The following is a 72,089-nucleotide window of genomic DNA, read 5'->3' as shown; positions in this document are numbered from 1 at the left end:
TAAAATGACTAGAAATGTCATATTACTATCCGTAACATGTAGAGTTGAACATTAATTATTGGAGTCTAAAACAATAAGACGTATCTTCATTTGTATGGCCGAATATTAATCCAATTATTTCTGTGAACATTCAAATGAGGAGATATCAGATATTTCCTGTCAGTGTTGGATGAGGAATCATTGCTTGGTTTGTGGTTGTGTTGACATGGAATAAAAGATCAATTTTTCTTTGTGAAATTGGCACTGAGAAATAATGATTTAAATTGAAATGTGAATCTCACGATATTGTTACAAAACCAAAACTTGAATTACTGTGTGATTGTTGGACTAACAATGAATTGGTAATCTATTTTAGAACACTGACACATTAAGTGATTCAATATTTCCAAACAGATTTGCTGTGATATTGATTACATAATAATTAGTATCAGTGACCTGAGCATTAGCATGCTGGCATGATGTTTTGGAAAATACATTCGATATGCAGTCATTATTGATCATTCAACATTCTCAGATACTCCTGCAATCTGTACTTGCTGTCTCAGCTTTTCTTCTGTAGAAATACAATATATAATCCATGCAACTTTTCATGTCATGAATATTCAGACATTTGTGTCAGCATAACAAAGAAAATAAATCGACCAGGAACATTGGCACCAGAGCAAAAAACAGTCAACAGCATTTATAGAGGAAAAATTTAAACATTGTCTCTGAGTAGATACATGAAAAAGTTTAATGGGGAACTGTTAGAATGTACTGAGCCGCAATTACATTTTTATCATCATGACTGGGGGGAAGCTATCAGAAAACTCGCCTATACTTAGGAATTCCTTTGTCTCAAAACATGTTACTATCAGCATCCTTAGTCGTAAATAATGAAGTATGATTATTGGTGTGGGAAAGATGTAGTGTGTAAATTATAAGAAGGTATCTCTTGCATATATTTGGGATGGTGTGAAAGCGTGACGTTTGTGTGGTTATTCATCTTGAGAACAATACAATACTGCCAAAAGGTTTTGCACTGAACAGTAATTAGGTGACCTTGAATACCATCGTGTGGCTTTATGTACAGTGATTACTTTTATTACAAGATCTTTGAGATATTTTCCATGATTTGTAAAATGATTAATAATTTTGTGACAAACGTCCACATGTGGTCATGAGCTGGATTTAAAGAATCCAATGTATTGGTGTGAAATCCCTTCATTGTTGACATTTGCAAGAAAGGTGGAAAATGCTCAGGCACTGGCTGGAAGTCAAGGTGCATGAAAATCTGATTCATCCTGGAGCTGAATGATTCTAGCTGCTGTTTGACTTAGTTGGATTAATTTTGTATTTGCCCCGATTTCTCTGCCTGTAGGTGAATTTAGAACGTTCAATTTCTGTCCAAGGGTCACTTCACATCACTGTAGAGTTAAAATATAATTCACATATTGTAAAAACAATGAATTTTCAATTAAAGTTTGTGTTTTAACAAACAAAACGATTTGATATTTTCCAGAAATATATACTGACATTGATTAGATATTTATTAAGATAGATAAACTGAGAATTATAATCTAGTTGCAGAATTATTGAATTGTTAAACCACAGACTTAAGAGTATTTTTGGAATGAATTTGAAGGCGCCAGTGTTGGACTGGGCTGTGCAAAGTTATAAATCAAACACCACCAGGTTATTAACCAACATGTTTATTTAGAAGAACTAGCTTTCAGAGTGCTGCTCGTTCTTCAGGTGGTTGAAGGAGCAGCGCTCCAAAAGCCAGTGCTTCCAAATAAACATGTTGGTCTATAGCCTGGTGTTGTGTGATTTTTAACTTTGTTTTTTGGAAGGAATGTTTTCTTTTATTCAAATATACAGACTGTTCAAGAATTCTATCTAGCCTTCCGTGATTTTCATTTAGACAACACTCATGTATAATTCATACATTTTTCACTGTAATTTGTAATTCAAATTTCCATCGGATCTAAGATGAAAATGAGGACCAATTAATGAGTACTTCCATGAATGGAAAGCACACTTTACAGAAGCAAGATTCAAATTTGATCTGAATAAGCAAATAAACAGTTTGAATGGAAAATATCTGAAAATGTTTACATTTAATTTTGAACGAACTCAACGTACTTCTTTTTGAAATACATGGCCTTAAAACCTGTTTGAAAACATGAACAAATCAGGACTATCAACATGTCTTGCTGTCAGTGCCCTCGGCTAATTGTCATAAAGAATAAATACCACTTTCAGCAACAAGTATCATGTGTAATTACTGAACTGAAAAGTAAGAGGATAGCTCTTGCATTTATTGGCAAGAATGATAACCAGATGGTTACTGTGGTTACTGCACTCAGTAATAATAAGATCAAGATCAATGGCTGTTAGAATCATTGGCCATTCGGAATGAAGAATAAACACTGCTTTGAGCAACAAGTATCATGGATAATTACTGAACAGAAATTTCAGAAGACACCCATTGTATTTATTGGAGGAAATGATGACCAGATGCTTACTGTGGTGATTAATCTCAGGAACAATAAGACAATTACTCAGATTATTTCCTGAACAGTAATTCGACGGTCATGAAGACCATTGTGTGGCTTTATGTATCGTGCTTTGTGTGAGCATTGATTTCAATAACATTGTGATAGTATACAAGTGTGCAGCTGAGGTGAGTTGGCCATGCTAAATTGCACATGATGCATGGATGTTTCAGGTTAGGTACTTTAGATTTTGTTAGAGTAGTGCTGGAAAAGCACAGCAGTTCAGGCAGCATCCGAAGAGCAGTGAAATCGACGTTTCAGACAAAAGCCCTTCATGAGGAATACAGCTTGCATTCCTCATGAAGGGTTTTTGCCCAAAACGTTGACTTATGACAGGGATCTTCCATAATTTTGTGAGTATTGTACATCGATAAATAACTTGGGAGTAGAAAATAGTTAGAAATCAACATGTTCAAAGCAGCTTTTTTCTTATAACAAATTGAAAGAAATCCTTATGCGTTGCACATGGTTTGAAAACACATCAGTCGCAAAAACACCAGTCAGAAATAAAATCAAGGTCATAAAAAGCATCGGTTCAAGATAATAAGACCGTTATGAAGAGTATTCTGCTTAGAATTAGAATTAGAATTAGAGGACCTTGAAATCTTCATGTCGTTCTTGCAGAGAAAATTCTTTCATTATGCAGAAAGAGTTAATATCGTAAATATTTTGACATTTGTATCAGAACTAGAAAGAAAATGAGAAGCAATTCACATGATTGTTTTCGTACTAAGCTTAGTACATGATTGTACTAAGCTGAAATTAATTTATTTTATCGCGCGATACATCAACTGGAACCTTGATTGGCAAGCTGCTACATATGTTGATATTAGCATCCTCTGTCATTTATAATAAAGCATGGTCATTGGTTTTAGCTAAATATTTTGTGTGCAATTACTGAACCAAAATGTAAGAAATCAAATGCATGTATTGGATGGAACTGGTCACCAAATGTTTATTGTGGCTCTTGTTCTCAGGAACGATAAGATACTTACTCCGGTTTTCTCCTGAGCAGTAATTAGATGGCCAGGAAGACATTTGTGTGGCTGTAAGTGCCCTTTTGTGTGAGCATTGATTTCACTGACATTGAGATATTTTACTAATATTGGAAGGGATTAATAATCGCGTGTTAATGTTCTTAATTAAAGTCATATTTTCTTTTTTAAAATTATGGGAATTCCTTTGTGAAACAATGATTTAGAGATGCCGGAGTTGGACTGGGGTGAGCAAAGTTAAAAAATCTCATGACACCAGGTTTATTGGGAAGCATTAGCTTTCAAGGTACTGCCTCTTCATCAGGCAATCTTCATCTCTTCATCTGCTCGGACAAAATAATAAGGATTGGTGTAGGTGAGGTGTTGAAATGCACACTAATGATGTTTTAAATGTTTATTAAAACTCTTCTGCAGCATTAAGTTCCAGAATAAACAAAATTTGATCATTCATGAGCTGACTGGAAGTAAAATCCTGTTGCCCACCATATGAACAATACCCGAATGTATTTTGATTAAATAAAATGAATTTCATTACTTACATACTTTAAAATGTTAAAAACTGCAGTGTCCTCAAATCTAAAATGTAGATACAATGTAATGTGATACATAATGGTATTAATGACCTAAAGATAATAAATTGCAGATTGAGAGATTATTGGAATGAACAACATGCAGAAGCTGATCCAAACCTGGATTGAAAATCAATTCAAACTCTGCCTAGATATTTTCTAATCACCATTCTAAACTGCTCTGGAGTACCTCTGTTGGAGAAGGGAACTGAACCCACACCTCCTGGTCTCATAGGAGTGACACTACTAGAGATCCACAAGCGTCTTTCATTATGTTCCGAACAAGGAAGGGTGGGATTATAATCAATTGTGATTACTCAAATGAAAACTAATCAGTATTCATTCACAGGAATTGGTCATTTGGCACGTAACGTTGTGCTGAACGTAATGCAAAAGAAACTCATCCCTTCTGCCTACTCTTGGTCCATTTCCTTCCAAATTATCGAAATGAACATTAAAGAGCCTTAATGTACCTTCCTCCACCTCAACCCTGGAAGTTCATTCCAGACACCTACCACTCCCTGTGTAAAAACAAATTGCCCCTTACGTGCCCCTTGAACATTCCCCCTAAACCTAAAACGCATGTCACATAGATTTTGACGCTTCAACTCTGGGAAAAACTTTCTGACCATCAACCCTAACTATGTATCTCATGATTGTACAGATATCCATCAAGTCTTCCCTCAGTCTCCGCCACTCCACAAAAAACAATCTGAGTTTTTCTCGCCTCTCCGAATCCAGGCAGCATCCTGTACCCTCTCCAAAGCCTCCATATCCATCCTGTAATGTGACGAATAAAAGTGAATACAATTCTTCAAGTATGCCTTAACCAAAGTCTTATAAAGTTACAACATGACTTCCTGCCTCTTCTAACCAGTTCCCTGACCAGTAAAGGCAAGCACGCCATTTGCCTTCCTAACCACCTAATTACTTGCATGGTCACTTTCAAGGAGCCATGGTCTTGAACACCAAGATCCTTTTGAATAATAAAGCTGTTCGGGTCCTGCCATTAACTATCTACTTTTCCTTAACATTTGAGCTTCCAAAGTGAGACACTTCACACTTGTATGGATTAAACCTCACCTTTAATTTATCTGCCCATATCTGCAATTTATCTTTTTCCTGCTGCATTATTTGACAACCCTCTACATTGTCCCCAACTGCACTGAACGCTATATCATCTGCAATCTTATTAACTCCCCCAATTAGATTTTCTTCCGTTTCACTTCAATATATTTGTATCACAAACAAAAGGGTTCCAGTGCAGATACCTGTGGAAAAAAGACAGAAAATGAGGGAAATGCAGAATTCTTGAAGAAATGAGTTTTTTTCAATGACAGAACAATTCTGATGAATAATCTTCTAAGGTGTGATTTTTTTGGTTATAAATTAACCCAATGTTTTAATTCTCAGTTTACTGATCTTAATTAATATGCAGGACAAACTGCTTTGAATACATTGAATCATTTTAAGTGTTGAGTTCTAACATTAATTATTATTTAATTGTTATTTCAATTCACACACCATCATGAGATTCACATTTTAGTTGAATCCATTATTTCTTAGTGCCAGTATCATAATGAAATATTAACATTCTTTTCAGGTCAACACACCTGCAATCAACCAACGTTTTCTCACCCAACACTCATAGTAACTATCTCATTCTCTTTCATTTGAGTTCTCATATTAATGGAAGGATCATTAATCAGTTTTATCAATTAAGAGATGGTTAACTATTTTTCACATAAATATTTCATATTTTCACAACATATTGCACAATTACATTGCAATAAGGGATTTCTCATCATTCTTAAATTTGTTTTCAACCATTTTAAAACTAATTATTTTCAATGTCTAATCGGTAATCATTGTTGAAATCCAACATCTCCAGCTGTAGATGTGGAGCTATGGCTCAATACATCAACTGATGCAAACAATATGGCACTCTACAGTCTCTTAATCTTAGCAAAAATAATTTTAAGTGGGGAAGCTTAGCTGGATTGAATTGGTTGTGAACAAAAATGCAGTCTGAAGAAAGGTCATTGGCCCAAAGATATTTACACTGATTTCTCCCCACAGATGCTGCCAGACCTGTTGTGTCATTTTCCAGCAATTACTGATTTTGTTTGTGATTTCCAGCACCCACAGTTTTTTTTTACATTCTTGTATTGATTGTATTTCACTTCAATTCTAACATTTCTACATTTCTGATTATTACAATAAGAGCTGAGTATTTTTCATTTTAAATATTATTTAAATTTTACGAGTTTATTGTGTAAATAAACCAGAATTAACAAATGTTTGTTCTATGCTTTTACAATAAATCTTGCATTTTTAGCAATCACATTATTTTGAAAATGAGGAAAGTTGTCTTTCACTGAGTAGTCACATTGAATGACTAATGCTTTATTTCCATTTCATGTGCATTACAAAGCAGGTTAATTTTAATTTATGCAGATGAATAACTGCTTCAAACATATTGACTTACTTGATTATCATGAGATCTATGTTTATTTAAGATCATTGTTGCTTCGTTCCTTCATTATTAGAAATTACTAATTCCATTAAACTATGGAACTGTCTAAAACAATCCTAGTCCAATTATAACAAACCATATCTGAGTAGTTTTCCCCGTGAATAAACACAGTAAGTATGCGATTATCGTCCTGCTCTTCCTGCAGGGGAATATTATGGAGGACTCCGGTAATGTCTGTGCTAGTAGACCAGGGAGCATGGATTCAATTCCCACCTTCAACAGAGATGTGTCAAAACACCTCCGAGTTGAGTAGAAAATATCTAAGTGGCGATTGAATTGCTTTTCAACCAACATTGTCTCAACTTGTAACTGTTGTTCATTGTAATGATCACAACATCTTGAATGTATTTGCTTCACGTCACTGATTAAAGTATGCATGTTATTACGCTGCTTCTAAATACCTCTCAACTTTTAATAACTTTGCAGTCTGAAAGATTCTACGGTGTAAATAATATTTAAGGTGAGGGGCAAAGATTTAAAAGGGATCTGAGGGGCAACTTTTCCACACTGTGTGTTTCACATATTGGGATGAGCTGTGAGAGGAAGGGCAGTGCCTGGTACAGTTACAACATTTAAAAGACTTTTGGAGAGTTTATTGGATAGAAAACGTCCAAAGGGGTATAGGACAAACACAGGGAAATGGGACTAGTTTAGTTACGGAAACCTGGCCGGAATGCCAAGTTAGGCTGAATGGGCTGTTTCCGTGCTGTATCAGTCTAACATTCTACAATTCAAACTTCACTGTGATTGGTAAAGGAAAGAACAAACGGGTGTTAATTCTATCTTGTGTCCATATAAAAGTGACATGAATTTTAAATAATTTTGTCACATGAAATATTTCGCTCTTATTGTGATTAGAAATACAATGAATGTGAGCATTGAAGTGAAACATAATTGAATCAATTCAAATGTGTTTCCATGGTTAAAATAAAAATTGATATTCACAATGATTGTGAGTTTGTACATTGCAATATCTTCACATTACTTCATGTACTGAGCCATTATTACACATTTATACCCCCTACTGAACTGAAGAATAATTAGATATTAGCAACACTTAGATTTTCGAAAATCTATCAGTACACTTAGAAGAAGGAGACATTTAATTTTGCTACATGACTGTGCAATGCGCAGACATGAACAGGAATTATTGCAGTGAAAAGTAGTTATAGTTCTCTGAATTCATAAGGCTGAGATTACTGTGATCATTTAAATGAGCAAAAGTCAGTTTGCAAAGCGTGTTGGATGCAAAATGATTGGTTTCATTGTGGGATAGTTGACCTGAAAACAATAGCATTGCTGCAATGGATTAAATTAAAATATTGATTAAAATAATATATAGATCTGACTATACACGTAAAAAAGACAAACAAATTATTCTGCAATTATTATAAGGATAATGAATTCCTAATAAATGTTGTATTCTGAACAAATAAATTGACTCAATATTTTAAAAACACATTGCTATGATGTTGATTAGACGTACATTAAGATCGGTAAACTGAAGACTGAAATATAATACCTAGATTTATGGATTGAGGACAATAAATGAGCCATTCAATAGTGATTGTAAATAATTTATTTTTTTGATAAAATGCAGAAATAATGTGTTTCATTCAATTAGTTTGCGTGTAGAAACATGTGTTTTTAATTTATGTAACTTTATTCTGGTCGATGTTCAAACATTTGTGTCTGAATTAAGAAGAAAATAAAAAGATAGTGAAAGAGAATATGAGAGTGACCACAAGATACAGTCCATGGCATTTGATACAAAAAGGAATTTGCATAAACTCATGACTATTTAATGTCAATAATTAATCAACTCCTCAGATACTGAAGCATTCCAAGTCCAAGTACAACAAGATCTGGACAATATCCAGGCTTGGGCTTACAGGAGGCAAGTAATATACATGCCACACAAATGCAGGCTATCACGTATAAGAAATAACCTAACCACCATCCCTTGAAATTCGATGGTGTTACCATGACTGAACACCCATCATCATCATTATCCTGTGGATAATCATTGATCAGGAACTGAATTGGTCTCACCACATAAACACAGTGGCTACAAGAGTAATTAAACTCCTGGCTCCTGAAATCCTGTCCACACGCTACCAGGCACAAGTCAGGAGTGTGATGGAATACTCCCCACTTGCCTGGATGAGTTCAGCCCAAACAACACTCAAGAAACTTGATACCATCTGGAATAAAGCAGCTCGCTTGATTGGCACTGCTGCTACTGAGCATCAGTGGTGGTGAGGGTGGATGCTTGTGGATGTCCGAGCTGCAATCTCTGCCTCTTCTTATTAACAAAGATAAAAGAATCTTACATTGCTCAACTTTCTCATCGAAACCGAGTACAGTATTCACCCCAGCCCTCTCTTACACCAACCAGCAGCATTTCTACCACCAAAAGCAGCTCCTCTTAAAATATTTTGCCAGTAACTTGTAATTAACTGGTTACTACCATTACAACTGAAAATGTGTTGCTGGAAAAGAGCAGCAGGTCAGGCAGCATCAAAGGAGCAGGAACATCGACGTTTCGGGCATGGGCCGAACTGAAGAAGCAGTGAATCAATTTTGGAATGATCTTTCTGAACATAATATAGATCAGGTTAAAACTGACGTCGGTGTCTTACACAACTTGTTGCAAGGACACAAACAGTAGAATCTGAGGTGATCATGAGTATGTGGAAGAGAATGTGGGAGACAAGCTGGGACTGTATTAGATTAGTCATGGTGAGAGGGAACAAATGCTGGATGCAGGGTTTCAGCAGCTGATGGACTGATGCTGAGGCGAGCCATCGGAAACTGAGCAAGTGACCACCATCTAATAGGACAGAGAAACTGATCCATCAGCCTGAAACTGACTGACCACGTGGCTGTCAGTGTCACCAACACAAGTGAATGGAAACATTGTTCAGAGCTTGTTTCTGTAACATTCAACACAACCAGGAAATGGAAAGTGAATAATTAGCTGAAAATAAAGTCACTGCTCTGTTTGAGTCTAAACCATTCAATGTTCAGTTATTGAACATTACTGACTCTCAGAATATTCTAACCTGCAGAATCACAGTAAAAGGGGAAAGTAAACAACATTCTTGGCAAAGACATAATGAACCAACTGCTTGTATAAAAACAGCTCTGAACAAAGGGGCTAAATCCTCCACAAACTGACAAACAAAGGTACCATCAGTTTAAAGATAGACAATGAAATTCTTCAGAAAAACACTTCCCTGCTTATGGTGTGTGGTAGAAACCATTCTCAGTGAGAACTGCCACTTATTTCCTTTGAAAAGAGTCTCTGTTTCTCCTCAGAAAAGCAGGTGTGTCGCGCACTTTCAGACTGACTTACAGACAATGGAAACCTGATCTGAGACTCACAGGTTAATTAAGCTATTAGTGACAGTCCATTGAACATATCAAGAGCTTAGATCACAACAGATTCTCGTGAAACCAACAATGCAATGAAAAAGGTGAATTAGTCTTTATAATCATGCAGCCTCTCTCAATCGAATAATCCCAGTCAAATTCTAAACATTTTAAAACTATTAATATCAATGTATACATATTTATTTACTTTCCTAATTTCCTCCAAAAAATATATCTGACTATTCTCATCAAAATATATTTTAAATGGTCAATTCATAATCACAATCCATTTCCAATTATTCTTAGAACAAAACAACTTGCAAACTAAAATAGTTTTCATGTCAATAATGACACTGGAAACTTTGTTATGTAGTTTATCCATATTTCCAAATATTGTTTTGGTTCATTATTGAAGCTAAAATTGAAGTCTTTTTATTTCCTCTGATATCCTTCCATTACTTTATTCCCTAATAACAATGCCGATGGTGTGATGGATGTCAAGCATTAAATAAAATTGAATTTTCAATGCAAGAACTGGAACAAATAATCACATATTATTCAGTTCATTCATTGTCGTTGATGATCACGTCAAATTCACTTAAATAACCACAGTACAATTTTCACCTCAATAGATATGTCGAGTGAATGTCAAATTATTCTTATTTCAAGTAAAACCAAATTTACATTTTGCTCTGTTTTATTCCAGGAATGACAGGATGTGTTACATTATTATGGGAAACAGGAACAAGTGAAGGTGGTGGCTCTCAGACGTGAGGCCTTAAAGCCAAAGTGCCAGGTGTTAGTTTCAGTGGGGGAGGTACCTAGAGCCCCGTTCTCCTCAGAAGGCAGTGAGGATGATGACACTGAATGGAATGGGTTAGATGACAAAGTGCCAACGTATGGACAGAGGGACGACAATGGGTGGGATCATCTACTGCCCCATAAGGCCCAGAATTCCGTATCCATGGCAATGCTGGGCATCAAAGCTAAAAATTGGACAGACAGTAGGGAGCAACAAAGGGAACTGAGAGAAACCAAACATGAACCGTTTACCCAGCTGATCGCCAGATGTTGGTGAATGAACATCCAGCCTGATTGAGAAATGGTAATAATGGGCCTTATTGGGAGAATATGGATGAATTAGTTGAGGAACACAGTCTCACTGATGATGGTGTCAGGTCAAAATCTCTCAGGCCAAGATGTCCTGACGTGTACAGTAGAATCTGTCCCTGCAATGAGAGCGTGAGGGGTGTGAGCCGGTTCCCCCAAATGCACAGCCAATCAGTGGCTCCAGACATTTACAGATATTGCAGGGACGCACTGGAGAGGGGACAGACTGAATGGGAAAAAGTAACCTTGGTGACTCAGGGACCCAAGGGTAATATAGAAGATCATAGAGAGTGGAAGCCTGAGGTGTGTAAGGATCATGGGGGATTACCAAACCCAACCTGTGATGATGAAATCGGTTTGATGTATTTAAACTGGGACCCCATTTAACTGTAATTATAAACATGGAACTCCCAGTGGGTGACTAAAATTCCTTCTGAATTGGACCATGAGAGCTGAGGCAAACCCAGAAACACAGGGGAATAGCTGCAGTACAGGGAGGGTAACCAGACTGGCAATGTTACAAGTGAAGCAGGAAAGGGCACATGGCCAAGGAACGGAGGCAGAGAGAGGGAGATAGATGTTCACATTTTGTGTGTGCATGTGTTCACGTAGGCACATGAATATTCTTTGATGCTGTGTTTGCGAACCAGCAGAACAAATATGAATAAAAGAAGCATCTATATCAATTACTGATATGGATTTGCCCTTTACCACTCAATTTATAACATGAGTGCAGTTGGAGAGGGAATCGAGGAAGCTGGATGAATTAAACCTCTCCTAACGCAGATCACGGTTATGGCAAAATGTATTCAGATATGGGAGTGTGAAACTGAGGAAGGGACCATTCTGGGAGTTGCCACTTTAGAACAGTTAGGAACAACTATTGATGTAGAGACACGAACTGTAATATGGGAACAACCTAGCCAGCCCCGAGACAGGAAGCAAAGGAGAGGCGACATCTCCAGAGTAGTTACCTTGCAGGGAGACTTGAACAATCAGGGAATCTGGGGAGTTATAGCTAGGACCCAAAAAGCAGTGTGGGGAACTCAAACAGGAATTTGGGTTATTATCTGTAGATTCTGTAAAGATCGAGGGCCCTCTCACTCCCCACACAAACAGAATCCAATCAAAGCTGGGGCCAGGAGGCAGTAATTGTGACAGTGACAGATTGAGAGAAGCAGGATTTAGTCAGACGGACAGTATCCCAGACTAACTCACAGAAGCCGGACGGCTCATCCCACCTCACTATTGAGTATACCTCCCTCAGTAAATACGCCACGAAAGAGTATCCTACATTAGCAAACCACACCACTGTATTTAATGGATTGAAATCGCAACAGGATATAGTCACAGCCCTTTATATTGTGAATGGGTTCTGGTCCATACCTGTGGACCTGGAACTCCAGAATAGGCTGGCATTTACTGTCTGAGGAAAACAGTACTCCTGGATCCAGTTACCTCAGGGATCCCACAATATTCCATTATATCCCACCGATATATGGCTGATGGTGTTAGTCACATTGATCTGACCAACACCTCATTACCTCAGTTGGTGAGAAAGAACATATCCAGATATTAAACAGAATATAGGGTCACGTCAGGCAGGCCGGGCTTAAAATTAACCCACAGAGAGTGGGAAGGTCGGGAGAGACGTACCTGGGACATCACATCAGGGAGATCAAATCAGGAAGGAAGAGGGGAACATCCCAGCGGAACGAGAGACCATGATTTCAAAACTATCCACCCCTACACCGTGAAGGAGGTAAGGCAAACTTTAGGATTGATTAATTACTGTGGGAATTTTGTGGAGAATTCTCCAGAATTGGCAGAACCATCAAAAACCCTGACAGAAGCACGGACATTAGTCAGTGTCAGGGATTCAATATGTACACAGACAGTCAGCATGCCTTTGGTATTGTTCATGACCATGTGTTGGCCTGTGCTCGGTAAGGGTATATCACCCTGTCTGGGGGCCACATAGAGCACGAAGTACAGGTCAGAGAGTTAGTGGGAGCAGCTAACTATCCAGTGAAACGGCAATAATGATGATGAGAGCTCACGGGAAAGTAGAAACCCCACACCAACGGCATAGTGAGTATGAGGGTAAGGCAGGTAAAATACTGACAGAAACAGTGCAGACATTTGGGGAAGTGGCAGTGGCAGTAGCTACAGAAGCGAGTAAGGAAAGTTTAAAGACATTCGCAGATACAGCCCCAAAATTGAGAATAATTTCATCAATAGGCTTATAATTCTAGAGTTGTATTGAAATCAAATTCCACATCTGCGGTGATGGGATTCGAATCAAGTTCCCCAGAATATATCCTGGGTCTCTGGATTAACACTTCGGCAACGATACCACGGGGCTGTTACCGAGCTACAAAGGGACGGTTTTAAGGGTGGAAACCAAAACCTTGATCAATCAGGTAGAAATTAAGCAAAGCTGATAGAATGGAGGAGAATCGAAGGGAATGGGGAAGAGAATGACCAAGTTTAGGTTCAAGGCAGCTGAAATTAAAGCCACCAAAAGGGAGGAGAATAAAAGAAGAAACACTCACACAGCTGGAATTGGATAAATGCAGATACCTCAGGGACGTGTGGAACTACGCAGGGAAGGCCCGGGTTGGTTTAAAAGCAGTGAACCAAATTTGGAAATGATCGTCCTGAACATAATATAGATCAGGTTAAAACTGAAGTAGGTGTCTTACACAACTTGCTGCAAGGACACAGACAGTAGAATCTGAAGTGATCATGAGTATATGGAGGTAGAATGTGGGAGACAAGCTGGGACTGTATTGGAGAAGTTACGGTGAGAGGCAACAAATGCTGCATGGAGGGTTTCAGCAACTGATGAACTGACGCTCATTTGAGCCATCGGAAACTGAGCAGGAGACCACCATCTAATCGGACAGAGAAACTGATCAATCGGCCCGAAACTGACGGACCACGTGGCTGTCTCTGACTACAACACAAGTGAATGGAAACATTGCTCAGAGCCTGTTTCTGTAACATTCAACACAACCAGGAAATAAAAAAAAGTGAATAATGAGCTGAAAACAAGGAAACTGCTCTGTTAGATTCAAAATCATTCAATGCTCAGTTACTGAACATTATTGACTTTCAGAATATTCTAACCTGCAGAATCACAGTAAAAGGGGAAAGTAAACAACATTCTTGGCAAAGACTTAATGAACCAACTGCTTGTATAAAAACAGCACAGAACAAAGGGGCTGAATCCTCCACAAACTGGCAAACACAGGTACCATCAGATTTATAGATAGACAATGAAATCCTTCAGAAAAACACTACCCAGTTTATGGTGTGTGGTAGCCACCATTCTCAGACTGAACTGCCACTTATTTCCTTTGAAAAGTGTCTCTGTTTCCCCTCAGAAAAGCAGATGTGTCGCGCACTTACAGACTGACTTACAGACAAAGGAAACCTGATCTGAAACTCACAGGTTAATTAAGCTATTAGTGACAGTCCATTGCACACAACAAGAGCTTAGACCACAACAGATTCTAGTGAAACCAACAATGCAATGAAAAAGATGAATAGTCTTTATAATCATGCAGCCTCTCTCAATTAAATAATCCCAGTCAACTTCCAAACACTTTAAAACTATTAATACCAATGTATACATATTTATTTACTTTCCTAATTTCCTCCAAAAAATATATCTGACTATTCTCTTCAAAATATATTTTAAATGGTCAATTCATAATCACAATTCATTTCCAATTATTCTTAGTACAAACCAACTTGCAAACTAAAGCAGTTTTCATGTTAATAATGACACTGGAAACTTTGTTATGTAGTTTAACCATATTTCCAAATATTGGTTTGGTTCATTATTGCAGTGAAGCTAAAATTAAAGTCTTTTTATTTTCTCTGATATCCTTCCATTACTTTATTCCCTAATAACAACGCCCATGGTGTAATAAGTGACAAGTATTAAATAAAATTGAATTTTCATTGCAAGAACTTGGACAAATAATCACATATTATTCAGTTCATTCATTGTCGTTGATTATCAGTTATTTTCAGTGTATGATCACGTTAAAATCACTTAAATAATCACAGTAGAATTTTCACCTCTATAGATATGTAAAGTGAATATCAAATTATTAATGTTTCAAGTCAAACCAAATTCACATTTTGCTCTGTTTTATTCCAGGAATGACTGGATGTGTTATTTTATTATGGGAAACAGGAACAAGTGAGGACTTAAAGCCAAAGGGCCAGGTGGTAGTAACAGTGGGGGAGGTACCGAGTCTCCCACTCTCCTCAGAAGGCAGTGAGGAAGGTGACACTGACTGGAACAGGTTAGATGACAAAGCGCCCATGTATGGACAGAGGGACGGCAATGGGTGGGATCACCCACCTCACTGCAAGGCCCAGAAGGCCGTGTCTATGGCACCGCTGGGCATCAAAGCTCAAACTTGGACAGACAGGAGGGGGCAAGAAAGGGAACTGACAGAAACTAAACCTGAACCATTTACCCGGCTAAACAACAAGTGTTGGTGAATTAATACCCAGCCTGATAGAGAAATGGTAATAATGGGCCTTATTGGGAGAATACAGATGAATTAGTTGAGGTACAGTCTCACCAATGATGGTGTTAGGCCAAAATCTTTTAGGCCAAGATGTCCCGACGTGTACAGCAGAACCTGTCCCTGCAATGAGAGGGTGAGCCGGTTCCCCCCAGTTCACAGCAGATCAGTGCCACCAGGCATTTACAGATATTACAGGGACACACTGGGGAGAGGACAGGATGAATGGGCTAAAATAACCTTGGTGACTCAGGGAACCAAGGGTAATATCGAGGATCATACAGTGAGGAAACCTGAAGTATGTAAGGACCACAGGGGATTACCAAACCCCAACCTGTGATGCTGATATCAGTTTGTTGTTTTTAAACTGGGACCCCATTTAACTGTAATTATAAACATGGGACTGCCAGTGGGAGATAATTCTAACCACATTCTGAATTGGACCATGAGAGCTGAGGCAAACTCAGAAACACAGGGGATTAGCTGCAGTACACGGAGGGTAACCAGACCCACAATGTTACAAGTGAAGCATGAAAGGGCACATAGCCAAGGAACGGAGGCAGAGAGAGGGAGATAGATGTTCACATTGTGTGTGTGCATGTGTTCACGTAGGCACATGAATATTCATTGATGCTGTGTTTGGGAACCAGCAGAACATAATATTAATACAGGAGCATCTATATCAGTTACCGATGCGGATTTGCCCCTTACCCCTCAATTACTAAAATGAGAGCAGTTGGAGAGGGAATCGAGGAAGCTGGATGAAATAAACCTGTCATGCAGATCATGGATATGGCAAAATATATTCAGATATGGGAGTGTGAAACTGAGGAAGGGACCATTCTGGGAGTTGCCATTTTAGAACAGTTCAGAGCAACTATTGATGTAGAGACACAAACTGTAATATGGGAACAACCTGGTCAGGCCCGGGTCAGGAAGCAAAGGAGAGGCGACATCTCCAGAGTAGTTACCTTGCAGGGAGACTTGAACAATCAGAGAATCTAGGGAGTTATAGCTAGGACCCAAATAGCAGTGCGGGTAACTCAAACAGGAATTTGGGTTATTATCTGTAGATCCTGTAAAGATCGAGGGCCCTCACACAAGCCGGATCCCATTAAAGCTGGGGCTGAGGAGGCAATAATTGTGACAGTAACAGATTGAGAGAAGCAGGGAATAGTCAGACCAACAGTATCCCAGACTAACTCACAGAAGCTGAACGGCTCATCCTACCTCACAATTGAGTATACCTCCCTCAGTAAATCCGCCACTAAAGAGTATCGTACAGTAGTCAACCACACCACTTTATTTAATGGATTAAAGTTGCAACAGGATACAGTCTCAGCCCTTGATATTGTGAATCGGTTCCTGTGGAACTGGAAAGGCAGAATAAGCTAGTATTTACTGTCTGAGGGATGCAGTAGACCTGGATCCAGTTACCTCAGGGATCCCATAATATTCCAGTATATCCCACCAATACATGGCTGATGGAGTTTGCCGATTTAATCTGACAATCACCTCATTACCTCAGTTGGTGAGAAAGAACATATCCGGATATTAAACAGAGTATTGGGTCACGTCCGGCAGGCCGGGCTTAAAATTAATCCACAGAGAGTGGGAAGGTAGGGAGATATGTACCTGGGACATCACATCAGGGAGATCAAATCAGGAAGGGAGGGGGACAATCCCAGTGGAACGAAAGACCATGATTTCAAAACTATCCACCCACACACCGTGACGGAGATAAGGCAAACTTTAGGATTGTTTAATTATTGGAGGGTTTTTGTGGAGAATTACCCAGAAATGGCAGAACCATCACGAACCCTGACAGAAGCATTGACATTAGCCAGGGGTCAGGGAGTCAGCATATACACAGACAGACAGCATGTCTTTGGAAAAGTTCATGACCAAGTGATGGCCTGGGGTCTGTGAGGGTACATCACTCTGTCTGCGGGCACATAGAGCATGAAGGACAGGTCAGAGAGTTTGTGGAAGCAGCTAACTTTCCCAGTGAAGCAGCAATAATGAAGATTATAGCTCACAGGAAAGTAGAAACCTCACACCAACAGGGCAGTGAGTATGTGGGTAAGGCAGGTGAATAGACAATAGGCGCAGGAGTAGGCCCTTCTGCCCTTCCAGCCAGCACCACCATTCATTATGATCATGGCTGATCATCCTCAATCAGTATCCTGTTCCTGCCTTATCCCCATGACCCTTGATTCCACTACCCTTAAGAGCTCTATCCAATGCTTTCTTGAAAGTATCCAGTCTAGGCTTCCACAGCCTTCTGGGGCAGTGCATTCCATACACCCACCACTCTCTGGGTGAAGGAGTTTCTCCTCAACTCTGTTCTAAGTGGCCTACCCCTTATTTTTAAACTGTGTCCTCTGGTTCAGGACTCACCCATCAGCGGAAACATGCTTCCTGTCTCCAAAGTATCCAATCCTTTAATAATCTTATAAGTGAAATACCGACTGGAACAGTGCAGACATTTGAGGTGATGGCAATGGGTGTAGCTTCAGTCGTGAGAGAGGAGGTTTAAAGATATTCCCAGAAACAGTCCCACAACAGGAGAAACAGGAATGGGAAAAGGGTGGGGCAGTAATAGGACACGTCAGAGTCTGGATGATCCAGCAGTACCACTACACTGTATAAGACAAACATTATTAAAAACATATCATGGGCTGGCCCATATTGGGGAAAATAAAATGCAATATCAGATGATCCACTACAATCCTTGCCTGGAACAGGGAGAAATACAGCAAGGTTTTGTCGGAGGTGTGTAGTCTGTACACAGTGTGAGCTAGGGAAAGCAATCAGGATAAAATGGAGGCAGCAGCAGGGACCCAGGGGCCCATGGGAACAATTACAGATGGATTTTACACACACACCCATCCCAATCCCAGGGAAGGAAGCCCTACTGGTTTTAATAAATAGGTTTACTCAGTGGGTGGAAGCATTTCCCTGCAGATTCTGACCAAGGGAAAAATGTTACAGGGAACATAGTGAAAGAGCTATGTGCCCTGTTTGGTAGTGAACAGACATCCCATCCCCCATACCACCCCCAGAGCTCTGGGACAGTAGAAGGAATGACGCAGACACTGAAAGCTAGTCTGACTAAGGCTCTCTCAGAGACAGGACAGCGATGGGTTAGAGTACTCCCCGCCAGCCTAATGAAACTGTGGACAACCCCAGAAAGGCGGGCGGGGCTGTCCCCCTTTGAATTAGTGACTGGATGGACTATGCAGATGCCACAGGGTATGGTAGTGGGGGGCGGGGGGGGGGGGGGCAGAGACATGTGGTAGTGGCAGGCTGGAGATGTGCAATGACAAGGATAAGGTTAAACCATTTTGTGTAAGAACTGGCAAAGCAGCTGCATGAGCTGAGAGATTCCGAGACTGGGAAAGGGAACATGGAAATATCCAAGCTGACCATTCCAAGCCCTGAAGTTCAGGTCAGGGGGAAGATATTACTGGAACGTATTAAGTAAACACATCAAAATGCTGGACTTATCTGGAGGAGACAGAGAGAGACCTCTCCCATCATGTATTAGTAAGGACCTCTGAATAAACGTTGGCCATGCTGCTCAGCACAGAACTCAAGGCTCCTCTTTGATATTTCTCCCAGCAACAGTTGTGCAGGGGCATGTTGCTGGCTTGAGGTCTATGGCTAGTGCTGTTCCACAAGAATCAGAACTGAGACATCTGTTGCTTGTAATGTATATAAATGAAAAGTTTGAAAATGTAAACGATTTAATTAGCAAGTTTGTAGATGGCACAAACTGTTGAAGTTGTGAATCGTGAAGAATGATGTCAAAGGATACAGCAAGAAAGAGATGAGTCAGAAAGTTTTGTGGAGAAATTGCAGATATATTTTAATTCAGACAAGTGTGAGGTGATAGGTTTTGGAAGACACATAGCAAGAGGAATGTATACAATAAACGGAAGGGCCCTGAGCAGCACTGATATACAGAGGGATATTCAGTTGCAAGCTGAAAGGTCCCTGAAAGTGGTGAAGGAGGTGAATGGCAGGCTTGACTTCTTTTGTCAGTAGAGTGAATATAAAACTATAATCAGGCCACCTTTGGGGTATTGTGTGCCGCTTTGATCAAAATAGTATAGGTAGAATGTGAAGGCTTTTGGGAAGGTGGAAACAGGTTTACCAGGATGTTGCCTGGATTGGGAGAGGTTGGAAAATCTTGGATTGTTGTCTTTGGAAAGTCAATGGCTGTGGGGTGACCCCACTGGCACAAACAGAGTTTGTAAACCATGGTTTACTACAGAAAGTGCATCTCATGTTAAGGAGAAGAAAGAGGTTTATGTGTTGATGAGGCAAAATGGTACAGATGAAGCAATAGAGAGTTATAGATCAGCTAGGAAGGATTTAAAGAGAGAGTTAAGAAAAGCAAATGGAGGACACGAGCAGTCTTTAGCAAACAGAATAAAGGATAAGCCTGAAATTTTCTATAGGTATGTGAAGAATAAAAGAATGATTAGGGTAGGAATAGGGCTAATCAAAGACAGAAGTTGGAAGCTGAGTGTGGACCCTGCAGAGATCGGAGAAGTGTTAAATGAACATTTCTCATCGGTGTTTACACAGGAAAAGGAGAATATTGTAGAGGACAAAAATGTGGTACGAGATATTAGACTAGAAAGGATTGAGGTTAGTTAAGCACAGGTGTTATCAATTCTAGAAGGAGTGAAAGTAGACAAGTCCCCAGGCCGGATGGGGTTTATCAGTGGATTCTCTGGGAAGCTAAGGAGGAGACAGCAGAGCCTTTGACTTTGATATTTGAGTCATCATTGTCTATGGGTTTAGTATCTGAGGACTGGAGGATAGCAAATGTTGTGCCCTTGTTCAAGAAGGGCAGCAGAGATGACCCAGGTAATTATAGACCAGTGAGCCTTACTTCCATTGTAGGAAAGGTTTTGGAAAGAATTATAAAAGATAATAGTTATAATTATCTAACAAGCAACAATTTGATTTCAGATAGTCAACATGGTTTCGTCAAGGGCAGGTCGTGTCTCACAAACCTCATTGAGTTTTTTGAGAAGGTGACCAAGCATTTAGATGAGACTAGGGCAGTTGACGTGGTATACATGGACTTCAGTAAAGCCTTTGATAAGGTTCCACATGGTAAGTTGATGGAGAAAATGCATGAGGCATGGAGTTGAGGGTGATTTAGCAGTTTGGATTGGAAACTGGCTTTCTGAGAGAAGGCAGCGAATGGTGGTTGATGGAAAATATTCAGTCTGGAGCCCAATTACTTGTGGTGTTCTACAAAGATCTGTTTTGGGACCACTGCTGTTTGTCATTTTTATAAGTGACTTAGATGCAGGCATATGTGGATGGATTAGTAAATTTGCAGACGACACTAAAGTCTGTGGAGTCGTAGACAGTTTGGAAGAATGTTACAGGTTGCAGGGGGATTTAGATAACTGCAGAATTGGGCTGAGAGGTGCAAGTGGAGTTCAATGCAGCTAAATGTGAGGTGATGCACTTTGGGAAGAATAACAGGAAGGCAGAGTACTGGGTCAATGGAAAGATTCTTGGTAGTATGGATGTGCAGAGGGATGTCGGAATCCATGTACATAGATCCCTGAAAGTTGCCACCCAGGTGGATAGTGCTGTTAAGGCGGCATACGGCGTGTTAGGTTTCATTGTAGAGGGATTGAGTTCTGGAACCGCGATATCATGCTGCAACTATACAAAATGCTGGTGCGGCCACAGTTTTAATATTGTGTACAGTTCTGGTCGCCCCATTAAAAAAGGATGTGGAAGCATTGGAAAAGGTGTAGAGGAAATTTATCAGGATGGTGCCTGGTCTGGAGGGAAGGTCTTATGAGGCTGAGAGACTTGGATCTGTTCTCATTGGAAAGAAGGCGGCTAAGAGGGGATTTGATAGAGACATACACGATGATCAGAGGATTAGATATGGTAGACAGTGAAAGTCTTTTTCTGAGGATGATGACGACAGCTTGTACGAGAGGGCACAACTACAAATTGAGGGGTGATAAATTTAAGACAGATGTCAGAGGCAAATTCTTTACACAGAGAGAGTGGAAAGTGTGTGGAATGCTCTACCAGCTAAGGTAGTCAACTCAGCCACATTAGGGAGTTTTAAACAATCCTTAGATAAGCTCATGGATGATTTTGGGATAGTGTAGGGGGACGAGTTGAGAAAATTCCACAGGTCGGCGCAACATTGAGGGCCGAAGGGCTTGTTGTGCACTGTATTGTTATATGTTCTATGTTCTATAATCTGAATCTTTTTCCAAGGTAGAAATGACAAATTCTAGAGGCCATAGATTTCAGGGGACAGGGGAAATTTAAAGTAACTAAAAACCGAGAGAACAGCAGATGCTGTAAATCAGAAACAAAAACAGAAGCTTCTGGAAATGCTCAACAAATCTGAAAGCATCTGTAAAGAGAAATCAGAGTTCACGTTTCTGAGGAAGGACCCGAAACATTAACGGATTTTTATTTTCACAGATGCTGCAAGACCTGCTGAGCATTTCCAACAACATGTGAAAGTTTAAAGGGAGTTATGTCAGGCAAGTTTCTTATGCAAAAGGTGGTAGATGACTAGAATGTACTCTCCTGGGAGGTGGTAAAAGCAGAAACAATCACAATGCTTAAGAGGCATTTGGGCAGGCGCATACACTGTCAGGGTTTGGCAGGTATATGGATCATGACCAGGCAGGTGGAATTAGTTTGGGATGGCACCATGGTCCGCACAGACATGTTGGGCCAATTATTCCAGTGCTGCACTGTTCTGTTTTCCAGGGGGTAGAATGTGTGGAGCGAGAGATAATATTTTGAGTGGAATATGTCTCTTCTTTAGAATGCACAGTAAGTTGATGCATTTTGAGAGAAGCAACGTTGAAACGGAATATATATTTGAATGTCACAGACACAGAGAGCAGGACAGCAGGAATGGGGGACAATGTGTACCAATCATTAAAAGAGAGAAGTGTTTTGAGAGTTTTGAGTAAAACATGAAGTGTTTTGAGTAAAACAAATGGGATGCTGGGCTTCATTAATGGGGGAATGATAACAAACTCACGGAAAAGATGCTGGCCCTTGACAAAGCTCTAGTTAGGTCACAGTCAATCATTGCATTCAATTCTGGTCAACAGATTCCTGGTCAGGACGAGGAAGTTAAAATACCATAGAGGGACCAGTTCCATACCTTTTGCTTCTCTTTCAGGACACCGTGGGGTCTCAAGGGTTAAACAGTCCCTTGCCAAAGGCCTTATTTCATCAACTGAAGGTCTGTACTCTTAGACTAGAGACAAAACACCTCAAAAGTGGGGAGGCTGACAGTATCCCAAAATAGAACCTCTTGCAGCCACACATGTGGATTGCCCGGTAACCCCAGACAGAAGAATTTGCCCTTTCCAGACAAGACTGAGTGCCCTGGGCAAAAGCCTGTTAAACTGCCTCCCGCTCCGATTGTCTTACCTCCCCTCCATATTAGCATAGGTAAGTGAATCCCCCATTTACTGAAGGAAGAACCCTTCTGCCTTAATCTCTTCCCATCAACACATAAACATGAACATTACGATAATCAGTTAATGTAATCCATCACACGTTATCACAGGACATCGCCATTCATCATGCTTTGTAAGGTCATAATTACCTACTTTAAACTATGTAATGACAATCACCCATGTGACTGATATGCCTTTGTCTAATTCCTATTAAATATACTGTCTCTGTGGGTAAGGTGGAGATTCAGGAAGAAAAGTCTCTACAAGTCGACACTCGGCTACTTTAGAGACGCTTTGAAACTCTCGCCGGCTGTCCAATAATAAAGCTACTGCTGTTGTGCAAAAAACTTGCATCGTCTGGATTTGTGGAACAAAATAGACATCAACAATGAAGGATATGAGTGATCTTCAGAGTGTGGAGTACAGACTTACTGGAGTGGTTCACTGATGAAGAAAATGCAGTCACTGGATTGATCTGAAGAAATTGCGATTTTCTTTGAAGTGAAGAAGTTGGAAATATTTTTGATAGAGCTGTATAAGATTATAACAGACCTATTTATAGGACAAAAATATCTGCATTTGATAGTTGATGGCACAAGAGTTAAGGTCAGATGTAAGGTTTGAGACAGTGGGAGATGAGCAAGTGTTTTTGCTGACTGTATTGGCTGGAAATATGCAGAACATGTTGCCTATTATGGTGGTGCAAGTTGAGAAGATCAATGATTGAGAAAAACAATTCGGTCAGTTCTGAGGGAAATAAACTTGCAGAGTTTGGGGTACGCAGAGGGAATGATAATATTGGATTCTGCTACAGAGATCCAGCTTGGATTTTATGGGCCTCGTTCTGTGCTATAGTGCATTTTATTTGGATTTGCTTAACTTGCTGTGGTCACCGATTAAGTTGTCATTTAGGTAAATCTGCTCAGTGTTCCTACTCAGACCAATACAGGCTGTCTCTCCACAGCAGGAGATAATGTTTACTGCTTTATACTGGGTTCTTGGGGGGATGGTGGAGGGGATGGTGGGTGGGGGCGGGCTAGCGATGTGTGTAACAGTCTGCTACCATTTATCTGAAATGGCAAAACACCAGTGCAGCCAGACAAGGGACCGATTCTGGAAATGCAGGGAATGCCAGAAGAGAATTCTTTACCCATTGCACCTGGAAACTGGCCAAACCAGTCAGACTGGGGAGAAGCTGTTCACCTGCTGTATGTGTGTATGTGTGGAGGGGGTGGGTGGGGGGGGGGGGGTGGGGTGGGAAGGGACTCACTCAGGCATCCAGCCTGCTGAGATACCAGTCAATTTACTGATAGCCACAGTTGAAGGATTTATTTTCTCTTTTTCACGCCCAAGTAATGAACAATGGTTTTGGCAGCTCATAAAGTTGTGCACACAGAGATCTTAGCTTTGGAAATGTTCACAACATTGTAGAACATGCACAGATTCACACACTGGGTACAGACTTTTATTTTCCTTTATTCATTCACAGGATGAGGGTGATGCTGGCCCGGCAGCATTTACTGCCCATCCCTAATTGCCCAGAGGGCAGGTAAGAGTCAACCACATTGCTGTGGGTCTGATGTCACAATGTTGACCACACCAGGTAAGGATGGCAGCTTCCTTCCTGAAAGGGCATTAGTGAACCAGATGGGTTTTTCTGACAATCGATTAATGCTCATCATTAGACTCTAAATTCACAAGTTTTTTTTTTAATGAATTCAAATTCCCCCATCTGCTGCAGCAGTCTTTGAACCCAGGTCTCCAGAACACTATCTGGGGTGTTAGATTAACTGTCTCGCGACAATACCACTCAGCCAATACTTCCCCACATCGCTGTCCATCTGCACAGAGTGAACTGCGATTTTCTGGTTCATCAGAACTGGGTAATCACACATATGTTTGCTCAATGATTGTAGGAGTTGGATGTTGATTGGCTATTGACATCCATCTCCGAACCATGTATTCTGGGGTTTGTTTCTGGTGATGATTGGAAGCACCATCAGTCTTGTTATCTTTTGGGGATAACAACAGTTTCAATTAGCTTTCTGTTAAATGCATGGCAATCAATTCTATCTCACAACTCTCAGGCAGATTAGTTTCTTTTGAAGGGCTCTCCATCTCCCCAACCACCTCCATCCTCACCCCCAACAGTACAATAATCTCATAGAGTCTCTTTATGACTATGAATGAGACAATCTGATCAGCTGCTTCTTTCCCTACTCCTATGTCAAGTTGGATCTTAAACTCCGCCCGCTTACTGCAGTTCTGATCCTGCATCATTGTACAGTGTTGCTCGTATTTCATGTCTTGGCCTATCAGTGTTCATGATACTGCATGTAGTATATGGGGCCAACAGTGTAAGAGTTTAGCTCTTTCCTTCCAACAACAGCAGTAGAATTGTGCTCCAACAAAACTTAGAGATATCACGGACAAGCATATCCCCCAACTTACCTCTTACTATCAAACCAGAGTATCAATCCTCATTCAACTGAGAGAATTCAGGAGGGTATGCCAGTAACAGCAGCATGAATACCTAAAAAATGAGGTGTTAACCTGATGAAGTTCCCAAAGAGGTCTACTTGTGTTCCAAACAGCATAAGCAGCAAGTGATAGACAGAGTGAAGCAGTCCGGGAAACAACAGAACAGATCTAAGATCTGCAGTCCAACCAAATCCAGTTGTGAATGAAGTCAGAGCACAGCTGGAGTTCTGAGGACAGTTCTCTTCAAGATATTAACCAACAAGAATGTCAGACTGGATTAATTATCATAAAACTCAAGTCCTTTTGATATTCATATATTTACAATCAGTGTTCAATTCACCAAATGTAGCTGAAGGTAAAGATAATCTTCAAGTGATTGTAACAGTGAAGACATCTGAATACTTGATCAGCAAATTAAAGCCTGTTGTGTTTAGATAGTAATAATTTTAAAGATATTTTTAAAAAGTAAGGTGACTTGAGTATAATGGAAGAAGTTGATTGGTGGGTAGCTGATAATCTTTTTTTAATCTGAAGTTAATTTAGGATTAGTGAACAAATAAACACATGGTTAAGAATCCCAGCCCCATGGAGTGCACATCCAGTTCCATGTGGGAAATCCAAGACATTTCTTGTCTGAGCGACAACCACAACAACACGGAGGTGACGTGGGAAATGTCTGGAACACTTGTTTGACTGCATTTAAAGTACTGCACACACTTCTGATCCCCTTATTCCAGGGTTGATGTGGTCACACCAGAGAGGGTACAGAGGAGACTGATCAGAATGTTTCTACAATTGGAAAATTTCTGCTCTGAGGAAAGATTGGAAAGGCTGGGGATGATTTTCGAGGAGGATGAGCTGAGATTTAATTGAAGTGATAAAATGCTGAGGAATCCAGATCGAGTGGATAGGAAGGAGCTATTCATTAACTGAGAGGTCAGAAACTGGAGGTTTTAGATTGAAACTAATTCCCAGAAAGAAGGAGGGGAGAATTCATTTCACTCGGAGATGGTGGGGAGCAGGAACTCATTGATGGGATGGAAGAGGCAGTAACCAGCATCACATTAGAATAAAAGGACATGGATGTAACTGAGATGCTGGAACATGCAAGGTTGTGGACTAAAGTCTTCAGAATGGGATCATTGTGATTTATTTAACATTTCCCCAGAATATTAAACTCAAGTCCAATTTGAGAATTTATGAACATCATCCGACCTGAATTCCAAATGTCAGAATAAATTTATCAGAAAGTACAGCACAGATCGAGGCCACTTGGCCTATCCTGCATGTGTTGGCTTTAATAGAATGACCCAGGCTTTACAGCGTTCTGTACTCACCAATGAGAGCAACAATTTCAGACTGCGTACTCTGCCATCTATGTTGTTATAATCTGTTTATTCAATGTATTTCTTTGACAGCTGCTCCCCTTGTTTCCTGGTTTCTTTCCCAGCCCTAACTCCATTCCCCGTGGCCTTGAGGGGCTACCATTTCTGCTGTTTAATCTGTCCTGCCTTCTCCCGTGTGACAGACTGTCTTTTTGTCCTTGTCTCACTCCCACCTTGCTCACAACTTGTTACATTTCTGATGGTTCCCAGACCTCTGTGACTTCACTGCGTCCCCCGGATCAGTGGCACGAGTTTTGAATTCTCTTCCTCATGAGATAATCGGAAATCTTTCTGGCTGCAGTTTCCCCCAGATTTTATTTTGGAAAAAAAGAAGATTTGCGTCAGAGTCAAGTACTTGTGAGCCTTCATCCACAATCCTGAGCACTTAGACATAGTGTGTGACCCTCTCACAGATGTGCAGGTTTGATGGATTGGCTGTGCTAACATGGCCTGTAGTGTGTAGGTTCGGCGGGTTGGGTTAGCCATGCTAAATGTGGGGTTATGGAGGTAGGGTGGGACAGCAGGTCATTGCAGACTCGATGGACCGAATTGTCTCTTTGTGCGCCTAAGGGACTCTGTAATTCGAACTAGTTGTGATTGTTGTCACATTTTCCTAAGTCCAGGTTCATTCAACTCAGGTACACATGCTGCCTTTGTGTTTCTGTGGGTGCTCACTCAATCCTTTCCTTCTGATTTACATCAATCTCACACTGTATGTGAGGGTGGGAATGAATGTGTAAATTTAAATACTCCAACCGAAACCCCTCACAAGTCAGGAACTGTTTCTGCTACTAGCATCACTCACAACAGGAAAATAAAGGTTCAGTCACAAATCTGACAGAAACACAGTAGTTATAATCACAAGGAAAGGCTTAACAGCTTAAAACTCTTTTCTTAAGAAAAGAGGAGGCTGAGAGACAACCTGGTACAAAAGGAAGCTTTGTGTCTGTGTTTTCAGAGGTTTGAGGTTGAAATCATTGGGTTGAAGCATGTTTCATTGCCCCAGGTCATCGAAGGTGCTATCTAAATGTGCATCTTTCTTTCTGCCTATCTGTCTGAGTCAACAATCAGATGGATAGGTCATTGTCTGAGTGTTTTCCCAAATCCCTGATTGAATTTGCCTCCCCCCACAATCTCAGGTGCCAGCTGCCTCTAGCCCACCCACATGGGCATGTTGAAGAGCATGACAGGAGAATGGATTGAAACCGAGATTTCAATGCCAGAATGAAATAGGAAGAAGGAAATAGACGGGATTTTTGGATCCCAGGGGATACAGACTCCAGGATTAGTCCTTGTGGGCATTCCCGCAGTAACACGAGACAGCATTCCATGATGAGAGTTAAATCCGGGTGGCAGTAGAGGGAATCACTGAGCATGAGCAGGTTTAGTTCAAACACAGGAGGTTTGTTCAGTCAGTAACAGTGTTAGACATGGATGTGAAGTGAGCATTGAGGGGAAATGTTACCACAAGCTGCAGATGGATAACTTTCATTGGAACAGGAGGAGGCCATTCAGCCCTTCAACCCTGCTTTGCCATTCAAGACATCATAGCTGATTTGTGGCCTAAGTTGCAATGTTCAAAACTCTCCAAACTCATCAATAAACTCCTCTGCAACAGACAAGATCAATATACAAAAACGAAACATCTGCAAATGCTGGGAAATCAGGAACAAAAACAGAAATTGCTGGAAAAAATCAGCAGATCTGGCAGCATCTGTGGAGAGTGAACCTTTGGGTCCAGTGACCGGTCAGGTGACCACCTGCAGCTGACCTTTCTGCTTTTTCTGAACACTCTCTGGAACAGGTTCCAGTGCAAGGGGAATGAGATTGTCAATAACAACTGAGAGAAACAGGAGGACGTGCTCAATCAGAATAAAACCCATTTTGGTCTTTCACTTTTAATTCAACTGTAAAAAATTATTCATTATCATTTCAGAAATAAGATAATAGGCCAGAAATCAACTCTTCATGTCATTGGGTCTGGGAGACTGTTAATTCTGACCTGGTCCAGCCTATATGTTAATCCAGACATTGAATAACATGGTTGACTCTGAACGATCTCTTGGGCAGTTAGAATGGATGACAAATGCTGCCCCAGCAAGTGATGCCATGATCCCATGAACAAACAAAACAAATCCAATCACTGTGGTTACTTGTGAACTCGCCGGTGTTATTGGAAATGGACGACTGGGAAGGTTTATGGGGTAAAGGGAGAAGAATGCATTCAGTGAGGTGATCCTTTGGAGAGCTGATAAGCCAATCAGCCTCCTTTAGTACAGTAACAATTCAGTAAATATTTCATTCTGAGCCATCTAAGGAAATATCAGGGCAGGATTTATAAAGAGGTCAGATTGAATGAGTGTCTCGGTGAACACAAGTGAGACACAGGTACAGAGTGGTTTTGGGATGGATTAAATTATATTTTATACATTTGCATAGTCATCAACATTACAGCAGTTAAAACTGGGAGTTATTTATGCAGCTAAAGGGGATGCTGGGTAAAGATACCGGAGTTAGTGCTTATTTTATTCCAGGCACACCAGCCGAGGAGCACATCCTTCCTGTATCTATCCTCTCGAGCTCTTGAAGATTTTTCTTCCTTTGAAGTGTTTCATGTTTAGATACTCCAGAGAAGACAGCTTCAAGCTCGTCAATCTCTCCTGCCAGGGCATGTTACTGGCTGCTTCATGGACTGGAACTGGCAATTGAGACTGAAAGGTTACTGTATAAAATATCTTCAATGGTATTACCAGACGAGAGTGGTTTTAGGGAAATGACCTTGACTTACGGGCATTCAGTGTCAGAGCACTTCCTGTTGTGGGGCATCCTGTTTAGATTCAATCTATTGATAACTATTAGAACTGACTTGCACTGGCTCCGTCAAAGTGGTCAGAGCATTATGGCTGTCATCGAAGCTGGTAACAAACTTCCCATGGGTTAAAAATCGTAAATGATAGAGTAGGTACGAGGTCTGATGGCACTGTTGGAGTATTGATGTTGTTGTTAATCACATTAACTCGGCTGGAGTTGACTGAATTTATATTGTCTCTTTCGGAATCTCAGGATGTCTCTCTGGGCAATAGGTCTCCACAAACAGCAATCTGACAATGAGCAGGGATCATCTGTTTTGATTTAAATTGTGACTGTAGCACTGCTGCTTCACAGGACAAGGTACAAGGTTGGAGTCCAGCCTTGGTCAACGGCCTGTGTGGAGTTTGCACATTCCCCTATGATTGTTTGGGCCCCCTCCAGGGGGCTCTGGTTTGCTCTCACAGTTCAAAAATTTGTGGGTTAGGTGGATCAGTTGTGCGAAATTGTCCACAGTGTCCAGGATTGTGCAGACTCGGTGGATCAGCCATGGGAAATGCAGTGTTACAAGAATGGAGTGCTCCAGGTGGGATGCTCTTTGGATGGTTGGTGGGGTTTGATGGGCCAATACTCTCCTGCACACTGTTGGGATTCTATTCTATGATTGAGGATAAAACAGGGCGTTCTTAGAGAAGGAGCATGTGGAATGTTTCAATGCTCTCGATGCCTTTAGATAGAGGTTGGCATCGCAGGGGACACAGTGCTTTATCTCCACTGCTGCCCCCTCACTCCTAACTCTACTTTGATTTAGACCCTTCCCATTCTGTCATTTGAAATGGTTTGCTTTGCCCGTAATGGGCTTTGTTTGTAAATATTCAATTGGTTACACGGGTGGTTTACTGCAGGTGATTATATATTAACAAAACCCAAAATGGCGTAATGATGAACGTCGGAAGGTTGCTCAGCTGTGTGTGATAATACTTCTGGGTAGGAGAAATGGGGGGGGGAAGAACACTTCACAGCTCACAGAAGGAGAACTGAAAAGCAGTGAAATCAAACCAAAGGTTCACACAGGGAGGGAATATTTCCCTGGAGTTTGAGTAACTGGAAAGAGATGGTGTCCGGGAATAGACAGGATTTTGTTTTACAAGGCATTTGAAATTTTTAAAAACTGTTATATTCAGATAGTTTCATTTCTTTTCTTTTAGTTTTATTTATTGTGGAATAAATAGCTACAATGTTTTAAAACCAACTTCACAAATGTTAAATAAAATCCATCAAACCGTCCCTCACTGAAAACTGATGTGGAGGTGCAATCTCCTGGAGAATCCCTGCCCACTTCTTCCTAGCCGGGCTCCAAGGCTATATACATACCCGGGAGATAGCAGCAGGTTGCCATTCGGCCTTTCAATCCTGCTCCACCATTCAAGGGAAAAAAGCTGACCATGCAGCTCAGTCTCCTGTTCCTGCTGTGTTCCAATCCCTTTTCATGACTTTACCTTGAAGAACTATATCTAAGTCCTCCTTTGGCTTCACCAGCTTTTGTTTCAGTGGCGTTGCGGTGTTACTGTGTGGGTATAGGCAGGGGTATTGTGATGGTGCTGCCTTCTGGAGGATGCACTCAGCGTCCCTCATCATCCTGCAGTAACATCAACTGGGTTTTAGCAACTTGAGATAGAAACCATTTCCAGGATATGGGCATCACTGGCTCAACCAGCATTTATTCCCCATCTCTAGTTACCCTTGAGAAGATGGTAGTGAGCTGCTGTCTCGTACCATTCACAGTCCATTTGGCGCAGATAGACCGACAATGCTGGGAGGGAGAGTGTTGCAGGATTTTGGCCGAGTGATTCTCTATCTTTGGTTCTTCAAATGTTGTTTAACTTAATCACGATCTGCACATGATTTTGAGATTTCAGTCTGCAAATCTTCACCATCTAGCACCCTGTACAAAGGTATATGTACAGATTAGAAATTCAGAGCAGACAATTCTAGTTTCTCTGGAATATCTTTTTCCCCCTTTCTTCCCTCAAAGCTGTAACCCTCCAGCCCACTTACTCTCTCCCACCATTCTGACTCTACTACCCTCTAAGGTACACCCTCCCCATTATAATGGAGTTGTTGATAAACAGATCCATGCCACCCCTTCCAGCCCCTGGTTAGACGCTGCACCCTTTCTGGGTTCACTTGCTTTCCCTTCAGTTGCTGCAAGTCAATAATGTAACAGCAGAATGAAACGAAAGGAAACAGACAGGGAGGTGGCAGATCCTGGACAGTAGAGGAACCTTCAGTCTGGGAGAATGGGTCAGATCCTTCTCTGTTTCTCATTGGTAGATTCCAGTGTTATGACAAGTTGGGGATGGAACTTGGTCCCATGTGGGTGTGCTGACACGTTGACCCTCCAACAGATCAATACTACAAGCAAATACGTTCCTCCTCCAGCCAATCACAGTGTGAAATCCTTTCCACTAGTTACCCCAAAGCACATGCTCCAAAACTTATCCACATTCTGTACTTGTGCACTGCCAGGTTTCCCCACAGATGTGTGGTCCCTGCCTCGGAATTTGGGAGTTGCAGTCCTCATGCAGCCACTGGATCCATGTCTCTGGAACGTGAATGAAAAGTGTGGGGTGGAAGATGTTGTGTATTGGATCCCCATTCAGACACACGGGACCTGTGGGCTGTCACTGGGATTTACTGAGACATCCGCTTAGACAACCTGATTTCTGATGTAAGGAACATAGATTCAGCCAATTGGGGGTTAGGGAGGTTAATAAGGGGCAGCAGGTTTTAAGCAGAGGTGGCTCAGTGGCTAGCACTGCTGCCTCACAGCATCAGAGACCTTAGGCGACTGTGGGGAGCTTACACATTCTCCCCATGTTTGCATGGTTTTGTGCAGTTCTCCAGTTTCCTCACACAGTCCAACGATGCGCAGGTTAGGTGGATTGCCCATGCTAAATTGCTGATAGTGTCCATGCATATGCCGGTCAGACAATTAGCCATGGGAAATGCAATGTTACAGGGAATGAGTGGGTCTGAACGGGATGCACATCATAGGGTTGGTGTGGACTCGATGGATGAATACCCTGTTTCTGCACTATAGGGACTCTATTCTATTCTCATGAGGAATAATGTACTTATCTCGATATGTTGTGAATCTGTGGAATTCCCTATTCAAACTGCGGTGGATGTCAGGACAATGAGCCAATGGAATGAAGAGATACAGATGTTGAATTTGCAATGGGATGAAGGGTGAGAAAGAGCTGGCAGGAAAACCCAGCTGAGACCGATGTGAGCTCAATGATCACCGTATTAAATGGTGGGGCTGGTTCTCCTGTGCCCAGTGCGTCTCTTCTTACGGTAATAACTGGAAAGCTGAATCCAAAACTCACCACCTTCACCAAAGGAGTTTTTTGGAAAATGACATAGTCAGGTGGATTAGCGTTCCAAACTTAGATAGTGAGGAAGTGTGTAGGAGGTAATGATTTTGCAATTTTAAACTGAGGGGAGACAGTGATTTATGGTTTTAGATTGCGTCGTACCTTCGCAGCGTCCAGTGTACGCTGTTGTGAATATCTATCCTGTACTTTATTACAAAGCCAAGGTCACTGACAATGAAAACCAAAACACCCAGGTAACATCGTCTCACCTCGTAATCTGATAAAAGACTTGTGATAAGTCTGGTTGAACTTAGAACACAGATGGAAAACTGGAAGATTAGATCCACTCCCAAGATCCTGTGCTTTTTAAACAAAAGGAGACTACAATAGGATGAGGCAGAAGTTGGCTAATGTAGACTGGAAACAAAGACTTTACGGTGGGAAAGTTGACAGACTGCGGGAATATCAAAGCAATTTTTTGATGTGCTCAGCAAAAGTATAGATCAGTGAAAAGGAAGGACTTTAGGAAAAGGAATAATCTGCCATGGGTGGCTCAGGAAATAATAGAATGCATACAAATTGCCAAAGACCAAGGAGATTAAAAATTTTTTTAAAGATCATCAGAAAGCGAGATGGGATTGGGGGAGAAAAGTGATGAGTAGCTATCCCCAGGGCCAGAATAGCAGTTTACACTGCTAGAGGGGAACCTATTGTGTGAGGAACATATGGCGTCTAATTGTTGAAGCACTGAACTGTTACCATAGAGATAATCCTGATCAAGTTAAAAATCACAGCACACTCCAAAAGCTTGTACTTCCAAATAATCCTGTTGAACTATAACCTGGTGATGTGTGGTTTTTAAAGTTTGTCCACCGCACCACCGGCTCCTCCACATCAGAATCCTGATAGAAAGCCCCACTGAAACTGAAGTGCCTGTCAGATACTTGAGGGAGCCACAGGGGCGTGGGGGAGGGGTGTGTGGTTTAACCACAAAGTGCTGAACTGAACTAGACTTTCTAACTGACCCTTGCCATGGAAATAATACTGAGAGACAGTCTCTATTCAAAGTCCCAAACCACAAAGGTATAAGAATGGGAGTGGCACATCGGACAGGCGGGGAGTTACCTGATGCTGCCTGGAGGTGTTTTGCATGTACACTATCCAGGTAACTGCCATGTCTCATCAATAAAGACTCAAAGAAGACCTCTCAGAGTTCTGTGTCTAGTTATACCTATCCAGCAGGGTTCAGGAATATGAGTACACAGCAGTCAGTCTTCACAGTGGAGGATACGAAGAACATGCCAGTAATTGATAAGGAGACTGAGGAAGGTGAGGACCTAGATAACCATTATCATGAAAGAGTTAGAGCTGGGCAAGGTATTGGAGCTAAAGGTAGACAAGTCTCATTGCCCTGATGGAATACATCCCAGGATACCAAGAGAGTTAGTGGGAGAAATAGCAAATGCACTTAGAGTTATAAAATCCTACAGCAGAGACAGGACCTTTGGCCCAAACAGGCCCACACTGACCAGAATGTCCATCCATGATAACCCCATTTCTCTGCACTTGGCCCATCTGCTTCTGACCCTTTCCTATCCATGTATTTGTCCAAATGTCTTTTACCTGTTGTGAGTGTTCCTGCCTGAACCACTACCACTGGCAGCTCATTTCATATACATACCACCCTCTGTGTAAAACAGTTGCCCCCCCCCCCCCCCCAGCTTCCCTTTTATTCTTTCTCCTCTAACCTTAAACTGATCCAATCAAGCCGTCCAATCCTTGAGTTCCTGGGAAAAAAGACTGAGTGCATTCACCTTATCCAGGCCTCTCATGGTGTTATACACTTTGAGAAAAGAACCCCCTCTGTTTCCTCTGCTCTAAACTTAAAATCCTCACTTGTCCAACCTCTCCCTATAACTCAGACCCCTGAGCCCTGGCAACATCCTTGTAAATTGTTCTGCACTTTTTACAGTTTAATAACTGAAACCTACATTACATTCATCACATTTCCAGTATTTCCCCACAGCGCTGGAACCGACGTGACAATGGCAATGGATTACAATCCATGATCGAGAATGAACTCCTTTACAACAATCCCGTTTTCATAGTGTTTCCCATGGTGCAGGTATCCTTGTGTCTTTCTGGTTGCATTATTAATTAAAGACTTGTCCTTCTACAAAGCAAAGTTGTGGCTTAATTGTTCCTGGGAAATGTGCCATGATTTTCCAGACTTTCAAAAGCAAATGAAATCTCTCTCCACACTCACCATGCTGACATGGACTTGGCTGTGTCTCAGGACTTTTGCAGTCACACTGAGATTTGGAATATTCGCCCACGGACAGAATGCACACCTTTCCTTCCAGATGAAAAGGCCAATGATATTCAGAGCGGCACGGATCAAGTAACTATCACATCTGAACATGAAGATCAATTTGAATTTCTCATCCGCAAATCCACCCTTTCAGTACCTTACAACAGAGCACACAAGTTACCACTGTTAATACAGGATGGAAATTCATAAGACAATTGTAGTATTAAACTGTAGCTTCTTTGTTCCTCCAAAGCTTTAAGCCTCAGTCTCTCAATTTCTCTCTTCTGTGAACTGAAATCCAAACCAATCCCCCCACTCCTTTCCTCCACACCCAGTTCTCACACACTCTCTCTTCGAATTCAGTTTCCTAGCTCCTGATGAGAACCATCCTGCATACACTGCTTCCTGCACACCCTGGCCAAGACCCATAGAACATAGAACATAGAAGAATACAGCGCAATACAGGCCCTTCGACCCTCGATGTTGCGCCGATCCAAGCCCACCTAACCTACACTAGCCCACTATCCTCCATATGCCTATCCAATGCCCGCTTAAATGCCCATAATGAGGGAGAGTCCACCACTGCTACTGGCAGGGCATTCCATTTAACTCACGACTCGCTGAGTAAAGAACCTACCCCTAACATCTGTCCTATACCTAACCCCCTTAATTTAAAGCTATGCCCCTTTGTAATAGCTGACTCCATACGTGGAAAAAGATTCTCACTGTCGACCCTATCTAAACCCCTAATCATCTTATACACCTCTATCAAGTCACCCCTAAACCTTCTTTTCTCCAATGAAAACAACCCCAAGTGCCTCAGCCTTTCCTCATACGATCTTTCTACCATACCAGGCAACATCCTGGTAAACCTCCTCTGCACCCGTTCCAGTGCCTCCACATCCTTCCTATAGTATGGCGACCAAAACTGCACACAATACTCCAGATGTGGCCGCACCAGAGTCTTATACAACTGCAACATGACCTCAGTACTCCGGAACTCAATTCCTCTACCAATAAAAGCCAGTACGCCATATGCCTTCTTCACCGCACTATGTACCTGGGTGGCAACTTTCAAAGATTTGTGTACATGGACACCAAGATCCCTCTGCTCATCCACACTACCAAGTATCCGACCGTTAGCCCAGTACCCCATCTTTTTATTACTCTTACCAAAGTGAATCACCTCACACTTACCTACATTGAACTCCATTTGCCACCTTTCTGCCCAGTTCTGCAGCTTATCTATATCCCGCTGTAACCTGCCACATCCTTCCTCACTGTCTACAACTCCTCCGACTTTCGTATCATCCGCAAACTTACTCACCCAACCTTCTAACCCCTCCTCCAGGTCATTTATAAAAATGACAAACAACAATGGTCCCAAAACAGATCCTTGCGGAACACCGCTAGTGACGGCACTCCAAGATGAACCTTTGCCATCAACTACTACCCTCTGTCTTCTTCCAGCCAGCCAACTCCTAATCCAAACCTCCAACTCACCCTCAATGCCATACCTCCGTAATTTTTGCAGTAGTCTACCATGGGGAACCTTATCAAACGCCTTACTAAAATCCATATACACCACATCTACTGCTTTCCCCTCGTCCACCTCCTTTGTCACCTTCTTCAAAGAATTCAATAAGGTTTGTGAGGCACGACCTGCCCTTCACAAAACCATGCTGACTATCCTTGATCACATTATTCCTATCCAGATGTTCATAAATCCTATCCCTTACAATTTTCTCTAAGATTTTGCCCACAACAGAAGTGAGACTCACCGGCCTATAGTTACTAGGGTTATCCCTACTCCCCTTCTTGAACAAGGGAACCACATTTGCTAGCCTCCAATCTTCTGGTACTACCCCTGTAGACAACGAGGACATAAAATTCAAGGCCAATGGCTCTGCAATCTCCTCCCTTGCTTCCCAGAGAATCCTAGGATAAATGCCATCAGGCCCAGGAGACTTATCTATTTTCACCCTTTCCAGAATTTCCAACACCTCTTCTCGACATACCTCAAAGCCATCCATTCTACTTAATTGTGACTCAGTACTCACATTGACAACAATGTCCTGTTCCTGATTGAATACTGACGAAAAGTATTCATTCAGTGTCTCCCCAATCTCTTCAGCCTCCACACGCAACTTCCCACTACTATCCTTGACTGGACCTATTCCGACCCTCGTCATTCTTTTATTCCTGACATACCTATAGAAAGCCTTAGGGATTTCCCTAATCCTACCAACTAAGGACCTTTCATGACCCCTCCTTGCTGCTCTTAGCTCTCTCTTCAGGTCCTTCCTGGCTACCTTATAACTCTCAATCGCCCCAATTGAACCTTCACGCCTCATCTTTACATAGGCCGCCCTCTTCCATTTAACAAGGAATTCCAATTCCTTATTAAACCACGGCTCCCTCACACGACCCTTTCCTCCCTGCCTGACGGGCACATACTTATCAAGGACACTCAATATTTGCTCCTTGAACAAGCTCCACATATCAATTACACCCTTGCCTTGAAGCTTACTTTTCCAGGCCACACATTCTAAGTCATGCCTCACAGCATCATAATTTCCCTGCCCCCATCTATAACTCTTGCGCTGTAGTGCACACTTATCCCTCTCCATCACTAGAGTAAAGGTCACCGAATTGTGGTCACTGTCCCCAATGTGCTCACCTACCTCTAATTCTAACACCTGGCCTGGTTCATTACCCAGAACCAAATCCAGTATGGCCTCACCTCTTGTTGCCCTATCTACATATTGTGTCAGGAAACCCTCCTGCACACATTGAACAAACACTGACCCATCTCACGAACTTGAGCTATAGCTTTCCCAATTAAAAGCAGGAAAGTTAAAGTCCCCCATAACAACCACCCTATTACTTTCACTCTTCTCTTGAATCATCCTCGCAATCCTTTCTTCTACGTTTCTAGGACTATTAGGAGGCCTGTAAAAAACTCCTAACAGGGTGAGCTCACCTTTCCTATTCCTAACCTCAGCCCAAACTACCTCAGATGGCGAGTCTTCATCCATCGTCCTTTCCACAGCTGTAATACTATCTTTGACAAGCAATGCCACACCTCCCCCTCTTTTACCCCCACTTCTGACCCTATTAAAACATTTAAACCCTGGAACCTGCAACAGCCAATCCTGTCCCTGTTCTACCCATGTCTCCGTAATAGCCACAACATCGAAGTCCCAGGTACCAACCCACGCTGCAAGTTCACCTACCTTATTTCGTATACTTCTTGCATTGAAGTATACACACTTCAAACCACTTTCCTGTTTACAGGCACCCTCCTTTGAAATTGATGCCATGTTCCTAACCTCCCTACATTCCAGGTCCTGCACCCTAAAGCTACAGTCTGGGTTCCCATGCCCCTGCAGAGTTAGTTTAAACCCCCCCCAAGAGCACTAGCAAACCTCCCACCAAGGATACTGGTGCCCCTCAGGTTCAGGTGTAGACCATCCTGTTTATAGAGGTCCCACCTTCCCCAGAAAGAACCCCAGTTATCCAAATACCGGAATCCCTCCCTCCTGCACCATCCCTGTAGCCACTCATTTAACTGTTCTCTCTCCCTATTCCTCGACTCTCTATCACGTGGCACGGGTAACAAACCAGAGACAACAACTCTGTTCGTTCTAACTCTGAGCTTCCAACCTCGCTCCCTGAAAGCCTGCCTAACATCCTCAGCGCTCCTCCTCCCTTTGTCATTGGTGCTAATGTGGTCCACGACTTCGGGCTGCTCCCCCTCCCCCTTAAGGACCCGGAAAACACGATCAGAGACATCACGTACCCTTGCACCTGGGAGGCAACATACCAAACGTGAGTCTCTCTCGTTCCCACAAAACCTCCTATCTGTGCCCCGAACTATCGAGTCCCCAATTACTATTGCTCTGCTCTTCTCCACCCTTCCCTTCTGAGTAACGGGGACAAGCTCCGTGCCAGAGGCCTGAGCCCCGTTACTTGCCCCTGGTAAAATGCCCCCATCTTACTAAAATGAGCCAAATTAGAATTCTAATTGCAGGCCCATCCTTGTCCTTTTCCATAACAACTCTGAATCTTCACAAAAGAGTTCTGATAATTTTCTGCAAAACGCTGCACCACTGATAGTCTGATCACATGTCAGGGTAGCAAGAAAGGGGCCATTCCCCTGGGTCCTGCTCCCAGAGGGATGAAGCTGCTAATGATAGATTAATCCCTCACACCCACAACCTCCTTCCCAGGCACTGAACTAGACTGTACATACTCCCACAGTTGCCAGCACTGCGACCGTGCACTGGTCTCCCTCCTACAGCACGTGCTCCCGATCATACAGGAGTCAGGGTGATTGACAGCAGCTGCTGCCCAATATATCAGAATCCTTACAGTATGGAAACAGGTCCTTCGGCCAAACAAGTCCATACTGACCCTGCAAACAGTAACTTGCACAGACCCATGCCCCCTAACTAATGTAACTAATACTATGGGCAATTTAGAATGGCCAATTCACCTGCCCTGCACATCTTTGGATTGTGGGCGGAAACCCGCTCAGACACGGGGAGCACGCGCAAACTCCACACAGACAGTCGCTCGTGGCCGGAATCTAACCCGGGTACCTGATGCTGTGAGGCAGCAGTGCTAACCACTGAGCCGTCTCTATCGAGTGGAGGGGGCGTGGCTGGAGGACTGGGTCAATGGGATTGTGAACAGTGAATGAATGTGGAGGACACCGGGGGATGGACATGTCAGTGAGTGACAGGATCAGTGCAGCTGCAGGAGGGGATCCTGGACAAACTGAGCAATGGGAGAGTCTGACAGGAGAGAAACTATAGGAAGGTTCTGTTTAGAGGCTCAGCCAGGGACAGCTGGGAGACAGCATGGCCTGGTGGCTTGGGCAGGTTTACTAATCAGCCTCTTCAAAGATGCTTTTACACAACTCTGAGCCTGATCCTCCTAGTCCAGAGGTAAGGACACTTACACTATTTCCTGGTGGGCAAGGGATACAGGAACTGCCTTTCAAAAGGAACTCACCTGTGTTGGTGACATTAACAGGACTCAATACAGACTCACTGACAAAATGCTGTGTACTTGAACTTCATCCAGAATATTAACACCTATAACTGGGCAACGCAGACCCCAATGTACAGAGTTAAATCCTGGATACTAATAACAGCTTTGTGCATGGGAAATCATATCTCATGAATTTGACTCCGTTTTTTTGAAGAAGTAACAAAAAGGATTGCTGAGATCAGAGCATGGACATGATCTACATGGATTCAGTAACGTGTTTGACAAGGTTCCTCATGGGAGACTGGTCAGCAAGTTTAGATCGCATGGAGTACAGAACTGGCCCGAAAGTAAAAGGCAGAGGGTGCTTTTCAGGCTGAAGGCCTGTGACCAGTGGAGTGTCACAAGGATCGGAGCTGGATCCACTACTTTTCGCCATTTATATCCATGATTTGGATGTGAACATAAGAGGTATTGTTAGTAAGTTTGCAGATGACACCAAAATGGGAGGTGTAGCAGACAGTGAAAAAGATTACCTCAGAGTACAAGGGGATCTGGATCAGAAGGGTGAATGGGCTGAGGAATTCAGTTCAGAAAAATGCAAGCTGCTGCATTTTGGAAAAGCAAACTTTAGCAGGACTTATACAGTTTATAGTAAGTTCCAGGGGATGCTGCTAAACAAAGAGTCCTTGAAGTGCAGGTTCATAGTTCCTTGACAGTAGAGTAGCAAGTAGATAGGATAGTGAAGGCAGCAGTTGGTCTGCTTGCCTTTATTGGTCAGAGCATTGAGTGTAGCGGTTGGGAGGTCATATTGTGGCTGTACAGGACATTGATTCGGCAACTTTTGTAATATTCCATGCAATTCTGGTCTCCTTCCTATCAGATGGATGTTCTCAAACTTGAAAGGGGTCAGAATAGAATTACAAGGATTTTGCCAGGGTTGGATAGGCTGTTTTCGCTGGAGCGTCAGAGGCTGAACGGTGACCTGAAAGAGATTTTTAAAATCAGGCCGGGCATGGATAGAGTAAATAGACAAGATATTTTCCCTGCGGAGGGGGGAGTACAGAACTAGGGGGCTGAAAGGGGAGGGTAGGCAGAGAGGGGGTGGATGGATCGAGAGGGTTGGGACAGAAATGGGTGGGGACAGAGAGGGGGGATAGAGAGGGGAGGCACAGAAATGGATGGGGACAGAAAGCGGGATTAGAGAGGAGGGGAACAGACAGGGGGATCAGAGGGGGCGACCGACCGACGGTGGGGGGGGTGCGACCGACAAAGAGGGGGAACAGACTGAGGGGGGGCAACCGATGGAGGGGGTAAAGAGACGGGTGTGCGACCGACCGGAGGGCGACTGACAGAGGGGGGACAGACCGAGGGGGCAAAAGATGGGGGGGCAGTCCGACAGATTGTGGGACAGACCAATGGGGGAGGGACGACCGACGAGGTGGGGGAGCCGACAAAGGACTGACCGACAGGAGGGGTGGAACTAGACAGAGTGGGGGGAGACAGGGGGGAACAGAGAGGGGGAAGATGGAGAGTTATTTTATAGATCTACAACTCAACCCTGTTCGTGTTTTCTCCTCCTCACCTTAATTTCCTCTGAAGGGCTCAGAACAACTGCATAGTTCCTGGAAAGTGGAGTTTCAAGGAGATCAGGTGCTGAATGTGGCATTTGGGACACTGACATTTAATGGAATGTGCTGGTCAATAAATGGACTCTGGTTTGATTCCACTGTCTGTGTGGTATTTGCACATTCTCCCCGTGTGTCTGTGTGGGCTTCCTCTGGGTGCTCTTAATTTTCTCCCACAATTCCAAAGACATGCAGTTTAGATGGATTAGCTTTAGGTAATGGTAGGTTACAGAGTTAGGGTGGAATACTGTTCCGATGGTTGGTATGGTCTCATGGGCCGAAAGGCCTGCTTCCACACTGTGGGGATTCTGTCACTGAGTATAGGGATTAGGAGATCATGTTGTGGCTGAGTAGGGCATTGGTGAGGCCAGGTTTAGAATACTGCATTCAATTGTGGTCTCCCTGATTTCAGAAAGATGTTATCAGAATATGATGCAACCTCTTAATGGCAAGTTCCTGGGAATTATTGACAAACAAACAGACCATGCAGTGTAGGTTGATTGTTCCTTGAAAGTGTGGTTGAAGGTAGACAGGTCGGTGAAGGTGGTGTGCGGTATGCTAGCTGTTATTGGGCAGTGCATTGAGGATAGGAATTGGGAGATCATGTTCCGGTTGTACAGTTTATTGGCTCGGCCACTTTTGGAATCCCCAGACTGCTTTCAATTCCAGTCTCCCTGTTACAGGAAAGATGTTGGGAAACTTGCAAGAGTTCAGAAAAGTTTTACCTTGTGGTGCCAGTATTGGAACATTTGAACCATAGGAAGAGGCTGAATAGGCTGAGGCTATTTCCCTGCAGCACTGGACATTTTAGGTGGCTTTATCGAACTTTATAAAATTATGAGGTGCAATGATAGGGTGACTAGTCATGGTTTCTTTTTTTTCCCAGGGTAGGGGAGACCAAACAAATGTGAATCTTTTTTCCAATGTGGAAATGACAAATTCTAGAGGAGAGATGGCAATTTTAAAGGATGTGAAAACCGAAACAACTGAAGATGCTGGAAACCAGGAAGAGAAACAGAAGTTACTGGAAAAGCTTAGCAGGTCTAGCAGCATCTGTGAAAATAAATTAGAGTTAACGTATCTGAGGAAGGGTGACCAGACCAGAAACTTTAACTGATTTTCCTTCACAGATGCTGCATGACCTGCTGAGCATTTCCAACAACATCTGTGCAAGTTTAAAGGAAGTTGTTTGGAGTATATACCTGAGAGTAACTTTATAAAGTGCGAGTCAGACCACATCTGGAGTAATGACAGAAGTTTTGGTCCCTTTATTTAAGGAAATACGTCATTTCATCAGAGGCATTTCACAGAAAATTGACTGGGATGATCCCTGGTTTGCAGGGATTATTTTTTAAGAAAAGACTGAAGAAGGTGGGACTCTACTCATTGGATTTGGGAAGAATGAGAGGGGATCTCATTGTGACATGCAGGATAATTAAGGGGTTTGACAGGGTAAATACTGAGTGGATTAGATTAGATTACTTTCAGTGTGGAAACAGGCCCTTCGGCCCAACAAGTCCACACTGCCCCGCCGAAGCGCAACCCACCCATACTCCTACATTTACCCCTTACCTAACACTACGGGCAATTTAGCATGGCCAATTCACCTGACCTGCACATCTTTGTGACTGTGGGAGGAAACCGGAGCACCCGGAGAAAACCCACGCAGACACGGGGAGAACGTGCCTGAGGCGGGAATTGAACCCGGGTCTCTGGCGCTGTAAGGCAGCAGTGCTAACCACTGTGCCACCGTGTGATGGTTCCCATCATGAGGGAGTCTGGAACCAGATTCTGAGTCAGTCACGGAATCATGGGTTCTGTTTTGGATTCGTCAAGTTTAAGGCAACACCGACACGAATCAGGGGTTTCATTAGCAGTGGAGCTGGAATGAGGTGGAGATCAGCAACATTTTAAGAGATTGGAATTCCTGGTGTTTGTAATTGTGTAGATGTCTGATCAGAAGGTCACCTTGGGGTCAGATATGACAGCAACATTGTGAAGAGTGCGGTTCTGCCTCAGACAGTTCCCAGGGAGAGGGAGGGGCTCAGCAGTAAGGGAAAGTAATTTGTAATAGCAACTGAAGGCAATGGGTTTAATCATTGCAACGGTCCGTTGGAGGAAATTGCAGCCAATCGCATAGTGGGAGTGTGATGAGCAGTTTGATAACTGAGTAATGGAGAGGGATGATGGGGAGGGAGAGCTGGGCATTGTGAGTGTACATGTGAAACCTAACACGGTGCTTTTGGAGGATGTCACCTCCTGGCAGTGTGTAGGTGAGAAACAGGACGGACCAAGGCGAGATCCTTGAGGGACACCAAATATAAGGAATTCAGAAAGGAAAGGGAGAGTCGGGATGGAGCAGGTTTTCCAACAACAGTGGGGTCAAATATTAGTTTGTAGCAGAATGGGAGAGAAGGACATAACCAGAAAAGACAGACAGGTAGAACAAGGAACAATATGTGATTTGGTGAGGGGGAGTGATGAGGAGGAGGAGCAGCCCAACTCCAAAAGCACTATTCCTACATTAGTGACATCACCCAACCCCACCCTAGTCTCAGCTCATTGACCGAAATACTCGTCCATCCCTGTGTTATCTCCAGACTTCATTATCCAAACACTCCTGGCCAGCCTCCCATATTCAACTTACATGTAATCTCAAGAGTATCTAAAACCCTCCTGCCCAAGTGCTCACTTGTACCAAAACTTGTTGATCCATCAAAAGGCTCCTATTAACAAGCAACAATTTAAAATTCTCACCCTTGATGTAATTCCTGGCTGTGAACATCCCTGTCTCCCTGCACCACACAACCTGTGAGACCCCGACAACTCATTTTCTTTCAGACTCCCAACGATGAGTTTATTCATTGCTTCAATTGTCTGGCTGTTCCTACCGTTGCCAAGGCAACACGGTCTGGAATTCCCACCCTAACCCCCTCAGACCTGCTTTCCTCCTTTCAGGTATTCCTCAAAACCTGCTTATTTGGCAATCCTTTTGATCACCTGACCTAATATCCCCATCTATGGCCTTACGTCAGAAGTTCTCAATAGTATTTCTGTGGATTTATAAACATGATAAAAAAAACAAACTGTTGTTGATTTGCACATACATTGTCAACTCTTCAATGTTGCTGAGTGAATAATCTATAACAGCTCTTACCCAACCACATTGTGGGAGTACCTTCACCACACGAATTGCAGCTGTACAACGAAGTCAAACATCACCTTCTCCACAGGCAATGGGGCTTTGGCACTGATCAATGGTCTCTGTGGAGGGAGAAACACACAGTTGATATTTCAGGGAGTGCAAAATGCATTATAGGGAGGGAAAATGGTGCAGAATTTGGATTTTGAAATTTGTGTTTTACAATGTGCACTAAGTTCTATAAAACCTCTCATCCCATACCATGAAAATTTCCTCCTCTTCCTGGTCAATATGTCTTTCCTTTCCCCTGCCCTTCACCTTCACACATTTCCAATGCCTTGGTCACAACAACAGTGTGCTGTCAGTGAAGTTTATCATGTGGTTCAGTATTGTCCCGCCCCTCATTCACTCCGATTGGTTGAAGGACCAACTAGCACCTCTAGCCCCCGTTCCCCCACTCTTATTGGTCCTGCGCTGACATCAATAATCCGAGGCCCATTGTGTGCTGGAGCATGCTCAGTACTTCCTGCTTTTCCTGCTGTTCATTAGGTATGAGAGAGAGAGGGCTCATCCCTGTTTCTCCTGATGTCAGACAATAACAACAACTACCTGCATTGTATGGAGCCTTTCACATTGACAAATCTCCTAAAATGCTTCATGAATGATGGAAACGTTGATTAAAGAGAACGATTTTTAGATACATCTTTAAGGTGGACAGACGGGGTTCGGGAGGATATTCCAAAGGTTTGTGTCCTCGGCAGCTCCAATCGTGGCGTGATATAGGTGGGCAACAGCTTACAATGGAAACGGTTAGTGGCTAACCATAGGTTAACAACCTCATGTCGTAGCCCCCTACCCCACACATCAGTTCTTGTTCTCACAGCCTGCCATTACACACTACCTATGGTTAGTCACTAACAGTCTCCATTAACAACTAGTCACCCTCCCCCAGCCAGATCGTTATTCTTTATCCGACTGTTCCTCTCACTCTGTCCCCACCTATCCTCTACTCCTTTTATCCTTCCCCCACACTATCTTCTGCACATAAACTGACTTTTTTTTCTGAGTAACATCTGTTCTGTGGAAGGGACACCGGATCTTAAACTTTAACTCTGATTGCTCCTCACAGATACTGCCAGACCTGCTGAGCTTTTCCAGAACCTCCTGGTTGTTGTTTCTGATTTACAGCATCTGCAGTTCTTTTGGCTTTAATTTACCGGGAGTTTGTAATTCAAGTCCAACAGCCTCTGTCCCAGTCTCTGCTGTCTCTCCCAACCCCAAACAGTGACACTGCACCTGCACAGCTCATGTTGTCTTGCTGGCCACACACCTCATTCAATCCCATTGGCTGCAGGACCACACAGACTCTCCTCCCATCGGTCTGGAGCTGCCGTCAATCAGCCGGGCCCCATTGTGATGAGAGTGGAGGGCTAATCCCTCTCTCTGCCCTAGGATGAGCTTCATCATTCACAGTGAATGGGGCAGTATCACAGAGCACAGCGGCTGGGGGCTATTCAGCCCATTGGGGCTGTACTCTCTCCCACTGGAGATGCTGCAAATATGTCCCAGGTCCCTCCCATGTGCCCACAGACCCCCAAATCTTTCCTTAAAAAGTAAAATTCCAAGTCTGTTTCAGAATACCTGCTGAATCTTTGTCGTTCAGACTGTTCCAGATGCTCAGAACTTTCTGAGTAAAATAGTGTACACATTTTCACCTTGTATTATTTGCCTATTACTTGAAAGTAGTTACTAAAGATTGTGAAAGTGTTAACAATTCCTCTCCCTCTCTCTCTGCAAATTCAAGACCTTGGAACCAAATCTGCACCAGATCGAAATCACTGCTTCACCTTCTCAGCTCCCAGGATAATTATCTGTGCTACAGCTAGCTCTCCACAAAAGAGAGGAATGCATCTTAATTTATTAAGATCAAAGAAACAGACCTTCGGTCCAATTCGTCCGTGCCAACGAGGAATCCTAAACTAATGGATTCCCATTTACCAGCTATTGGCCTGCATCCATCAAAACCCTTCCCTTTCATGTACCCAATTGGAAGCCTTTTAAATGTTGTGATTTTATCAGCCTCCACTACTTCATCTGGTAGCCCCTCCCATACACACACCACACTCAGCTTGAAAACGTTGCCATTTAGATCCCTTTTAAATATTTGCCCTCTCAACTTAAACCCGGGTGCTCTAGTTTTGGACCCACCTAACCTGAGGAAATAGGACTCCGGCTGCTCACCTTATTCACACCCCTTGGGATTTTATAAATCTCCATGAAGTCACCTCTCAGTCTTTGACTCAACAGAGAAAATAGCCCCAGCCTATTCAGCTTCTCCCTGTAGCCCAAATCCTCCAATCCTGGCAACGTTTTTGTAAATCTTGTCCAAACCTTTTCAAGTTTCACAACATTCTTCCCAGAACAGAGTAATTCAAACTGAAAACAGAATTCCAGAAGTGGCTTAATCAATGTCCTGTCCAGCCACAGTATGACGTCCCAGCTTCTGTAATCAATGCATTGACCAATAACGGAGAGCATTAATGGAGTCCCATTTGCCAGCGGTTCACCCTTATCCCTCTAAATCCTTCCACTTCATGTACCCAATCAGATGCCTTTTAAATGCTGCAATTGTACTAGCCTCCACCCCTTCCTCTGAGAGTACATTCAATACATGCAATGCCCTCAACATGAACAAGATGCCCCTTAGATCCCTTTTAAATCTTTTCCCTCTCACCTTAAGCCTGTACCCTTTAGTTCTGGACCCACCGAACTTGGGAAAAAGTCCCTGACTGCTCACCTTATCCATGCCCTTCATGATTTTATAAGATCACCGCTAAGCCTCCAACCCTCCAGGGAAAATACTCCCAGCCTATTCAGACTTTCCCAATAGCTCAAACCGTCCAATCCTGGCAAAGTCCTTGTAAATATTTTCTGAACCCTTTCAAGTTTCTCAACATTATTCCAAGAACAGGGAGATTGGAACTGAAAACAGAATTCCAGAAGAGCAGTAATCAGTGCCCTGTACATCCACAATATGACGTTACAACAGCTGCATTCAATGCATTGACCAATAACAGGGTGCGTACCAAATACTGCATTCACTACCCCTGCCTACCTGTGACTCTACTTTCAAGGAAATATGAACTTGCACTCCAAGGTGTCTTTGTTCAGCAACGTTCCCCAGGACTTTACCATTAAATGTATAAGTCCTGCCCTGATTTGCCTCTCCAAAATACAACAGCTCACATTTATCTAAATTGAACTCCATCTGCCATTCCTTGCTCTAATGGCCCCCTGCAAACTCATTTACAATACCAAATCATTAAAATGAATGACGAAACAAATCCAGAAATAAACATCCATTTCTCTGAGTTTCAATGTGCTCTGTGTAAATCTTTCCCAATGACTCTGTACAAGAGAAAGGCTGTACATGCGACTGGCTGCACCTAGCACCCTCCAAAGCTGGTGGCTCCACACGTGTCCAGTGAATTTTTGCCCCAAATAAAGATTTAGATTTAGATTAGATTACAGTGTGGAAACAGGCCCTTCGGCCCAACAAGTCCACACCGACCCGCCGAAGCGAAACCACCCATACCCCTACATTTACCCCTTACCTAACACTACAGGCAATTTAGTATGGCCAATTCACCTGACCCTGCACATCTTTGGATAGTGGGAGGAAACCGGAGCACCCGGAGGAAACCCACGCAGACACGGGGAGAACGTGCAAACTCCACACAGTCAGTCGCCTGAGGCGGGAATTGAACCCGGGTCTCTGACGCTGTGAGGCAGCAGTGCTAACCACTGTGCCACCGTGCCGCTCACTAATGGCGGCGCGCACCCATGCCTGCAGCCACACTGAGGCAATTCCCCATTTACTGAAAACACGAGACTGGGACGTTCAAATTTGTCTTTTCCGATGTGCACATTTTGTTTGTAAAACCTCTACGCTCATACAGAATCTCTCTCACCTCCTGCGGTTCCACACAGACCTGGTGATTTTTGCGGGTACCTATTCTCTGCCTGGTTACTCGTTTGTCCTTAGTGTATTTGTACAATCACTTTTGATTCTCCTTAAACCTATTTCCTAAAGCTATCTCATGTCCCCTTTTTGCCCTCCTGGTTTACCTCGAGTGTACTCCTACTGCCCCTATATTCCTCTAGGGATTCACACTAAAACAGCTCTCTGTACCTGCCATATGCCTCCTTCATTTTCTTGACCAGGCCCTCAATTTCTTTCGATAGGCAGCATTCTCTAGACCGAGCAGCCTTGGCCTTAATAGGAACATATTGTCTGTGTACTCTTGTTGTCGCAGGCCTATGGAAGCAATGGCAGATGAGGACAGAGAAGCAATCATTCTCAGTAAAGAGGTAATGTTGGGAAAGATAACAGCCGAAAGGTAGATGGGTCTCCTGGCTCTGATGGAATGCATCCCAGGGACTAAAGGAGATGGCGGGGGTGGTGGTTTGAGGGAGGGGTGTGGTGAATAACAAATAGACTCGTGATAATTCACTACAATTTGTTGGATTCTGGGATGGTTTTGACAAACTGCAAGCTGGAAATGCAGTGCCACTATTTTTCAAAAATGACTCATTAGCTTAACTTCTGTAGTGGAGAAAATGCTTGAATCTCTCAAGGAAGTAGTGGTGAGATATCTGGGTAGAAAATGTCTCATTGAGCAAACACAGCATGGATTCATGAAAGGCAGTCAAGTTTAAGTATTTACTGGAATTATTTGAGGATACAACGAGTGCGTTGAACAAGGGGGACTCGGTGGATGTGGTGTATCTGGATTTCCAGAAGGTATTCGATAAGTTGCCACACAAAAGGCTGCTGTATAAGGTAAAGATGCACAGCATTATGGGTAATGTATTATCATTGATACAGGATCGGTTAACCAACAAAAAGTAAAGAATGGGGATAAACGGGTGTTTGGATTAGTGTTGGCACGACAACTGTTTGCAATTTACACAAATGTTTTGGTGTTGAGGACCAAGTGTACGGTGTCAGAGTTCACATTTGATACAAAGATGAGGTAGAGCAATGTGTGCAGAGGCCACTGTCAGTCTGCACAGGGATACAGATCAGTTATGTGGGTGGGTAAGGATCTGGCAGATGGAGTTCAATGTTGGGATATGTGAGGTCACCCATTTTGGTCGGACTAACAGCAAACTGGATGATGAAATGGTGAAAACATGCAGCAGGCTGCTGTACAGAGGGAGCTGGGTGTCCTTGTGCATGAATCTCAGGAAGTTGGTTTGCAGGTGCAGCAGGTAAATAAGGCAGTGAAGGGAATATTGTCCTTCATTGCTAGAGGGATGGTTATGCTGCAGCTGTACAGGGTGCTGGGAAGGCCACACCTGGAGTACTGTGTACAGGTTTGATCTCCTTACTTCAGCAAAGATGTACTGGCACTGGAGGGGGTGCAGAGGAGGGTCACTAGTTTGGGCCTGGAGTTGAGAGGGTTGGAGTATGTGGAGAGATTGAGAAAACTGGTTCTCTTGTCATTGTAATTTAGAAGAATGGGAGTTTGGATAGGAAACAATAAAATTATGAAGGGAGTAGATAAGATAGAAGTAGGGAGCCTATTTCCACTGGGGGCAGGTCAAACAACAGAGCATTACCTCAAAATAAGGGGGAGCAGATTTAGGACTGAGCTCAGGAGGAGCTTCTTCAGCTAAAGGTTTGTGAATCTGTGGAATTCCCTGCTGAGTGCAGCATTTGACGTTATCAACTTGCATGCCTTTAAGGCAAAATGTAGATTTGTGAACAGGAAAAGAATTAATGGTTATGGTGAGAGAGCAGGAATGTGGAGCTGAGGCCATGAGAAGATCAGCCCTGATCTTGTTGAATGGCAGAGTAGGCTTGAGGGGGCAGGTGAAAGTTCTTGCCTTGTGCCATCAAAATTGGCTTTTGTCCAATTCAGATCCTTAACGTTTAGATCTGATATATTATTTTCTGTAACTATTTTAAAAATAGTAGAATTATCAGGGAATCACAACAGTGTGGAAACAGGTCATTCAGCCTATCACATTGATACTGACCCTGAGAGCCACTTAACCTCCCGCTGTAACATTGCATTTCCCAGGGCTACCCAACGAACACATCCCTGAACACTGTGGGCAATTCAGCCAGGACAATCCACCCAACCTGCACATCTTTGGACTGTGGGAGGAAACCAGCGGAACCAGACGAAATCCATGCAGAAACCCCTAATAAGATGATCATCCCTTTCTTATTTCCGAGTTCCACCTAAATAACTTCACTGCCGTACTCCCAGGAAGATCTTCCCTAAGAAAAAGCATAATGCTATCTCGAATCAAAAATGCCACTCCGCCTCCGTCTTGTCCCCCTTTCCAGCCTTGCTACAGCATCTGTACCCTGGAACATTAAGCTGCCAGTCCTATATATCCCTGAGTGATGCCTCTGTGATTGCTATAACATCCCAGTGCCATGTTCAAAACCATACCCTGAGCTCATCTGCCTTCCCTGTCAGGTCTCTTGCATTGAAGTAAATGCAGTGCAACTGCTCAGTCCGACCTCATTCTGTGCCTTGCCCTTGCCTGCCTTGACTATTTGACTTCTGAACTGTACCAGCCTCAGACATATCTCTTTCCTCACTATCTTCTTGGGTTGACATCCACTCCCTCACTGGTTGAATGCCTCCCGAGTATCACCCGCAAGTCTCCCTGCCTAGATATTAGACACCTTCCAATTCAGGTACAATCCATCCTTCTTATGCAGGTCAACTCTACTCCAGAGGAGATCACAATGATCCAAAAAACGTGAATCCTTTTCCCCTGCACCAGCTCCTTAGCCACTCATCCAGCACTTCCTCCTCCTCTGTAATATGGACATTTTTAAAGATGTCACCATTTATTTCCCCACATTCTATATCTCCCATGTACTTCTTCACAGTAAACACTGATGCAAAATACTTGTTTCCGAACTCGCCCATCGCCTGCAGCTCCACACAATGGCTGCCTTGCTGATCTTTGAGGGTCTCTATTTTCTTCCGAGTTAGCCTTTTGTTCCTCATGTATTTACAAAAGCCCTTTGGATTATCCTTAACCCTATTCGCCAAAGCTATCTCACGTCCCTTTTTTGTCTCCTGATTTCCCTCTTAATTATACTCCTACTGCCTTTATACTCAAAAATTTTTTGGATTGGAATAAATACAAAATATAACATCCTGACAAAACAAACGAGGGTAGGACTTACACTCAATAAAAGCACGGCCTTGAGTAGTGACATGGGAACAAAGAGACCGAGCGGTTCACATCTTTGAAGTCTGTGTTACATGTAGACAGGGTGGTTAAGGTGCTTAGCACACTTACCTTCATTGTTCTGACCTTTGAGTACAGGAGTTGGGACGTTATGTTGAGGATGTACAGAACGTTGGGGAGGCCTCTTCTGGAATACTCTGTCCAGTTCTGGTTTCGCTGTTATCGGAAGGATATTACTAAATTGGAGCAGGTTCAGAAGAGATTTACCTGCATGTTGCCATGAATGGAGGGATTGTGTTCTAAGGAGAGGCTGGATAGTCTGGGAATGTTTTCACTGGCGCGCACGAGGTTGAGGGGTGACCTTATTAGAGGTTTATAAAATCAGAAAGAGTGTAGATAAGGTGAATAGCCGGGCGAGAGAGGGATTCAAATCTCTGGGTGCATTCATTTTGAGAGGAAATGAGAAAGGTTTGAGAAAAGACATTAGGATTTTAAAAAGAAAATTATACGTGTGAAATGAACTTCCAGAGGAAGTGGTAGCTGTGAATACAATTACAATATTTAAAAGATATTCAAATATGTACATAAATAGGAAATATTTGGATGGATGTGGACTAAGCGGAAGCAGGTACAATTCGTTCAGTTTGGAATTATGGTTGGCATGGACGGGTTGGACCACAGGGCCTGTTTCCTTGCTGTATAACATTATGACTCTAATCCTCACTAACTCTAAATTCCTCCATTCTCAACTCTCCCGATCACTGTCACTTCATCCAGCCTCACAACTCTTCCTTATTTATATAATACCTCACCAGCCACAGAACACTCCCTATCTCATGTCCTCCAGTTTCTCAAATCTTTGCGATATGTGCCTTTCTTTAGTTCCAGCCTTGAGGATGCCCTCATTCACTCATACTGGTTGGAGGACAAACTGGTACGGCCTGGTCCTCCAGTACTGCCCTCTGCCCCCTATTGGCCTGCACTGACATCAATCATCGGGCCCATTGTGAGGTGAGTGGTGGGATCCTCCCTCTCTCTGCTCTGGGATAAGCTTCAACATTCACACTCAATGCGGCAGTATCACGGAGCACAGGGGCTGGGGCTATTCAGCCCATTTGGGCTGAACCCTCTCCCTCTGGAGATGCTGCAAATCTGTCCCAATTCCCTTCCCATTTGCCAATGCCCCCCAAATCTTCCCTTAAAAAGTAAAATTCCAAATCTGTTTATGAATAACTGCTGAGTCTGTCCAGCTGCCATTCAGACTGTTCCAGATGCTTGGAACTTACCGAATAAAATAATGTTCACATATTCACATATTATTTGCCAATTACCTGAAAATAGTTACTAAAATTGTGACATTGTTAACGTTTCCACTCTCTCTGCAGATTAGATATCCTAGAAACAAATTTGCATCTGGTCAAAATCACTGCTTAACCTTCTTATCTCCAAGGACAATTATCTGTGCTTCTGCTCGCTCTCCACAAAAGAGGAACACATCTTATTTTCATTTATTAGTGTCATAGAGATGTACAGCACATAAACAGACCTTTGGTCTAATTTGTCCATGCCAACTAGGAATCCTCAACAAATGGAGCCCCATTTGCCAGCTATAGGTCCATACCATTCGAAACTCTTTCTATTCATGTACCCAATCGGATGCCTTTCAAATGTTGTAACTGTATCAGCCTCCACTACTTCATCTGGCAGCTCATTCCACACATACACCACATACATAGCTTGAAAACTTTGCCCCTTAGATCCGTTTTTAATCTTTGCCCTCTCAACTTAAGCCCATGTGATCTTATTTTGAACCCACCTACCTGGGGGGAAAAGACCCTGGCTGTTCACCTTATCCATGATTTTATAAATCTCCTTGAAGTCACCTCTCAGTCTTTGACTCTTCAGGGTATTTCACCCCAGCCTATTCAGCCTCTCCCTGTAGCCCAAATCCTCCAACTCTCGCAAAGTCTTTGTTAATCTTGTCTGAACTCTTTCAAGATTCACAACATCCTTTCCAGAACAGGGAATTTCGAACTTAAAACAGAATTCCTGAATGGCTTAATCAATGTCCTGTCCAACCACAATTTGACGTCCCAGCTTCTGTACTCGATGCACTGACCAATAAATATAAGCATACCAAACCCCACCTTCACTAGTCTGCCTACCTGCGACTCTACTTTCAAGGAACAATAAACCTGCACTCCATGGTGTCTCTGTTCAGCAACATTCCCATGGTGTCTCTGTTCAGCAACATTTCCCATTACGTGTGCAAGTCCTGCTCTGAGATGCCTTTCCAAAATCCAACAGCTTACATTTGTCTAAATTGAACCCAGTCTGCCATTCCTCGCCCCAATGGCCCATCTGGTCAAGATACTGTTGCATTCTGAACTAATCTTCTTCATTGTCCACTACACCTCCAATTTTGGTGTCTTCTGTAAACCTTCTGACCATACCTCATAGATTCACATCCAAGTCATTTACTTAAGGACCCAATATCCATTCCTGCAGGATAATGCTGCTCACAGGCCTCCAGTCCGCAAAGCAACCCTCCATTACCACCCTCTGCCTCCTACCTTCAAGCCAGTTTTGTATCCAAATGGCTAGTTCTCCCAACATTTCATGTTATCTAACCTTACTAACCAGTCTGCTTTGTGGAAAATCGTTCAGTGTCCATATAGACAACGTCCATAGTCTGCCTTCATCAATCAGCTTTGTCACATCTTCAAAAAACTCAATCAAGTTAGAGAGAGAGAATTTCCCACACATAAAGCCATGTTAGCTATCCCTAATCAATCCTCGTCTTTCCAAATACATGTAAATCCTATCCCTCAGAATCCCTTCCAACAACTTACCTACCACTGACGTTAGGTTGACTGTTTTCTTGTTCCCTGGCCTTTTCTTACCACCTTTTTTAAATAATGGCACCCATCTTCCAGCATCTTACCTGTCACAAACAATGATATAAATACCTCAGGGAGGGGCACTGCCATCACCTTCCTAGCTTTCCACAAATTTCTGGGATACACCTGATCAGGTCCCAGGGATTTATCCACCTTGCTACTGTTTAAGACATCCAGTACTTCCTCCTCTGTAATGTAGACACTTTTCAAGTTATCACTATTCATTTCTCCAAACTCTCTAGAATAGAATAGCATAGTATTTCTCCCACCTCCTGTTGTTCCATAGATGGATTTGTTGATCTTTAAGGGATCCTATTCTCTGTCCGGTTATTATTTTATCCTTAATGTATTTGTAGAATCTCTTTGGATTCTCCTTTCACTACTTCCTATAGATATTTCAAGTCCCCTTTTTGCTCTCCTGATTACCCTCGAGTCTACTCCTGTAAAAACGTGATTCTGTACTCCCAATTTCTCCGACTCTGCCATATCTGCTCCCAGGAGAAGCAATTCCACTCCAGGACATCCCAGAAAGGTTTCCACGTTCAAGGACTGCATTTCCCTCCCACTTGATCAACAATGCAGTCCAACACATATCCTCCACTTCCTGTACCTCCGCCTTCCGCCCACCCCTCCAACCACAATAAGAATATAATCTCCCGGTTCTCATTGCCACCCACTAATCGCCGTTAACCTCTGCTATGTCCGCTACCTACAGTCAGACCCCACCACCAGGGATATATCTCTCTCCCCAGCCCTTTCTATCTTCCGCAGAGACCATGGGATCTTTGTGCTGATGTGCTGCCCCAAAAATACCTCAGTCACTCACCCTGCCAAATGGCCTAGTGAGATTATCACTAGATGGATAATCCAGACACCCAGAAAACGTTCTGGGGCCCAGGGTTTGGATCCCGTCATGGCAGAGAGTGGAATGTGAATTCAATAAAAATTTTGAATTAAGAATCTATTAAAGACCATGAATCCATTGTTGATTCCTGCGAAAAAAAAACCCATCAGATTAGCAAATATCCTTCAGGGAAGGAATCTGCCATCCTTACCTGGTTTGGCCTACATATGACTCCAGACCCACAGCAATGTGACCCTTTACTGCCCTTTGGGCCCAGCCAGTGACACCCTCATCCTGTGAATGAATAACAAAGAAGGTCAAGTCTTGTACACAACCATACTATTCTTACAGAGAAGTGATCTCTTAGTAAATTTGCTTCTCAACTCCCTGCTGACTATTGGGGAAGGGGGGGGGGGGGGGGATGGGGGGGGGGGGTCAATAGTACCATCCCAATAAGGAGATCATTCCTTATTTCTCATTACCACCTGTATAATCTGCCTGGATGTACTCACAGGAATACCCTCTTGAAGCCCAGCTGTAATGTTATCCCTAATCAAAATTACCTCTCCCCCTGCTCTGTTACCCCCTTTCTATCTTTGTTATAGCATCTATACACTGGAACATTAAGCTGCTGGTCCTATCCATCATTAAGTCATGCCTCTGTAATTGCTATAATATCCCAGTGCGATATTCAAAACCATACCCTGAGCTCCTCTACCCGACCTATCGGGCCTCCTGCATTGAAATAAATGCAGTGTAACTGCTCATTCTGTGCCTTGCCCTTGTCTGCCTTGACTGTTTGACATCTGAACTGTACCAGCGTCAGACTTAGCTCTTCCCTCACTCTCTCTCTCTGGGTTTACCCACATTCCTTCACTGGTTTAATGCGTCCTGAATAGCACTAGCAACTCTTCCTTTCCAGTGCAGGTACAATCCATCCTTCTGATGGAGGTCAATTCTACCCCACAAGAGATTCCAATGATCCAACAATATGAACTCTTCTCTTCCGATATCATTAATACCAATAAACAACAGCCTCCCCTCAAAATGGTTATTCTCCCCTTTAAGAATATTCTGCTCCCTCTCTGAGACATCCTTATACAAAAATTACACATTCGAATAATAAACCTTACACTCATCAGGTCATCATAAAAGGATTACATTTCACATTGAAGGTTTGGGGAGACCTTTTGCGAGAATGTGATGATTCAAAGGAGAATTTTTAAGCAGCAAATGGGACTGATCTGGAACACAACACTCACTCACACGCAATGCGAATATCCAGGTCCTGATATATACTGAGTAATTCAATCAGAGTTTAGCAGAACATTTACTGAGATTACCATCTGAATGTCCACCTGTAATATCCTGTAATACAAGTTTATAAAATCTGTCACTATCAGTTCAAGTTAGAAACTCACACCATCCCCTCCTCGTGGCCCAGGATTACTGTACATATTACCCTTGAGGGCAACAGCAGTCAACTCAGGGGGAAATCTGTGGGTTTCTGGGAGATTCCAACTTGAGATCTCATGTGACTGAACACAGCAGTTCTTTGACACATTGGAGAAAATGATCCAAGCGTCAGTGAGATATGGGGAACAAGAATTACTTTCTTTTCTTTCATTCCGTGCTGCCGCTCTGCCTCATCAATAAGACTTGGGTGTGAAAGGCTAATGCCTAACGATGGGCAAGTTGTCTCCATCCTGACCAATGTGTAGGAAGATCCTCCCAATCACTCCAAAGCGTATCCCAAAAAAGATAGCAACTCTGTCTGCTTCCCATTGCCCAGGGCTCACAGTAAATGTTTGGAAGAATGGGAAGAGGGGATATCTCCTAGAAAAGGCATAACTGTAAAGGTCTAAGAGGATTATGAAGACAGAGAGATGTACAGGAGAAGGGGGCAACAAGTTGCCAGATGGTGTGTAACTTGGGAAAATGGGAAGTTGCTCATTTTGGAGGAGATAATAAAAGAACAAAGTGCTATTTAAATGGTGGAAACCATAGAAAGCTGCACCACAAAGGGACCAGGGGTAATTGTTCAGAAAACACAGAAAGCTACCACACAGTTACAACAGGGAACCAGGAAGGGGAATGGAATATTTTGTTTCAAAGGTGTTCAGTTTTAGAGCTTAGAGTATATACCTGAGAGTAACGTGTGGAAGTGCTGGTGAGACGCCCATATCTGCAGTAATGAGAGCAGTTTTGGTCCCTTTAGATCAGGAAATGTGTCACTTTTTTTGGAGGCATTTCAGGGAAGATTCAATGAAATGATCCCTGGTTTGGAGGGATAATCATTTAAATAAAGGCTGAAAAGGTTGGGACTCTACTCACTGGATTGTGGAGAGAGAGTTGATCTCATTGAAACAGATGGAATTCTTAAGGGGTTTGACAGGATAAATACTGAGAGGATGTGCCTGAGGGTAAATATTGAGAGGGGAGTCTGAAACCAGATTCTGAGTCACGGAATCAAGGGTTCTGTTTTGGATTCATCAAGATATTGCGACACCGACATGGGTAAGGGGTTTCAGTAACAATGGAGCTGGGGTGAGGTGGAGAAAAGCAAGTTTTAAGAGATTGGGATTGTGTGGATGTCTGATCAGAAGGTCACCTTGGGGTCAGATGTAACAGCAATATTGTGAAGAGGGTCATTCTGCCTCAGAGAGTTCCCAGTGGGAGGGAGGGGCTCAGTAGAAAGGTAAAGGTAAGGCAATGGGTTTAACCGTGACAATGTTTCATTGGAGGAAATTGCAGCTAATCGAGTAGTGGGCATGTGATAAACAGTTTGGTAACTGAGTAACAGTGGAGTAATGGAGAGGGATGATGGGGAGGGAGAGCTGGGCATCGTCAGTGTACATGTGAAACCTAACAGTGTTTTTGGATGATATCACCTCCTGGCACTATGTACGTGAGATAGAGGAGAGACCAAGGATAGATCGTTGAGGGACACCAAATGCAAGTAATACAGAAAGGAAAGGGAGAGGGGAGATGGAACAGGATTTTCCAACAACGGTGAAGTCAAATATTAGTTTTTCACAGAATGGGAGAGAAGGACATAACCAAAAAAAGACCAACAGACAGAACAAGGAACAATATCTATGAATTGGCGAAGGGGAGTAATGAGGCGGCAGTGGAGGAAAGAGAGTTGGAAAGTGAGTTTAGCGAGGTTTGGGTAAAGGGTCAAGGTGAGCTCTGATAAGGGTTGACAAGAGACTGGAGAAAGATGTCGGTTTAGGACAAAAACCAGGAACACCACGTGAGGCAGTTTGGCTCAGTGGGCTAGCGGGAGGGAGAGAAGCAGCAGATCGGATTATCTCAGCCTTAGTGTCAGAGAAATTCCATGTGCTCCTCACTCGGTGTTGGAGGGGAGGATGGAGGAGACAGGATGATGAACAGTGTTTTACAAAGTAACAAAACCAGGGTTAGTGATATTCAAAACGAGTGAACAAACCTGATGTATTTAGCTTTCATCCAGAATATTAAAACAAACTACTGAAGTCCTGGTTCGAATCCCGTCTTGGCAGATGGTGGAATCTGAATTCAAGAAAACAAAAGCTGGATGGACCAGTTGGCAACTAACAAGGCACCAGAAATTACAACCACAGAATCAGCCCTCTCGATGGTGCAACGTCCTCCTCACTAACATATGGTTTTTGGTGCCAAAATGTGGAGAGCTGTCTCACAGACTAGTCAAGGAACAGCCTGACATACTCATACTCATGGAATCATCCCTTACAAACAATGACCAGACACCACCATCACCATCCCTAGATATCGAGAGTGTGGTGCTGGAAAAGCACAACAGGTCAGGCAGCATCCGAGGAGAAGGATAATTGACGTTTCGAGACTCAGCCCTTCATAACCCTGACCTGCTGGGCTTTTCCAGCACCAGACTCTTGACTCTGATCTCCAGCACCTGCAGTCTTCACTTCCTCCTGAAATCTCTGGATATGTCCTGCCCCACCGGCAGGACAGACCAGGCAGAGGTGGTGGCACAGTGGTGTACAGGAAGGGAGGATTTGCCCTAGGAGTACTCAGCATTGGCTCCGGAGACCAGGAAGTCTCATGGCTCCTGCTGATTACCACATCCCGTCCTCCCTTGGCTGATGGATCAGTTCTCCTTCATGTTGAACATTTGGAGGAAGCACTGAGGAAGTAAAATGGTGTCAAACGTATTCCGTGTACAGGATTTCAATGTCCACAATCGAGACTAGCTCTGCAACAGAATTACTGACTGAGCTGGTCAGGTCCTAAAGGATATAGCTGCTCAACTGAGTTTGCAGCGGGTGGTGAGGGAACCAACAAGAGTGTAAAACATACTTGATCTCATTGATATGAATTGACCAGCTGCAGTTACATCTGGCCATGACAGTATCAGGAAGAGCGACCATCACACATTCCTTTTGGAGACAAAGTCTTGCCTTAAAGTTGAGAAAAACCTCCATTGTGTTGAGTGGCACTATCACCGTTCTAATTGGGACAGACTTTGAAGAGATGTAGGATCTCAAACTGGGTATCTCTGAGGCACTGTGGGACATCAACAGCAGCAGAACTGTACTCCAGCACAATCTGAAATCTCATGGGTTTGTAAATCCCGCTCTCACCCATCACAATGGACAGTAAAGGAGGGCATGCCATGAACAGCACCAGGCAGATCTAAAAATGAAGTGCCAACCTGGTGAAGGTATCAAACAGAACTACTTGCATATCAAACAGCATCAGCAGCAAGCAACAGAGCTAAGTGATCCAACATCCAATGGAACAGATCGGAGCTCTGCAGTTCTGCCACGTCCAGTTGTGAACGGTGATGGACAATTAAACAACTCACTGGAGGAAGCATCACAGAAATCCCCACCCTTACTGATGGAGAGGCCTCACACATCCATGCACCAGACAAGATGACAGCATTTGCAGCAATCTGCAGCCAGAAGTGTAAAGTGGGATGATCCATCTTAGCCTTCTCCAGTGGTTTCTAACATCACAGATGAGTTTTAAGCCAGTTCGATTAAGTTTGAATAACATCAAGAAATTGTTAAGTAGTGCAAAGTCTACTGGCCCTGCCAATATTCTGGCAATAACACTGATGGCTTGTGCTCCAGAACTTGCCACCCACCAAGCCAAGTACCGCTCCAGCACTGGCATCTACCGACAATGTGGAACATTGCCCAGGGATGTTCAACACAAAAACACAGGGCAATCCAACCCAGGAAATTTCACTCCATCAGTCCACACTCGATCAGCAGTAAAGTGATGGAAGATGTCATTAACAGGGCGACCAAGCAGCAACTGCTCAGCAACAGCCAGCTGAGCGACACTTATTTCAGGTTCCACCAGGGCCACTCAGCTCCCGATTGTGTTATGGCCCTGATTCACAACCTGACAACCAGCTGAATCCCAGAGGTGAGGTGAGTGTGATAACTCAGTCCCACTCCAACACCACTATTTCTAGCTGATTCCACCCTTGCCTCAGCTCATATACTTTCATCAACCTGGTGTTATCTCCAGACTTCATTTTCCAAACACACTCAGGGCCAGCTTCCCACATTCAACCTCCCTGTAATCTCAAGAAAGTCTAAATCTCTGCTTGTTGATTCATCAAAAGGCTCCTAATTATAATCAACAGCATATAGCCATAGGGATGTACAGCAAGGAAACAGGGCCTTCGGTCCAACCCGTCCATATTGACCAGATACCCCAACACAATCTAGTCTCCTGCCAGCACCTAGCCAATATCCCTCAATTTAAAATTCTCACACTCGATTTAATTCCTGGCTGTGATAATCCCTAGCTCCCTGCACCACACACACTTTGAGACCTCGACAACCCATTTTCTTCGAGACTCCCAAATAATTGTGAATTCATTACTTCACCTGTGTGGCTGTTTCTACAGTTGCTGAAGCAGCATGGTCTGAAATTCGCATCCAAAACCTCACAGGTCTGCTTTCCAACTTTAAGACATCCCTAAAAACCTGCTTTTGGCAATTTGGTCATCTGACCTAATATCTCCATTTCTGGCCTTATGTCTAAAGTTCTCAATAGTATTTTTGTGAAATTATAAGCATGATAATAAAAATACAAACTATTGTTGATTTGGACATTATTTTCAAACCATCACTGTGGCTGAATGAATAATCTCAATGCCACTTACCCAACCACATTGTCGGAGCACCTTCACCACTCAAACTGCAGCTGTACAAGAAAGTCAAATATCATCCTCTCCACAAGCAACAGGGCTTTGGCATTAATCACTGGTATCTGTGGAAGGAGAAACACAGTTGATGTTTCAGGGAGTGCAAAATGGATTACAGGGAATGAAAATAGTGCAGCATTTGATAGTCAGAAATGGAAGGAAAATACACTTGCTTGTTGGAAAAAAAGAATTCTTGACTGTCAAAAATATTCAAGAAAAAAGTAATCTGAAAATAGAGCAGCACATGGTCAGGGGCTGGGCCACAGTGAAAAACTAATTTACAAAGGGTCTATAAACGGAATAATACAGGACTAAACAGACCAAAAATACACCCATGGTTCGAGACTGAGAAAGCTCGATATTGACAAAGTGTTTATGAGGGAGCCCAGAGGTGAATCAGAGCAGTATTAGCTGCTATGATCCCAATGACTCTTGACTGGAAAAAGACTGCACATGCGCCTGGCTGCACCTTGCCCCCTACAAAGATGGCGGCCGCGCACGTGTCCCGAATAAAGATGGCGGCGCTCACTCAGGCCTGCAGCCGCGCTGAGGCAATTCCCCGTTTACTGCAAACACGGGACTGCGACGTTCAAATTTGTGTTTTCCGACGGGCACAATTTGTTTGTAAAACCTCTCCGCTCATAGTAACAAAGTTTTCTCCCGTTTCCCTGTTTATTTCTTACCGTATCCTTTCTCTCCATAACTTGCCGAACATTCATGACAGCTGCTCTGCACCGTGCGCGAGTGATCACATGGTTTGGTTTAGCTCCGCCTTTCATTCACTTTGATTGGTTGGAGGACCAACCCCCCGCTAGGTCATCCAGCTCCGCCCACCGTCCTTTCATTGGTCCGGTGCTGACATCAATCACCCGGAGTCCCTTTGGTGGCTCGAGCATGCGCAGTGTGTCATCCTTCAGCTGATATGTTGGGTAATGTGATGGGAAAGTTTACTGAGGTTAAGAATTTCCTTTGTGTGAGCTCTGCAGTAGATTTCCTTTATTCATGGAGGGAATTGCCTTCCTATTCATGACTGTATAGCTGTGATTGATGAATCAATGCCACCTGAATCAGTACATAACCACCCCATTTTCATTCCTTTTCACAACATCTGAGATCTTTAGCACATTGTATCACGCTCTTCTTTGGAAACAAAAAAAAACAGGAATCGGAGCAGGAGTAGGGCATTCATTCCCTTCAGCTTGTTCCCCCATTCTATCAGATCATGGCTGGGCCAACCCTCTTTTATGCTTGATCCGCATTGCCATCAACTGCTCAATATTTCAAAAATCTATCTGTCCTCTTTTAAAATAATTTGAGATAGAATCATAGATTCCCTACTGTGTAGAAACAGACCCTTCAGCCCAACAAGCCAGAACAACCTCCGAAGAGTAACCCAACCATTCCCCTCCCACACAAATTTCACAATTGTTTGGGTGCGGAAAGTCTAGCCATTCACTCAGAGAAAAAGTTCTTTACTTTTTCTAAAATGAATGTTCCCTTATGTAATGTCCCCTGTTTGAGACTTCACTCGTGCTAGAAGATCTAGTCAACATCTACTCTGTCCAGCTCCTCAGAATCTTGTTTCCATAAGATCACCCCTGCTTATCTATTCTTGATAGGTCAACACTTTCGTCCTCGAAGCACCTAATTGAATCTTTTTTGAATGGTCTCCAATGTTGGTTTATCCTTTATTAAATATGGGAGCTAACATTGTATACAGCACTGCAAGTGAGCACTCAGCAACAGCCAGTGTGGTAAACCAATCCTCAATCCATGCTAATACGCCGATACCAGGAGTTCCGAAATTGAGCAAATATCGTTTATGTAGCACCTTATCATTTGCATTTTGAAAATCCAAATACAGAACATCATTGGATTGCCCTTTATCAGACCTGCTTGTTTTCTCCTCAATGAACTGTTGTAAATTTGTCAAATATAGTTTCTCTTTCACAAAACCCAGTCTACCATGTTTAATGATAAGCTTTTCTAAATGTCCTGCAATTTCTTACTTTAATATTTGACTCTGTAGATTCTTTCAGTAGATTTGCTAAGTATGATTCCCCTCCCTTAAATCCATGCGGACTCTGTCCAATCCTGTCACTGCTCAGGAAGAAACTTGACTGTATTCCAATGTAGTTAGTAAATGTATCTATATTTATTTTTAAAAATCGATTACTTATCAATGCTGGACCCATGCAATATCAATAAATTAGTGACTCTGAATTTGGGTTATAATATTTTTTCTGTTAATTCCTTTATGTACTGTGTTATGCAGACAGCGCCAAGCGATCACTCTCAATTGTGAGTAACTTTGAAAATAATATATTTTAAAAATGACATCCCAAAATACTGCCTCTTTATTGTGCAAGGAGGATTTTGCATTCAATAGTTTGCAGATAAAATTGAACAGCTTTTTGCTGCAATTTAGCCAGACTGCAGGTTACTCCAAAGTGGTAACTCTGCTCTCAAATTCTTACTTGACACTGCCCATGGCGATACTGATGGGACTTCACTTTGCCATTCTTGTTCACCAGCTAAATTTCCAGGTTTAATTCTATAATCATTCTAGAGCTTGTAATTTTAGACAACTTATCTTTTAGGTACTTATGTAAATGTCATACTGAAATGTTGCACTGAATGGTACCAAATCTGAAATTAGTCTCTAATCTGATAGTAACGTGCTTCGACCCTTCTCCGTATGTGTTGGCATAAGTCTATGCCAGTTATTTTTCTGAAACCTGCGATTGCTGATGAAAGGCTTATGTCCGAACCATCAACTCTCCTGCTTCTCGGATGCTGCCTGACTTGTTGTGCTTTTCCAGCATGGCACTTTTCGACTCTGATGTCCAGCTTCTTTGGTCGTCACTTTCTCCTTTGAGTAGATTAAACCAAGAATAATTTTTGTTGATCAAAGTGCAATAGGAACCAATTCATGAAATTCAGATATCTAACATTTACCTTAACTATGTGAAGGCTAAGACATTACTAAATGATTGTCAGTAATTGAAACCATGCTGACAAACTTGTGCAGTATCAGTGCCTCACCTTTAGAGAATGTTCCCAGATATCGCACCGCTGCAGTATTTTGTTTTGAACTCAGCTATATGTTGTTCTCAATTGTTTCTTTGTGAAAGATTACAAAATTAACTTAGATGAATGAACTTATGATTTCTTTAACCAATGTTAGGGAAAACAATGTCAGTATTTCAAGTGCTGATAAAGTAAAATAAACTGATAATCAGCAGAAAGGGTTTAAGATGGATATGGAACAAATGTTGGGATTAGATATTTTTGGACATCTGGTCAGCATGGGCAAGTTGGACTGAAGGGTCTGATTGTGTGTTGTACAACTGTGACTTCATTCTCTCAGTTATTCAAGAAGTTGAATACTTCGAGGAGGAAAAGAATAATTTATGCAGAAAATGCACTTACAATGATGATTGAGGTATATCAAACTCACATTATTTCATGACCTTTTCCTCTGGGTTCATCAATGAACAAACTTGTTTTGTTCTCTGAATAACTATGTATCATGTGATTTGTTTTGCACAAAATATTTCGTTAGGATCTCGTGAACTATTAAGAAGTGTTCATTTTTAAAATTTAGGCAGCGTGATTATTAAGCAAGAAAATGTTAGCGTTTTAATCCCACTGAATCATTGCTCTATAAAAGGTGACAACCTTTTTATCTTTTCTGGGCACTGAATATATGGAAATCAATTCTTAAGGAAAAAAATCCTCGTCGGTAATGCTCCCACATATGTGGAGTAATTGCTTCTGGTCACTCTTCAGGTTATAGAGGCTAGGAAAGAAATTAGTTGGCTAAAGTTAGTCCATCCAAATGATGTTGCCAAGCTCATTGGTAAACTTGCAAGATCTATTGAAGAAACACGTGTTTCAGAGTGTATGCAATAAACCTGAACATTGTTATTTTTTCACAGAGCTTGGGACCCGACTGGAGCAGCAATGAAGCTCGTATTGTTTTTTTTTAAATTTCCGAGCTTGCCAAATTATTGTTGGTAAATGCAGGTGACTTTATCAAAGCACATTTCACACGCCCCAGCCAGGAATTTGGTCCCAATTCTGTCAGTCCATCCATTCATATGGATAACAGGCATTTGAAATGTGAGCACTCCATGTAACTATTTGAATTGAATACTTCAGTGGTTTCGTCCTCCTGCATTCTTAATTTCAAATTAATCAATGTGATTTTTTTGTCCCCCCTGAATTTGCCAAGCACTGGGCAGTTCTGGAATATTCCAAATATTTACAATAGATGCATTCACACTATTGAAGGCAACCTGGCAGATTTGAATACCATTCAGGTAGTCAACAACAATACATAAGTAACTTTATGAATTGCTTACTGTACACCAACAACACAAGCCAAGTATTAGTGAAACCACGGATTGTTTCCCATGGATTCCCAAATCTAAACAGTGCATTCTAGATATGCTCACTATCACCATCTGGGAGCTGTCTCCCAAAGTACTCCCAGAATTTAGAAAGCCCTTCAAAACTGCACTCCAAAGCTAAATCTGCTGTCACAGGCTTCACTCTTATTGCATACAATAACATTTATTGTCCAGTTCTTTAATGTGACAAATGATTTTACAAACAATTTTTAAAATACTTGAAATCAAGAAGAAATGTGGTGTCAGCCCTTTGTAGAAGTGAATGGAAAGTGTGATGTTTGCTTGGCCTTTGGCTCTATGTATCAGACTGAACTGAACCTTTAGCAAGATGTTGGATGTTTCCCACAAACGTTGTTTTAAAAAGCAAAAGATTATGCTCTGAGATTTAAGTGTTCAATCAGGTTTAATAAAAATCTTACCAAAAATTGAGAGTTTGACTTCAGCTCCTTTAAAGAGACATGCTCTTGGCCTTCAATTTTGTGACATGTGATCATTCTTTGGTAAAGGTGGCTGTGTGCAACACTGCAGGATGTTGTGCTGAAGTGCCTAATTAGGTGGTGAGCTTTATTACTGGTGTAACTTGGCTAATTTTGAGATGGAATATTACTTTGAGTTCAATCTTGTTTTTACACTGAGGCGTGCTTGTGTAACTCAAGTGTGGAAACTATGCTCATGTTTGCAATGAACTTTTCACTTTTGGAGATTAGTATTTTTCCGATCTGTTTTGTAAATAAAGTTGAATATCGAAAGCACAGTGATGGAGAACTGCAGGCCCAGCAGCATCTCTGAGGGGAATTAAACATTGTAAGTTCCAAGTCCAATGACCTTTTGTCCATACAGACAAAAACTTGAAATGTAACAATTTTTTTCTCTTCAGCAATGCCCTCAGAACTGCTGAGTTTCTCCAGCACTTTGTTTCTGGGTTGAGATCTCCAGCACCTGCAGTTTATTGTTTAGATCCTATGATTTGACTTGGGGAGTGAGAGGCAGCAACTGTGATCAACGAGGATAAAACTCCCAACCACGGAAAACAAACTGGTTCTTTATACTTTTCAAAACACTACTGTAAATAAGAAATGCAATTAATCTGAATGCAAGATGGTATACCAGCGGGCTTGTCTCAAACTTGCTACTCATCTTTGAGAACTAATCTGTCAGAATTGTGTTTGCTCACTTCCTTTGAGATCACAGTCGACAAATGTCCCAGTTCCAATTCCTGGGCCGGGCCCGGTTACCACATTGCTGTGGGGTGAGGAGCTTTGTGTCAGCCTGAAGTTTTTGTTAATAACAACATTGCAGGTTGAAGTTGACGGTTTTGACGAATATTGCGTCGTTAAACTTGGAGGAAATCCTTCCGAATGTATTGACTAACTGGACTGAGCCTGTTTACATGCAGCCCTGTTAATAGTGCTGTAATATTCTAAGTTAAGAATCACACAACACCAGGTTATTGTTCATCAGGTTTATTTGGAAGCACACTAGCTTTCGCAGCACCGCTCCTTCATCAGGTGATCGTGGAGGGCACAATTCTAAGGCACAGAATTTATAGCAAAAATTTATAGTGTGACGTAACTGAAATTGTCCATTGAAAAATACCTTGATTGTCTGTTGAGTCTTTCATCTGTTCGAATACCATGATAGTTTCACTTCTTTCATATGTAAATCACAAAACCTTTTTTCAAAAATTACATTCCTGACAGTGGCCCATCAAATCACTCATTGTATTAGTCACTGCACAGTCTCAACAAAGGAATGAAACTGGATGGACCACATTACATCTACCAATGCACTGGAAAATACAACAACACAATCAGCCCTCTTGACCCTACAACCTCTGTCTCACTGTGGGCCAACAGAAGCAGCAGAACTGTACCCCAGCCCAATTTTGAAATCTCATGGCCTGGTATATCCCCCACTCAACCATGAACATCAAGCCAGGGGAATCAACACTACTTCAATGGAGAGTTCCGCAGGGCATGCCAGGAGCAATACCAGACATACCTGAAAATGTGGCACCAACCTGGTGAAGGTACAGTGCAAGCAACACCAAATAGAACTATGTGATCCAACAACCAGTGGATCAGATCTGAGCTCTGCAGTTTTGTCACACGTAGACAGGAATGGTGATGGGCAATTAAACAACTCACTGCAGGAAGCATCACAGATATCCCCACCCTTAATGATGGAGGGGCCTCACACATTCATGCAACAGATAAGACGAAATCATTTTCAGCAATTTTCAGCCAGCAGTGCCAAGTGGATGAGGCTTCTCCATTTGTCCATGACATCACAGATGTGAATCGAATTGGTTGAATACCCATTTCAAATCAGATCAAGAAATGGACAAGTAGTGTAAAGGCTGTCGGCCCTGCTAGCATTGTGGCAATAATACTGATAGCTGTGCTCCAGAACTTGCTGAAAATGTGTTGCTGGAAAAGCGCAGGCAGGTCAGGCAGCATCCAAGGGGCAGAAGAATCGACGTTTCGGGCATGAGCCTTTCTTCAGGAATGAGTTTCTGAATGCTGCCTGACCTGCTGCGCTTTTCCAGCAAAACATTTTCAGTTCTGATCTCCAGCATCTGCAGTCCTCACTTTCTCCTCCAGAACTTGCTCCCCACCAAGACAAATAGTGCTCCAGCACTGGCATCTACCGATATTGGGAAATGTTTCAACACAAAACCGCAGGACACATCCAACCCAGCCAATTTCCCTCCATCAGTCCACACTCGCTCAGCAGTGAAGTGATAGACGTTGTCATCGACAGTGCTGTCAAGCACATGCTCACAATAACCTGCTCAGTGACGCCCAATTTGGGTTCTTCCAGGGCGAATCAGCTTCTGAGCTTGTTACAGACTTGATTCACAAACTGACAAACAGCTGAATCCCACAGCTGAAGGTAACAGCCCAGTCCCACTCCAAGACCACTATTTCGACTTCAGTGATATCATCTGACCTCACCACAGTCTCAGCTCATTTACTGAAACTCTCATTCATTCATTTCATTAACTCTAGATTTCATTATCTAAACCAACTCCTGGCCAACATCCCACAATCACCCTCCCTATAATCTCCAGAATATTGAAAACTCTACTGCCCAAGTGTTCACTTGTACCAGAACTTGCGGATCCATCAAAAGGCTCCCATTTATAAGCAACAATAATTTACTTTCACATCCTTGACTTAATTCCTGGCTGTAATCATTCCTATCTCCATGCACCAGACACACTTTCACATCTCAATAACTCATTTCAGTTTAGACTCCCAATGATGTGTTTATTTTTGAGTTCAGCTGTGTGACTGTTTCTAAAGATTCCAAGGCAACACGATCTGGAATTCCCACCCTCTAAGATCTGCTTTCTTCCTTTTCGTCATTCCTGAAAAATTGCTTATTTCGCAAAGGTTTGGTCACCGGACATAATATTCTCCATCTGTAGCCTTATGTCAAAAGTTCTCAATATGTTTGTGAAATTAAAAATGTGTTGATTTATACAAATATCTTCTACTCTTCACTATCGCTGAGTGAATAATCTGTAATGTCTCCTACCCAACCACGTTGTGGGAGCACCTTCACCATACCAACTGCAGCAGTACAAAGAAGTCAAACATTACCTTATCAACAGGCAACAGAGCTTTGGCCTTGATCACTGGCATCTGTGGAAGGAGAAATACACATCATGTTTCAGGGAGTGCAATATGATTTATGGGGGAATGAAAATGGTGCAGAATTTGACTGTCAGAAATGGAAGGAAAATCCACTCACTTATTGGAAAAAAGAACTCTTGACTGTCAAAGATATTGTGGAAAAAATAACCTGATAATAGAGCATATTGTCAGGAGCCAGGCAGCAATGGACAATTCATTTACAAAGAGGACTGTGAACGTAATAGTAAAATACTACACAGAGCAAAAATACACACGAGAGACTGAGAAAGCTAGATAACAAACAAGTGGACATCAAGGAGCCCAGAGATAAATCAGAGCAATGTTCACTTTTATGATCCCACAGTCAGATGTCTAGCACAGAAACAGACTTTTCGGTCCAACCCATCTTTGCCAACCAGATATTCTAACCTAATATATTCCCATTTGCCAGCACTTGACCGACATCCCTCTGAACCCTTCCTATTCAAATGCGTTTGAAATGTTACAATTTCAGTTGCCCTTTAGGCTCCTTTTGAATTCTTCTCCCCGCCCCCCGCCCCCCCCCCCCCCCCCCCCGCCCCACCTTAAACCTATATCCTCCATTTCTGGGCTCCACCAACCCTTGTCTACTTACGCTATCAATGTCCCTCACGATTTTTATAAGCCTCTATAACATCACACCTCAGCTGATGACACTGCAGGGAAAATGGCCCAAGACAATTATGCCTCTCCCCGCAACTCAAATCCTCCAACATTGCCAACATCCTTGAAAATCAATTCTCAAACCTTTCAAGTTTCAGTGCCTCCTTCTGTTAGGAGAGTGACCAGAACTGCACACAATATTCCAACTGTGACCTAACCAATGTCCTGTCCAGCTTATTTACTCAATGCTCTGAACAATAAAGGGAAGCATACGAAATGCCTTTTTCACTGTCCTATCGACCTGTGACTCTACTTTCAAGGAACTATGAACCTGCATTCCAAGGTCTCTTTGTTCAGCAAGACTCTCCAAGACCTTACAATTCAAAGTGAGTCCTGCTCTGATTTGCTTTTCTAAAATGCAGCACCTCACATTTATCTAAATTAAACCCTATCTGCCACTCCCCAGCCCATTGTTCCATCCGATCAATATCCCATTGTACTCTGAGATACCCTTTATCACTATCCACAATACCTCCAATTTTGGTGTCACCTGCAAACTTACTAACTGTACCGCCTCTATTCACATCTAAATCATTTAAATGAATGACGAAACACATCCAGAAAAAACATCCATTTCTCTGGGTGTGAATGTGCTCTGTGTAAATCCTGCCCTATGACTCTCTACCAGAGAGGGCTGCACATGCATTCCGCTGAACCTTGCCCCCTACAAAGCTGGCGGCTGCACGTGTCCAGTGAATCATTGCCCCGAATAAAAATGGTGGTGCTTACTCGAGTCAATCACTGGATGAGGCATTTTCCCGTTTACTGCAAAAACGGGACTAAGTTTCAAATTTGTATTTTCCGATGTGCACCAAATGTCTATAAACCCTCTCAAACCATACCAACACCATTTCCCTCCCGCTTGCTGCTGTTTATTT

The 72,089-nt window shown here is 42.7% G+C and overlaps 1 long non-coding RNA gene across 2 annotated transcripts; it reads right to left on the bottom strand.

The window, feature by feature from the left end:
* Nucleotides 1-31,244: 31,244 nt before the first annotated feature.
* On the bottom strand, nt 31,245-59,798 carry LOC148137377 (uncharacterized). Of its 2 annotated transcripts, XR_015754347.1 has the most exons (4): nt 59,715-59,798; nt 56,475-56,557; nt 45,308-45,414; nt 31,245-31,781 (listed from the first exon to the last, which is right to left on the bottom strand). It is a non-coding gene; the product is annotated as an uncharacterized LOC148137377 (long non-coding RNA). The 2 variants fall into 2 exon arrangements; XR_015754348.1 differs by lacking the exons at nt 56,475-56,557; nt 59,715-59,798 and adding an exon at nt 52,631-52,726.
* Between the last annotated feature and the right edge of the window lie 12,291 nt (nt 59,799-72,089).

The sequence above is a fragment of the Chiloscyllium plagiosum genome, unplaced genomic scaffold (assembly GCF_037043375.1).
Source record: "Chiloscyllium plagiosum isolate Xiang-an unplaced genomic scaffold, Cpla_swu_hap1 HiC_scaffold_44, whole genome shotgun sequence".
Taxonomy (NCBI): Eukaryota; Metazoa; Chordata; class Chondrichthyes; order Orectolobiformes; family Hemiscylliidae; genus Chiloscyllium; species Chiloscyllium plagiosum.
This window is presented reverse-complemented; position numbering and strand designations above follow the sequence as displayed.